At 35.9% G+C, this 72,089-nt stretch overlaps 1 protein-coding gene and 1 pseudogene across 2 annotated transcripts; both read right to left on the bottom strand.

Annotated features, from left to right (window-relative positions):
- Positions 1 to 39,998: 39,998 nt before the first annotated feature.
- LOC127111317 (translocase of chloroplast 159, chloroplastic-like) lies at positions 39,999 to 41,990 on the bottom strand (annotated as a pseudogene).
- A 22,086-nt stretch (positions 41,991 to 64,076) lies between these two features.
- Positions 64,077 to 71,164, bottom strand: LOC127075430 (nuclear transcription factor Y subunit A-7). Of its 2 annotated transcripts, XM_051016899.1 has the most exons (7): positions 70,971 to 71,155; positions 70,604 to 70,646; positions 68,715 to 68,774; positions 68,083 to 68,219; positions 65,041 to 65,142; positions 64,778 to 64,942; positions 64,077 to 64,662 (listed from the first exon to the last, which is right to left on the bottom strand). In XM_051016899.1, the coding sequence occupies exons 3-7, from the start codon at positions 68,740 to 68,742 to the stop codon at positions 64,477 to 64,479; spliced, it is 618 nt and encodes a 205-aa protein (XP_050872856.1). In that variant the 5' UTR covers positions 68,743 to 68,774; positions 70,604 to 70,646; positions 70,971 to 71,155; the 3' UTR covers positions 64,077 to 64,476. The 2 variants fall into 2 exon arrangements, with proteins under 2 accessions (XP_050872856.1, XP_050872849.1); XM_051016892.1 differs by lacking the exon at positions 70,604 to 70,646 and having other exon boundaries at positions 70,971 to 71,164.
- Positions 71,165 to 72,089: the final 925 nt, after the last annotated feature.

Genomic DNA, 72,089 nt, shown 5'->3' with positions numbered 1-72,089 from the left:
GTTGGTACTCAGTTTTTGGTTCTGAGATAGTCTGGTTTTCTTTGTTTAACCTTTGCCAAATTATGGCAAAAAGGGGAGTAATAATGATAATGGTGTGCTTACTAATGGTGTGTGCTTGTGATTTGCATGTTATGTGTGTTATTTGCTGCTATGTATGTTTTGATGTGGTGTGTGGGGTGCTACTTTATGCTCATAATTAATAGTTATGTACTCACATGCTATAACATATGGACTGACATTTGACCTTCAACTATGTGAGCACGTATGTGAGTGAGCTTGTGTGTAAGTCTTTTATTTTTGATGTATAATGTTGTCATTTATATTATAATATGTGTACGTGTGTATTCTTCTGAATGCTAATTATTTTGACTACACATCTTGTAGAAAGGTTGTAAGTTATTTTAGCCAAAATTTTCCAAAGGAGGAGATTGTTGTTCCTTTGCTATGCTGCTTTAGATAAAATAACATGGGCTAAACAAGATGATTTTGTGAAGAGGCAATATGTGGGATATAATGTTCTAGCATGTGTGAGCATTTTTCCTTAGTTTGGAAGACATATTCAATGAGTAAATTTGAGCTTGTTTTTGATTGATTCCAAGAAGATTTGTAATTTATGTTTTGTATCTTTTAGCAATGTGTTATTAAAGAAGATTGGCTAAAAAGATTGTCCAACACCAAATCAAATTGAATGAGATCAAATATCTTGGTGGACATTAATTAATAAGCAAATCAAACCTGCATTAATCAAATATATTTGCATTTAATTCAATTTCCCATGCCCAACAGATTGTTTTCTATATAAGAAGACTAATTCCCAATGAAAAATGACACACAAGTATTGAAGATCTATTATGCTAGGGTTTGTTCTTTGAGTATTTTTATTCTTGTTCTTTATTGTAAACCTATAAAGAAACCTAAATTAAATATTCAAGGCATAAAGGTTGATTTCCAGTTGAGTTGTAATTCAACATTTTTAATATGTTAAAAGCATAAATCACTAGGGTGGTGATTAATAGAAAGTGCGAGGAGTTTCATATTTAGGGGAAACCCTAAATAGAAAGACACAAGTAGTATTATGAATTAGGCATTGAACAAGGTTTGTTCATCTAAGACTATTTGTAATAGTACTATTGAGAATGAATTTCCTTCTTGGATTGGAAGCCCCCCAAATGTAGGTGATGTTGCATTGAATTGGGTTAAGGATTTGATTGTATTCTTTATTGCTTCCTGCTTTAAATTCCTTAGTCTGTTATAAACTATTTTATATGGTATACATTGTCTAAGATATTGTGTCCAACATTTGTCATGCAAAGAACATAATTTCACAAGCTAAACGGTTATTTTCTAGCCAACCAATCGATTGGTGATTTATGCCAATCAATTGGCTCATAAATTATGGCCCCGAAAAAATTCATTTTTTGTACCAACCTTTATCCTATAAATATAAGTTCATTCCCACATATTTTCATATCCTGAAATGTGAGCTTTCATACCTAATTCCTCACTCTCTCTCTCTAAAATATTTTTTCTTTACTTTCTATCACTAGAATAAGTCGTAGCGCTTTTGAGAAATTTGTTTTTGCAAGTGAGGGTTTTATATTTCTATAAGAGTAGTATTGAAAATTCACCAAGGGAGTTTGTTTTTATCTTGGTTGAATAATTCATCCATTTAGGGATTATTTATTTGGGTTCGAAGCTAAACCTGTTAACAACTTGGTTTTGGGTATTTAGTTACTAAGTTGTCACTTCAATTCGAGATAAACCCGATGCTAAAATCTAATAGGTTCTTGGTTAGCTCGATATAAAACCAATGTTTGATTTAAGCTTAGCCCAATGTTAAAAACTTACTTCAGTTCCAGATCAACCTGATGTTAAAATTTCACAAGTTCTTGGTTAGCCCGGTATAAAACCAAGATTCGGTTGGTGAGCTCAACCTGATGTTAAAAGCTCTCTCAGGTTCAAAATCAGCCAATGTAAAATATTAGTTTTGAAACTTGAAGACTAACCACTCAAAGTTTCTTGTGGAAAGGAGACTAACTACTTTAATCCATCATTTGGAAGGAAAACTCGTTACTTCTCTTCGTGTTTGGTGTTTGGTTGAAACCTACTAGAAGGAAGTTCGAGAGTTTAACCTACTAAAAACTCTTAAGTTTATTGGATACTCTCATGAACAAATCTCGAGGAGAGAATTAGGTCTTTTCTTTTGACAGAACCTCATAACTTCTGGTATTTTTCTCTTTTTCCTTAACTTTTATTTTCCTCCCTTTACTTTCTGAATTTTATTATCTGTGGCTTACTTTAAAAAAATCTATTTTTTTAAACACTAGAAATAATCCTAAATTTGATTCAGAATCAAGCTTTTTCGAAACACACAATTCACCCCTCTTGTGTCTGAAGTCACGTGTCCAACATCAACTTCATCGTCCATTGCATGCATTGGGCATTTTCTTAACCCACAACACTTCTACAATGATCCAAACATTTCCAAAGACATGGATGTGATAGATGGACTTTTTTTATTGCATTAAGAGGCTTTCAATAGATGCAATAGATAATGATAATTTTTTATCTAAGATTGTTATGCATTGGAAGGCGTAAGACACATTCAACATACCTTTAGCAATTAGAACGAGGGAAGACATGTTTTCTAGTAAGTTAAAGTCCATTCTTTTGTTAATTTAGAATGACACACTAAATACTAATTAGTTATTCCATTACTAGTTACAACTGAGTGGTCGACCATGTATCAAGACCATTGTCTTCATTATTAAGAAATTGCAATAAAAGTGTTAAATCTAACATGCATCTCATCAGGGTGTGAGATTAAATGGATTACTTTTAAGATAGTAAGTTTAAATTTATAGTTTTTTATATAGTTAGACTAGAGCTAGTTAGATTTGAAATTAATTATATTATTTAAGAAATATAATCTAAATTCATTCTAAGAAGAGAAGCAAGCTAGATCATAAAAAGTTAAAAGATTTGGTTTTTGTGAAGTGCAACCAAGATTCTATAGACTGCTTTATTAACAATGATGTAACTTATTCTATTCTCTTCATGTTTTCTTTTGCAACTTAGAGTTCATGGTAGTCAGCATGAAATAGACAGTTTCAAAAGCATCGTCAACATACTTCTTATAAAAAACTATTTCATTCCTAGAAGCAGAACTAAGAGACTCCTCTTAAAGAATAAGTTTCCCTAAGACATACAACTGTTTCACACATTTGAGGACAAACCTCAAGTTTCAGTGTCAATTTAAAAAATTTGTCTCAGACAAATTTTCCTTGTCAAGGATCGAACGAAAAATGCTGTTTGAAGTGTTTGCTGATATGATAATCTACATTTAAAAATGTGAAAATATAAGTATCATTAAAATATATTCAATTAGGTATTTAATTAAATACGCTTCTACTATTTTACTCAAACCAAATAACCATTAATATTTGATTCGAAAAATCTCGTTGGAAGATTTTGTAGTGGACCGATATCTACATTTTACTTTGTTTTAAGTTAGCAATACACTAATTACACAAAATTCAATTATATAGGTAGTAACTCATTCAAATTATATCTAATACAACTCTCAAACTTTATCAGTTAGGTGAATAACTCCTTATTCTAATCCATTATATGGATTGTTCTAAACTCTTGCTTATAAACATATATAATTATACTATAATTAGTTTAGTTAATTTAAACCCAGAGTTTGACAATTGGATATTATAATTACCCCATCTCGCCTTACTAATATAAAACATACATCTTGGGGTAGGCGAAACCTATATTATTTGATACTAGTATTCATGAGTGATAAATATTAGAAAACTTAAACTTAATATTTATTTTGATGGAATTTGTAATTAAGTTGATCTCACCGACTTATTTGTCATATAAATCGTCTCTCACTTGCATCAATATACATTCATATGCATCAACATACATAGAAAAAATAATACAATTATGACCCATAACATAATTGTTTCCTCAAGCCAACGAGAGAACCTAAGTTAAACCTAAGAATGATTTATACTTCTAAGGTAGACCTCTATGGTTGTTCTCATTTGATATTATCTTCTTTTCTTTCTTCATTACATTACATAAAAGAATACTCGTTTTACATACAATTGAATGAAATGAAAAAAGAAGTTACATGAGAGAAAGGCACGCCATTGATTTGTTTTTTGATATTTGATTTCATATATATATATATATATATATATATATATATATATATATATATATATATATATATATATATATATATATATATATATATATATAATTTATCATATAATTATTCCATTATCAGTTATTCCACTATCTCATTTTTTTTAAGTTGACTACTCTGCTCCGCTATCTGAAATTAATAACTCTGAATCACAAACATATGAAAGAAATAAACCAACTACAACATGAAATAGTCATGCTAGAGTTTTTATAAATGAGAATGGTTCTGGAAGTGTGAAAAAATTATTCAAGAATCAAATAGAAAACGAAAGAATGTTGCAGAATAATAATATCTCTAATACCACATTACAATTCTTGATAGAAGCCATGAATTGAAGAAAATAATAGAACATACTGAATAATGAGAAATTGTCATTGTTACATGATTATAAGAGTTATATAACTTTTATGAACAAATAACTAATCTCATTAACTAAATAACAAATTAGTTAAATTAAAAATAACTAACTAACTTGCCCAATTAAGTAACATGCTAGTTAAATTAAAGACAACTAACTAATCTAACCATGTATCTAATAAGAAGACATCGTGAGATAAGTAAAATTTAAAATGAGAATGAAGGAAAACAAATGCAAGGGGAATAACTTCATTATTTTTGCAGTAGAAAAGTAAGTGAATTCATATTTCATGCTATTATAACTAACCCTGTAATCACAAGCAAGATATGTGTAACATGTTGCAAAAAAAGCTTGAGAAATTATGTGTGTTAGTGCGTGAGACACTTTTAGTAAGGAGAGAAAAGAGAGAGAGAGAATGAAGAATAAGAATTACTAATATTGAATGCTATTATTATTGTTAAAACTGAATTACAATATATGTTAGTGTTTAAGGCACTTTTAGTGAGGAGAGAAAGAGAGAGAATAAGGAAATAAAGATTGTATTATTTAATTGAATGATAATACTCAATTACAAATAGTCTATTTATATACACCTAAATGACTTGAATGCTAAGTAAAATAACAAGCTAAGTAGAAAACCATAAACCATAATTAGCTTTGGGTTTAGGCCACACAACTCAACTTGAATTATATCTAATATCTAAACATACCCCCTATAATCCAAGTTGTTGAAACACACTAATCATTATCGATATGAATTATTCCTAATTTCTTTCTCAACGTTAGGAACATGTCGATCTTTAATCCTTTGGTGAAAATGTTAGTCAATCGTGCTTCACTTAAGCAAAGTCCTACTTCAAGTTCACCTCGATTTACCCTAAACCCTAAACCCTAAACCCATAAACCCTAATTAGCTTTGGGTTTAGGCCACACAACTCAACTTGAATTATATCTAATATCTAAACATACCCCCTATAATTCAAGTTGCTGAAACACACTAATCATTATCAATATGAACTATTCCTAATTTCTTTCTCAACGTTAGGAACATGTCGATCTTTAATCCTTTGGTGAAAATGTTAGTCAATCGTGTTTCACTTAAGCAAAGTCTTACTTCAAGTTCACCTCGATTTACCTTCTCGCTTAAGAAGCGAAATCTAGCTTTTATATGCTCACTTCTTCAATGCAAAACTGGATTCTTCCAGAAATTTATGGTTGACTTATTGTCGATCTGCAGTACCAGATGTTTCTTGACTTCAACCTCGATCTATTCCAACACATATTTGATCCAAATTACTTGACATACAACATAGGATTTTGTTATACATTCAGCCTCACAAGATGATAATGCCACCACAGGTTGCTTTCTCGAGCACCATGAGGTTGGGGCACCGAATACTTGAAAGAAATATCCAGTAGTGCTTCTTCGATCTTACTTATCTCCACACCAACCAACATCTGAATAACAAGTAACCATATCTTATTTTCTTTTAGAGTCTCATCAAAATAAAATTTCATAGTTTTTCGATCCTTTTAAGTATCTCAAGATTCTTCTTACAGGCTTCATGTGTGACACCATTAATTCACTCATATATTTGCTCACTAATCTAACTGAGAAACATATATCAAACCAACTATTTCACACATATTTTAGAGACCCGACAATTTGTTTGAACAAAGTTGCATCGACTTTGTCTTCCTCTCCATGCTTCTCCAACTCCAATTTTGGTTTGATAGGTGAAGATACAGGAGTCAAAACATCCATCTTGAATCTCTTGAGTATCTCCTTGACATAATTTCTTTTATATAGCACCATACATTTCTTCGACAGTTGAAATTCCATGCCTAGGAAGTATGACAACTTTCCCAGATCTGACATTTCAAATTCCTTCTTCATCAGCACTTTGAACTTTGACAAGTTCTTCAAGCTATTTCTAGTTACTAACAAGTCATAGACATATAAGTAAATGATTGTTATATCTTGTGCCATAACCTGAACATAGACACCATACTCAAATTTTCATTTGATGAATCCTAATTCGACCAAGTATGAGTCGATCTTCTTATTCCATGTCGTAGGTTTCTACTTGAAACCATAGAGAGTTTTGTGCAACTTGTATACTTTGCTTGCTTCCTCATAAATCACAAACCCATGAGGTTGTGTTACATACACCTCTTCATCTAAAGGTTCATTCAAAAATGCCGATTTCACATCTAAGTGAAATGTCGACCAACCTTGCTTACATGCAAAGGCTACCACTAGTCGAACAGTTTCCAATCTTACGACAGGTGCAAAGACTTCAGAGTAGTTGAGTCCTACTCGTTGAAGAAATCCTCGAGTTACCAATCTCTCCTTATGTCTTGCTATCGACCCATCAACATTGTACTTCAACTTGAACACCCACTTCACTTTGATAGATTTTATATGGACTAGCATTTCGACCAACTCCCATGTGTTGTATCTTTTGATTGCTCATGACTCTTCGACCATAGTAGACTTCCACTTCATATTCTTTAAACCCTCACTATAGTTGATTGGTTCAATATCTATAAGTAAATTAAAATTAACTAGTTCTCCATCTGTTGTGACTTCATCATCACCAACCACTTCATAGTTTAGAAGTCTTGTTGGACGAGCTCTAGTTCTTTGAGGTCCGTGACTTCTGCTATCCATAACCTCTCTAATTTCTAATGTGTCGGGTATGTCAATAACAACTTCGACTTCAACTGGAATATTGATAATATCTTCGACTTCGACATCATTACTTGCTTCGTCGAGATCATAACTCATCAATGGCTTGTAAATTGCATTAATAGAATTCCAATCCCAGGCAGAATTTTCATCAATCAAAATATCTTGACTAATCATAATCTTCTGATTAATTGGATTGAACAACCTATATGCTCCAGTCTTATGATATCCTACCAGAATCATAGGTTCACTTTTGTCATCAAGCTTGCTTTTTCTTGCATCATGAACATGCTTGTAACACAGAGAGCCAAACAGCTTCAGATGACTCAATGATGGTTGTTTGCCACTCCACACTTCTTCAGGAACCTTGTTCTTCATCTTCTTGGTAGGGCACCTATTCAGTATATAAACATCAGTTGAAACAGCTTCACCCCATAAGGATTTTGGCAAGTTCTTATGCTTCAACATGCATCTCGCCGTGTCCAATATGGCCTTGTTTCTTCTTTATGCTATTCCATTATGTTGAGGAGTATAAGGAGCAGTTGACACGTGATCAACACCATGTTCTACAAAGAATGCTTCAAATATCTTGGATGTGTATTCGCCACCTCCATTTGTTTGCAAAACCTTGATCTTCTTACCACTTTGGCTTTCGACAAGCATTTTGAATATCTTAAAGATTTCAAATACCCCGTCCTTTCTCTTGATCACATAGATCCACACCTTTTGAATAAACTCATCGACAAATAAACAAAATACCCATTTCCACAAATGGTATTCTCCTCAAAATGATCACATACATCTAGACGTACAACTTTGAGTATGCAGGATGATCTCATTGGCATAGTCAAAACGAAAGACTTCCTAGATTGCTTTCCGACTAGAAAACCTTCACAGAATTTGTCGGGCATCTCAAGACTTGGTATACCAGTTACCATATCTTGAGTTATCAATTGATTGAGCTACCTAAAATTCATATGGCCAAACCTCAGATGCCACAACCAACTATTTTTATGGTCGACAACTGTTTTCAGACATTGTACCTCAGTCGAACTGATCATAGTCTTAAATGTTCTATTCTTCGACAGAGGAGATTTCAAAACCAAATTATTTTGGATGTCGAAAAGTTCTAAGGTTCCATCTTTCGTTACCACTGAGAACCCTTTTTTGACCAATTGTCCAACACTTAGCAGATTACACTTCATTCCAGGGACATATAATACATCTTTGATCAAGGATTTCGCTCCATTACTCATTTGAATAACTATGTTGCCAGTACCTTTAGCTTGCAATGAGTTTTTATCAACAAGTTTGACATTGATCTTCTTCGACTTGTCAAAATATACTAACCATAATTTTTGACCAGTCATGCCATTCGAGCAGCCTGAGTCGAGGAACCAAATCTTTGATTCAACATGGTCATATGCAACTACAATCATAACCACCATATCATCAAAATCATCTGAATCTTGAAGTGCAAGGTTTGCTCCTCCGTCCTTGCCTTTTGTTGACCCCTTGTCTTTCTTGTACCAACAATGCTTGGCCAAGTGACCCCGCTTTTCACAGTTATAACATTGCTCACCTTCTTCTCTTGTTTATCTTTTTGATAGGAATTTCCTTCTCCTCTTTTAGAGGATTCAAAAGCTCTATCATCGACCTTATTCTTGTGAGGGTTCGACCAAGACTTCTTTCCCTGAGTCTTGTCGATTTTCCTTTAAACTTGTTAGAACCACCATTCTTCTTCCATGAATGAGCCTGTAGTGTTTGTATCGAGTCTTGAATTCCTTTCCTTTCGACAATCCTAATCTCATGCGCCTCCAGTGAACCAACCAAATCTTCCAACTTTAGTGTTTCAAGATTGTTGGATTCTTGAATAGCTACGATATCATGGTCAAAGTGAGAGGTCAACGTATGCATTACCTTCTAAACTATCATCTTATTAGTTAGGGTTTCACCCCAACCCTTCATGAGATGGACAAGTTTCTGCACCTTCGACAAATAGCATGTAATCTTTTCGTTTTCTCCCATCAACAACAATTCATATTATCATTGCAAAGTTTGCAACTTGATAACCTTGATTTTCTCGCCTTCTTCATAGTACTTGATAAGAATATCCCATGCCTCATTCACTGATTCAACATGAGCACTTCTGTCGAAAGTAGCCACATTAACCGCCGAGTAGATTTAAAACGCTGCCTTGAATTCCTTTTTCTTGGTATCCTTGTGAGTGGTTCTCTTTACGTCAGTTTCATCTTCACCAACCGCGAGAACACCATTAGTAACCACTTATAGGGTTCATGAAAGCCAAATAGAGATTTTATCTATTTTCTCCATCGAAGTCAATTATTGCCATCAAGAGTTGGAAGGGAGTTTGATAAATTTTCGTTATCATTCATCTTTGCAGCGATTGATCAACAACAACTCACAATCCCGGAAACACGATCTCTGACGTGTTATTCTTGAAAACACGATCAAGAATCTAACAAAAGCTCTAGATACCAATTTTTTAGTGCCTGAGGCACTTTTAATAAGGAGAGAAAGAGAGAGAATAAGGAGATAAGGATTGTATTATTGAATTGAATGATAGTACTGAATTACAAAATATTTATTTATATACACCTAAGTGACTTGAATACTAAGTAAAATAACAAACTAAGTAACAAACCCTAAACCCTAATTAGATTTGGGTTTGAGCCATACAACTCAACTTGGATTATATCTAATATCTCAATAATATGCATATATTTATATACAAAGTTACTTTTACTCTAAGTAACAAACTAACTGACTAACTTGGTAACTAAGTAACTGACAAACCCTAACCCTAACTAACTTGGACTATAACTTGGATTATATCACAACATACACCCTTGTAATCCAAGTTGTCGAACACAAACTAATCATAGTCAATCTGAACTATTCCTAATTTCTTTATTAGGGTTAGGAATTTGTCGATCTCCAGTCCTTTAGTGAAAATATTAGCCTCTTGTGCTTCACTTGAGCAATGCCTCACTTCAAGTTCACCCTGATTTACTTTCTCCATTAGGAAATGAAAAATAGCCTCAATGTGATTACTTCTCCCATGAAGAACTAAATTCTTTGCAAGATTAATGTATGGCTTGTTGTCAATTTGCAGCACCAAGGGTTTCTTCACTTCGACCTCCACCTTTTTCAGCACATATCTAATCCAAATTACTTGACATGCAACATAGGATCCTGCTATATATTCAGACTCCCATGATGGTAATACTATCACAAGTTATTTTCTCGAGCACCATGAAATTGAGGCACCAAATACTAGAAAGGAATAACTAGTTGTGCTTCTTCGACCTTCCTTATCTCCATATCAATCAACATCTGAATATAAAGTAATCTCAGCTTATTTGGTTTCAGAATCTCGTGGAAATAGAAATCCATAGTTTGTCGATCCTTTTAAGTATCTCAAAATTCTTCTTGTATCCTTCATGTATGACACCCTTGGTTCACTCATGTATTTGCTCACTAATCTGACTGAGAAACCTATATCAGATCGATTGTTGCACACATATATCAAAGATCTAACAATTTGTTTGAACAAAGTGACATCGACTTTATCTTCCTCTCCATGCTTCTCCATCTTCAAATTTGGTTCGACAGGTTAGGATGCAGGATCCGAGTCTTCCATCCTAAATCTCTTGAGTATCTCTTTGACACGCTTTCTTTGATGTAGCACCATACCTTGCTTCCACATTTCAAATTCCTTCTTCATCAACTCTTTGAACTTCAACAAGTTCTCCAAGATATTTCCAATTACGAATAAGTCATCAACATATAAGTAGATAATTATTATATCTTGTGCCACGACCTGAACATAAACACCATACTCAGATTAACATTTGATGAATCCCAATTCGACCAAGTATGAGTCGATCTTCTTGTTCCATGCCCTAGGTGCCTGCTTTAGGCCATAAAGCGCTTTGTGCAACCTGTATACTTTCCTTTCTTCCTCCTGTATCGCAAACCCAAAAGGTTTTGTGACATATACCTCTTCATCTAGAGAACCATTCAAAAATGATTATTTCACATCTAAGTAAAATGTCGACCATCCTTGCTTAAATGCCAAGGATGCCACCAATCGAATAGTCTCCAATCTTGCTACTAGTGCATATACTTTAGAGTAGTTAAGTCCTGCTCTCTGAAGAAATCCTCGAGCTGCTAATCCTTCCTCATGTCTTGCTATTGACCCCTCAATATTATGCTTCAACTTAAACACCCATTTCACTTAGATAACTTTTATATATGTTGGCAATTCGACTAACTCCCATGTGTTTTTTATTTTGGTTGCTTGTAACTCTTCAACTATAGCTGACTTACATTGTTTATTCTTTAAAGCCTCGCTATAGTTGGTTGGTTCAACACTTGCAAGTAAAGTGAAATGAACTAATTCTCCATTTGTTGTGACTTCATCATCACCAACCACTTCATAGTCTTGAAGCATTACTGGAAAAACTCTGGTTCTTTGAGGTCTGATGCTAGCCACACCTCTCGATTGTCTTCTCCAACTTCGACAATTACTAGAGCATTATCAACTAGAATTTCTTCGTACTCACTACTTTCTTCAGCAACTTCATAGCCCGTCAATGGCTTGTTAGTCGCATCACCCGAATTCCAATGCTAGGCAGAATTCTCATCAATCACAATGTCTCGACTCATCACGATCTTATCATTGATTGGATTGAATAGCCTGTAAGATTCAAACTTATCCTATTAGAATCACATGTTCACTTTTATTATCAAGCTTCCTTCTTCTTGCATCAGGAACATGCTTGTAGAAAATATAGCCAAACACCTTCAGATGACTAACTGATGGTCGTTTTCCACTCCACACTTCTTTAAGAACCTTGTTCTTCAGTTTCTTGGTAGGGTGCCTATTCAGAATATAAACAGCAATGGTGACAACTTCACCCTATAAGTATTTTGGCAAATTCTTCTGCTTCAACATGCATCTCACCATATCCAATATGGTCTTGTTTCTTCTTTTTGATATTCCATTATGATGAAGCGTGCAAGGAGAATTTACCTCATGATCGATACCATGTTTTGCACATAACTCTTCAAACATCTTGGACATGTATTCACCATCTCGCAAAACCTTATACTTCTTTTCACTCTGGTTTTTGACAAGCATCTTGAATCTCTTAAAGATTTCAAATACTTCGTTCTTTCACTTGATCACATAGATCCAAAGCTTTCGACTATACTCATCGATAAATGAGACAAATACATGTTTCCACCAATGATATGATCTTCAAATGGGACACATACATTTGAATGTACTACTTCTAGTATGCAAGAGGACCTCATTGGCATAGTCGAAACAAATGACTTTCTGGATTGCTTCCCTACTAAGCAACCTTCACAGAGTTTGTAGGGCATCTCAAGACTTATACCAATTACCATATATCGAGTAATCAGTTGATTGAATGACCTAAAACTCAGATGTCCAAATCTTAAATGTCACAACCAACTGTTCTTGTGGTCAACAACTATTTGTAGGCATTGTACCTCAGTCGAATTGATCATGGTCTTAAATATCTTATTCTTCAACAAAGGAGATTTTAAGACCAGATTATTCTAAGGGTTAAATAGTTCCAAGGCTCCATCTTTCATAACCACTGAGAAACCTCTTTCGACCAGTTGTCCAACACTTAGTAGGTTGCATTTCATTCTAGGTACATAGAGTACGTCTTTGATCATAATTTTTGCTCCATTACTCCTTTGAATAACTATGCCTCCAGTACCTTCTGCTTGCAACAAGATATTATCAACAAGTTTTACCTTACTCTTCTTCGACTTGTCGAAATCTACCAACCATACTTTCTTACCAGTCATGTGATTCAAGCATCTCGTATCGATCAACCAAATTTTGGAGTCGACATGGTCATCTACAACTGCAACCATAACCATCATATCTTCAGATTCATCTGAATCTCGGCGTGCAAGGTGTGCTCCTTCCTCCTTGCCTTTTTTCGCTCCCTTGTCTTTTCTGTACCAATAGTGTTTTTGCTAAGTGACCCCACTTTTCACAGTTATAGAATTGCACACCTTTTTTCTCTTATTTGTCTTTCTGGTAAGAGTTTCCTTCTCCTCTTTTGGAGGATTCATAAGCCATACCATCGACCTTATGCTTTTGAGGGTCCGACCAAGACTTCTTGCTCTCATTTTCCATTAAACTTGTTGGAACCATCATGTTTCTTCAATGTATGAGCCTGTAGAGCTTGTATCGAATATTGAACATATTTCCTTTCGACAATCCTCATCTCATGTGCCTCCAACGAACCAACTAAATCTTTAAATTTAAATGTTTCAAGATTGTTGGATTCTTGAATATCAACAATAACATGATCAAAGTGAGAGGTCAACATACACATTACCTTCTCAACCATCATCTTATCACTTAGGGTTTCACCACAACCTTTCATGAGATGAACAAGCTTATGCACCTTCGAGACATAACATGCAATCTTTTCTTCTTCTCTCATATACAGTAATTCATACTGCCTTCACAACTTCTGCAATTTGATGACTTTAACCTTCTCACCTCCTTCATAATATTTGATAAGAATATCTCATGCCTCATTCGCCGATTCAGCATGAGAAATCAGATCAAAGTTCGTTGCGTCTATCACTGATTGAATATAAAACGCGGTTGTGCAATTTTTCTTCTTGGTCTCCTTGTTCGCGGCTCTCTGAGCATCAGTTATGTTATTAGCAAGCTCAGAGACACCATTAGTAACCACTTCCAAGGTTTCATGAAAGCCAAACAGAGATTGTATCTGTTTTCTCCATCAGATCCAATTTTTGCCGTCAAGAATTGGAAGAGAATTCAGAATGTCATTGTTATCATTCATCTTTGTAGTTACACACGATTAACAACCCACGATTCCGGAAACACGATCACCGACGTGTGATTCTTGAAAACACGATAAAAAATTAACCGGAGCTCTACATATTAATTTGTTAGTGTGTGAGACACTTTTAGTGAGGAGAAAAAGAGAGAGAGAGAGAGAGAGAGAGAGAGAGAGAGAGAGAGAGAGAGAGAGAGAGAGAGAGAGAGAGAGAGAGAGAATAAAGAATAATGATTGTTATTATTGAATGTTATTATTATTGTTAAAATTGAATTATAATATGCATATATTTATATACAAAGTTACTTGTACTCTAAGTAACAAACAAACTGACAAACTTAGTAACCAAGTAACTAACAAACCCTAACCCTAAGTAACTTGTATTTGAGCTACAACTTAGATTACATCACAAAAGTGTGTTGAACTATCAGAGATATGCAATTGAGGACAATCACGTGCAATAATAACATTTTCCAATATGAGTGGGTAAAACAACGATAATTACTTTTCAAGTACTCCCTCGTCCCACAATGAGTAACTCATTTGCAATAAAATAGTATCACAAAATGAATGATCTATTTCAATTTTCAGTACACTTTTTCCAATTCTACCATCTAATTAATACAACTTTTATTATTTCCAATACTTGACAAAGACACTTTAGTAAAAAATTTTTTTTTATCTGTGTGATATTTTTAACTGAATCACTCATTATGGAATAGAGAAAATAGTTTAAGAACACTAACAACTGGTTAAAATATTAATGACAAATTTGCTTTGATCGGTTACATTTGGAGGGCCTTTATTAAACTTGAAATTCGAAAAACGACTTCAAGTGAGAGGAGGAGATATTTCAAAGAGAACATAACATGCCAACTTCGGAAAAAGAGCAGGAAAATTTCAAAGGAAAACAACCTCAAAATTTTTGTAATCAAAGTCTGAAGAATAAAAACGGTCGGAATGCAACATCAATTGTCTTATAAACTTATGCAAGAAACTTATGCAAAAAACGGTTGAAAAATCATTATTGTTTTCTAAGAGAATATACCAACCTTCAAACAAAAACCAAATAACATGATGAAACTTTTTAACAAGACAATTTTTTAGCATTGATAGTATGACCGATTATTTCATTATTGTATACTAACGTTTCTAATAATTTAAACATATTATATTGAATGTTATAATGAATCTCAAGTCTAGATTTTCGTCATCGTGAAGTCACTTAGTTAGTATAATATATTCATGCTAGCTTATAAGATAATCGTCTCGCCTAAGCATGCACGACAAAAATATTAGTTTAGCATTTTCATGAGCTACTTGTACGTATTTTTAGTGATAATAAAGGAAGAGTTTAATCATTAGTAATGGCTTAAAGAACACTAGTGTATCCCATGTAGAATCTAAAGGCTTTTTAATTAAGATTAAGTGTTGAATAAGTTTTAGGTGGTAGCTATAGGATATATGTGAACCATGAAATCCAAAACTTTGTGCCAGAGATCCACCAAGCACCAACCTTCTTCTCTTTTTTAAACAATTGAGAGTGTTTCCCACCTCTTTTTCCCTTTACTCATAAGGATCCAAGAGGAGAGAGATAAAAAGTGAATATAAAGATAATGCCTTAGAAAAGCAATTGACTTTTTAAATATTTACATAGGTTGACATTCACATTAGGATACTTTTATACATAACTCCTCAAAGTATCCAATGATCCCTAAACCTCAAATTTAGCTTTTTCAATTTTCCTTCCATCTCTTTTATCATTTTTTTTGTAAAGTTGTTGATTCATCTCTTTTATCATAGTATCATTTTACACTTTTCATATATATACAAATAATAAGAATATTTTATCTTGAGTTATGACTTCAATTTTTAACTTTGATGTGATGACTATTTTTATAAAATAATTTAAATGCTCTTTGAATTTTGAAACTTGTTCTAACTTTGACAAGTCTTAGAATTTAATTCATTTCAATTTATATATAATTTAATACTTCCTCCATTTACTATTTTTTGTTGAGATTTTTATATTTTTTAAAACAAGAATGATAAAACGAATATCATTTATTAATAACAAATAACGTTGCAGTCACATGATTTAAAATACAATAAATAAGAATAAATTATTTATAGAAATAATAAATATCACATTGTATTCTAAAAAGACAAATAATTTGAGATAGTTAAAAATAGGAAGAGGACATCTATTATGAGACGGATTGAGTAATAAATTATACTCTCTCCGTCTCAAAATAAACGCATATTATAAAATTATTTATTTCAAAATAAGTGTTATTTTTAGCTTATAATATAAATTTTATTTTTATCTTCCAATTATATCATTTAATTAATTTTTTCAATTTATTATTCTCTTATTCTATATTTATATAATTCAAATAAATCAATAATAAACAATGATAACTTGTTAAAAATACTCCACTTTTTTATTTATCTTATTTTTTTAATTTGTGTAAAATTATCAATTATGACACTTATTTTACTTATTTTGGGAGAGTATATAAGTTATACATATTAATTAATTTTTTTATAGTAATGATAATATATATAACCAATGGATTATTAATTTATGATGGGGACTGAAGAGGGGAGTCAATGGTTGGCTAGCTATACACAAACTCAGTTGTGTTTTTGTTGTCTCCCCTTGCTATGTGTTATGATAATGAAGTCCCCTCTATGCCTATAACTTTCCTTCTGGAAGAGGAAGAGATTTGGAACATATGACCCCACCATTGGGTCAAGTCCACTTAGTTTTGTTTCTCCCATAACATTGCTTGATTTCTTTAACTAAAAAAAAAACATACAAAGGTGGAGGTACCTTTCATTTGCTTCAAGTCCCATGCGGGGGACCCTTTTGAAAAACCTTGGTGGAGGTGTCATGAACCCTTTTCCTTACATGCACCAAAAGAGTGTCATACAAACATCCCTACCACCATGTTTCTCACTCTAGAATTGTGTGCATGCCTTTGCTTCTATTTTACATCTCTCTCTTGAGGGTCCATGCATGATAGGATGCTCATGTGAGTGAAAATCTAATGTCTTTTGTAGCTAATTATGGCAAGATATATATCATTTGTAATCGTTATGATTAGTAGTGGTATTTAAGTATATACTATGATTTTTAAATTGTTAATTGTACTTTAGAAAAGGAAATCAAAAGGAAGGACATATTGCTTTCATAAAAAAGAATTTCATGGATATGCTTTGTTATACACCAATTCACCATGCATGCACCGTTTTTTTCATTCTTAATTAAGTTTTTTTGAAAATAGAAATCATGGTGAATCAAGTTAGTGGCGTTTTATATATGTATTTAATTTTAATGCGTATTTGTATGGCTCTCATCTTAATCTTTTTTTTTTCTTTTAAAATATTATAAACTAGTTAACTTATGCAATAATAATGAAAATTAGGTAAAAGAAATTTATAAACAAAAGATGAATTCACTAAAAGAATATAAGGTGTCCTCAAATACAAAAACGCAACCAAATACGAGACCGATTAGAAAGAAAAAAAAAAGGTTGGTTTTGCTTACGGAAGAAACTTATGAGATTCATCAAATCCCGTATTAATTCTAATAAATCAATTTTAACGGTCTCCTTTCTCAGTCTCAAGATATCGTCCACTTTTTTAATTTTAGTTGAAGATACACTACTATTAATAATATATTTTATAATAATTTGTTTTATCTTATCCAATAAAAAATTGAGATATAATTTCATAATGTGTCATGTTTTATTTTTTATTTTTAAAAAAATACCATTTATTCACTTGATTTTTGAATATAACCGAAACGAAAACAAATTCATAACATGTTTTGATTCTCAGCATATGCAGTTTATGTTTTTATTTTTTTTAAAGTGGTGTTTTTCTTTTTCTTTTATTTTTTATTTGTAAATTAAATGATCTACTCCTTCGATTACTTTAATAATCAACAAGTTAGATAATTAAATTTTACTATAAAATCACTCATTTATTAAGTTTTACCATAAAACTAACTCATATAGAACCGCTCCAAACTCGTACACTATTGTTTTGAGATAGATTGCAAGGCAGAAAAAACTTCAAGTTTTTTTGTTGTATGTTGTTCTTCTAACATCAATCTTGAAAACTCCATAATTTATCTCAAATTATGGTGTTTTTGTTGTCGCTGTTGTTGTTTCCACCTCTTGCATGATCATTGTTATATTTTGGAATAATCTTCTTATATTATCACTAAAAGAAACACTCAATAATTTATTACTTTCTTCGGTTGATAATATTGAAAAATTTAACCATAAATATACTGTAAATTGCAAGTAATGTTGTTGTTTCACAATACATGATCTTGAAAAACTTGTTTTGAATATTGCAACACACAAAGAAAATGGTGAATGGTAAAAAATTAAAAAAGGAAACAATACATGTTACTTTCAATTTTTTATCATTCACCATTTTTTTTTTGCAAGTAATATATTACCCTAGTTCTTTTATAAATCTGAGGGGAAAATCTCTATTTTATTTTATTTTTTAATTAAAAGAGAAATAACATTTCCCCTCAATTTTAACAAAGAACCTAGGGATATAGTTACTCAGTTAACCTACAACTAATCAATGTCATACATTTATAAAATAACAACACTCAAGACAGGGACGGAGTCAGAAATTGTGAGTAGTGAGGGTCAATATAAATATAACATTTCATTTTCAAAAATATAAATATAAATTATAATTGTTCTCTACGATTTTTCATGTTCTGAAAATGTTGAATGATTTTCTCATTTTCAACATCAACAAAAATATCTCTCTAAATGTAAGTAACTAAGCAATCATTTAACCAATGATCACCCATGCGATTTCGCATTCGATTCTTGATAATATTCATAGTAGAGAAAACTCTTTCAGCTATTGCAGTTGTCACCGGTAATATCAGAGATAACTTTAAAAACAAATATACCAACGGGTACACAACATGTTTTTTTTGTCTCTAAAAATAAATTTGTTGCCATTAACACAATCTCAAGCTTAATAAAGTAATAATATATTTTTTACTCTTACTACACTAATAAAAATAAATTATAAATTCATAAAGATTAAAATTAAAAAATTTACTCCCTCCGTTCCTTTTTAAGTGTCATTTTTTGATTTTTTACACATACCAAGAAAACGAATCATTATTGTTACTTTTCAAACAATAATTCTTCTTTGGGTAATGTTAACTTGTGCCTTAGGGGCACAAGATAAGAACTAAAGAAAGTAATTTTGTGTTGGAAATTATGAATTGATTTTAATAAAGGTATAAAATTAATTTTATAATTGGTTTTTTCAATATAAACTTTCTACAAGTGGATGTCTTATCTTGTGCTCCTAGGGCACAAGATAGCATTACCATTCTTCTTTTACCTATAATATCTTTAACTATTTATTATATTCATTTTACTTTTTCTCTCTCTGTAAAAATTACCTAGGGGTAACTTTGACAAAAGTGCATTAAATACTACCTTGAAATTTGGAAGTAACAATTAAAAAGAAATAATTTTTTTTCAAAAAAGTGACCCTTAAAACGGAACAGAGGGAGTACCTTTTAAAAGATCAACAACGAAGAAGAAGCTAGAAATACAAAGATACTTTGTAGTGAGAGAATAAGGAGTGGGAGAAAGAAGAATATGAAAAGTGATTTGTTTCTACTTGGAAAGAGTAAAAGAGAATTAATAGGAATATGAACAAAAATAGGAGTTAAATTTTTTAATTTTATTTAAAGAATTTAATTTATTTTAAACACATATGGATGCGTGTGATACTCCGAATCATTTTATTAAGGGGGCATTATTAACTTTTTCTTCTTAATTTTTAGGATATTAAATTATTAATATATTATTTATATTATTAAATATTAATCAAAGAAGAATGTGGTGGGGGCATGGGCCCACCCTTTCTTCTTAATACCTCTGTCATTGACTCAAGATATTGTCAACATATCAATCCACGAGAAACCATCTACGTCGAATAAGAATCCGAACACCACCACTATATATCTTGAACGCTATATTATTAAACTCAAACATTGATAATGAAAACATTTAAATTTAAAAAGCTTGAAAGATCTCTAAGATGGATTGCAAGTGCAAAAAAAAATTGTTCCAAGGTTGGTGTTCTTATATAATATCTTATATTTTAACTGAAATTTTATGTTATGTGTTTTTTATATCAGAAACTGGATGAGTGCATAACTATTCAACTTGAAAAGTAATACGTATGCAACAAAAATTGGATTTGGCTCTTCTCAAAGAACAACAACGACGATGAATCGTATTTGTCAAAAATGTATACTTGTATATTGAAACCTAAACAATGTAACATAAGAAACTTTATATTTTAATAAAAAAAATGATATTTTAAACAATATAATTTAATATTCTATGTAAATAATGAAATAATTATTTTTAAAAAATACATTTTTTTCCCTTAATTTTTGACAGAAATCGAGAGGTGTGTGACGCTAGGTTTGAAAGTATAAAAATATTGTTGTTGGAGATTGAATCATATTCCCTAGAATAATAATAAAAACGAGGGGTAAAATGGTAAGTTTTCATGTTGCCATTCGTTACATGGCTTTTATAATCGAGGTAAAATCCCATTCGCCCCCAAGGTAAAATGTGTTTTTTGTAGTAGTTAGAATATCATTCTTGGACGACCAAATCGCCCAGAAAATAACCACCAAACATAACCCATGATAATTGGAATTTACCACATCATGTAAATTGGACTGAAGGGTCCTAATGCAGCCCACTACAACGTCTTCAGAATGCGGAAATTTGCCACCAATCCACTCAAAGATTAACAACCAAACCCGCCTAGCAGTCGGGCAATAAAACAGAAGATGATGCACAATTTCTTCAAACAAAAAGCAGAAGGGACACACTAGATCATGAGCACTCTGAAGCACCCGACGTCTCGTTAATTCAGATCTAGTAAGAAGCTTATTAAGAAGCAAGCGCCAGACAAACATGTGCACCTTACTAGGAAGCTTTGAATTCCACAAAAGATCCAATTCTGACATAACTAAATCATCTAAGAAAATGTCAACAAAATTCAAATCAACCAGACAACCATAATAAGATTTAATCGAATAACCATGATTGTATTTCTACCAAACAAACCTTTCCTCCACACCAAGCTGGGGCTGAACATCATGAAAATAATCAATAAATACCCCAAGATAATACCATTTTCGACTGGTATATTAGAAACTCCTAAGCCACGATCCCAAATCTGATTATTGTTTATCCACAATCTTAACTCACACACTTTAGCATTGCTACTAGTTACAAGTTGGCACAAGTTCGGATACAATTTTTTTAAGGTGTAGGTCCAAGCCAAAAGTGATTCCAAAAATATAAAAAATTACCATCTCCTAACTTACAAGATATGTTTCCTCTAATCCAATTTGACATATTATCATGAGATAAGCCAATTGCCCTAAAATCTCTCCACCATAAAGAGTTCATCCTCAAATTCTTTGGATCTAAAGCATCAGGCACTTTAGATCTAATATTCCCATATCTGAATTTAAGTAAATGAAACCAAATTGCATCGGGATCACTGAGAATTCTCCATCACCACTTGCTTATCATAGCCAAGTTGAAGTTTCCACAATGTTAGACACCCAATCCTCCCACTTTTTTGGTAAACAGATTCTAGACCAAGTTACCCAACTAATATTCTTACTTTATTCCCCACTTCCCCACAAGAAATCTAGTTGTAGCTTGATAACTTCATTCAATACAATTTTAGGGCCTTTAAAAAAATAAAAGAAATAAATAAGAATGTTATTAAGCACAATATTCAACAACAAAACCTTGCCTCCTAATGAAAGATGCTTTCCCCTTCACACTATAAACCTACTTCTAAGCGCTTAAAAAGAACCACATTCCAAGTTGCTTTTCTTCTAGGATTTTCTCCAACAGGGATCCATAGGAAGATGAAGGGGATATAATTGAGGCCACAAGACAAGAAGGAAGCAACAACTTGAAGAAAGTCCTCATTTACATTAATACAAAATAACTTAATGTTAAAAAGATTAAAACAAAGACCGGATGCAAGCTTAAATCCTCGAAGGAACTCTTTAATGCTCCACGAGTTTTTCCAAGATCTATTACAAACAAGAATAGTGTCGTTCGCAAAATAAAGCAACTTAAAGTGATTTCCCTCAGTAACTTTAAACCCTTGAAACTCTCCCAAAATAATGACATTTTGAATTAAATGGACCAACTTTCCAACTGCTAAAAGGAAGATAAATGGAGACATCGAATCACCTTGACATAAACCTCTACAAGCAAGAAAGTCCATAGTAGGGTTGTCATTGACTAAGACTGACAAAGAACTAGTAAATACAACTGCCTCCATCCACCACATCCAATTAGGACAAAAACCTCGTTCTTTTCAACACATATCTAAGGTAATTAGAAGATACATTGTCACATGCCTTTTCAAAATTGACCTTAACCAACATACATTCCTTTTAGTTTCTCTTTGCGAAATCCAAAAGTTCATTGACCATAACCACACCTTCAACATCTTCCTCTGAGGAAAAAAAGTTGATTGACATTTAGAATTCAACCAACTAATTACTTTCTTAAGTCTAGAAGCCAACATCTTAGATATAATCTTGTACAAGCTGTCCACTAAACAAATAAACCTAAAATCCTCTAAACTTTGAGGGTTATCTATAACATCCCAAATTCGATTGATTTATTTAATTGAATTATTTAGAATTTTATTTAATTATTTTGGTGTTTGGCGTGCCTTTAAATAAAATTATGTGATTATATGTGTTGTTGGGGTGTAGTGGTAATGGTAGGGTGTGGCGAGATGTAGTAGCTTGGTAGAATAATTAGTATTTTAGTTAATAATGGAAATAAATTGAGAAAATTGCTAAAAATAAGGAATTGAGCCAATTGTGTGATCTGAGGAGAATATGTGTCAAGAGGAAAGAAGCTGAGAAAAAATTCGGCAAAAACTATAATTTTCAGAAAATAACTAGAACCATATAAATTTTAAAGTTAGGAGAAATTTAGGTTAAAAAGATATTTTGCCAGTACGTGAAAGAAGAGAGGTAAGAGGAACAAGAGCTTTGGGAAGGAGAACCAAATTTTGAAGGAGAACCAAGTGAATCATTGTGTTTATCTAACGATGTGTTGATGTTATAATGAATTAACATGATTGAATGCTTATAAATATGAATTTTTTTATTTTCTGTTGTTTGGTGTTGTTTGATGATTGTCATAACATGGATGAATCATTGCGTATGGTGAATGATGTTATGCATGATGGTGATATATGCGTGATGATTATTTTGGTGAACCTTTTGGTGATAATGCATGTTGTTGAGAGTCATACATTATGGTGTATAGACTTAGGTCCCGTTTTGGTGTGCTCTGGTCCTATGGCGGGGATTCAGGTATGATTAGATGGTTCCAGATGGGGATCAGTGAAGCATTACCCATGGTGATGGTAACGATTTGGCGTGCTCCGATCCTATGATGGGAATTTAGGAGCGAGATGAATTTGAATGTTCATAAATGGTACCACTTGCATAATGGGTCAGTTGTGGAGTAAATTGAATGCATATTTGCATATGTAGTTGGTTGTTCATGATGTTGTTGATTGATTGAGAATAAGTGCATCTTGTTACAAATGGGTGTGAGATTATGCTTTTGTTGATCGTGTAACGAATGTGTTCTTGTTGTATATTCTATACCTTAGCATTATTTACACTGTTTATATTGAATGTTGTTTCTCACCCCCTTTGCTCCTTGTTGTCCACCATGGACATCTTGCAGATAACCAGAAGTGATCCTTGTTGTTGTGTGTTGGAAGGTGGCTTGTTGGGACTACTCTTTACTTTTTTTATTTGCTTGATAATATATTAGTGGTTTAGTACTCTGACCGTGTAACGCTGGGGAGAAAAGTTATTATATTTTAAGAGTTGTTATTGCTTTTGTTATTTTTGAGTTTATAACTTATTTATGAAGTTGTGTTGAAAAATGTTTTTCCGCATCGTACTTTCAAATGATTTGATGTGTTTTCGATGGTTTGCCGTTGGTGACACCTTAAATTGTCATGTAATGCTTTATTTATAAGTTTCAGGATTTAAGGTGTTACATAGTGGTATTAGAGAAGGTCGGTCCATCCTGTCAGGTTTTGTAATGTTGTTTGTTCCCTGGTATGCAACATGTGTATGAAACACTGTCGGTATTCGTTTATTTTTCTAACTGATTGTAGGAGTGGGATTGAAACAAGTGGGGGAGAAACTTTTACTTCTCTTAGATGTTTCAGGTGTGTAGGCTTGGTTCAGCGTGCCGTTGATTGCAGGAGTGTAGGTGTTGTTGAGGTTGTGTTGTTTCTGGAACTTGATGTTATCCTTGGAATGAACTAGTTGGATTTCAACCATGTTCGTATCAACCGTATCGAAAAGTCAGTGTCATTTCAAGAGTTTGATGCTAGTGATGAGTTGTTTATGACAACTAAGCAAGTAGATAAGTTCATGAAGGATGAGGGTGAGGTGTTATGATATTATCTTCTATGAATGATGAAAGCAAAGTTGCGATGGGTGAGTTACTAATGGTGTGTGAATTCATAAAAGTGTTTCCAGATGATATTAGTGACTTACCGCCAAAGTGCGAGATGGAGTCTGCTATAGACTTAGTACCTGGTACTAGTCATGTGTCAATGGCTCCTTATAAAATGTCTGCTTCAGAGTTGAGTGAACTGAAGAAGCAATTAGAAGACCTGCTTGAGAAGAAGTTCGTTCGGTCGAGTGTTTCGTCATTGGATGCGCTGGTGTTACTAGTTTAGAAGAAAACTAGTAGCATGAGGTTGTGTATTGATTATCGACAACTGAATAAAGTGACTATCAAGAATAAGTATCCACTTTCGAGGATTGATGATTTGATGAATGAGTTGGTAGGTGCATGTGTGTTTATCAAGATCAATTTGCATTCAGGTTATCATCAGATTTGTGTAAAGCCATGAGATATTTTGAAGACTAATTTCAGAGTGAGGTATGGTCATTACGAGTATTCAATAATGTCGTTTGGTGTGTCTAATGCGCCAGGAGTGTTCATGGAGTACATGAATAAAATATTACATTCGTACTTAGACCAATTTGTGGTTGTGTTCATCGATGACATCTTGATATATTCAAAGTTTGATGAAGATCATGTGGAGCGTCTGAGAGTTGTATTGCAGACTTTGAAAGATAAGCAATTATATGCGAAGCTGTCTAAGTGTGAGTTCTACTTGCGAGAAGTGAGTTTCCTTGGTCATGTGATTTCTAGTGGTGGCATAGTTGTGGATCCGTCAAAGATAGATGTTGTGTTGCAATGGGAGACTCTGAAGTTTGTTACTGAGATTAGAAGTTTTCTTGGGTTGGCTAGTTACTACATGAAGTTCATTGAAGGTTTTTAAAGTCTAGCATTGACTTTGACTCAGTCGACTTGAAATGGTCATGCCTATTTTTGGAATGTTCATTACGAAGAAAGTTTCCAAGAACTTAAGAAAAAGTGGATGTCTGGTCTAATTTTAATTTTGTTGAATCCAAGTGAGTCCTTTGTGGTGTATTGTGATGCTTCGAAGATGGGTCTAGATGGTGTGTTGATGCAGAATGGTCAGATTATGGCTTACGCTTCTAGACAGTTGAGGATTCATGAAAGCAATTATCCTACGCATGATCTAGAGTTAGCTACAGTGGTATTCATGTTGAAGATTTAAAGACATTATATGTTTGGCTCCGGATTCGAGGTGTTCAGTGATCACAAGAGTTTAAAGTATATGTTAGATTAGAAGGAGTTGAATATGAGGCATCGAAGATGGCTCGAAATTCTGAAGGACTATGACTTTGGCTTGAGTTACCATCTGGATAAAGCTAATGTTGTAGCTAATGCATTGAGTAGAAAGTCACTGCTCAGAGACAGGGTTTATTTATTAGATGTGCCAAAACTTAAGAAGAGTATTCTTGAGGAAGCTCATAGAAGTGGTTTGAGTATTCATCCTGGAGCCACTAAGATGTATCAAGAATTAAAGAAATTATTTTGGTGGCCAAGAATGAAGAAGGAAGTAACGCAGTTTGGGTATATACGCTTGACTTACCAGAAGTCGAAGATTGAACATCAGAAGTCGTTGGATCTAATGCAACTGTTGAGTATTCCTGAGTGGAAATGGGATAACATTTCCATGGATTTAGTGACAAGTTTGCTAAGGACGGCAAAAGGATGTGATTCCATTTGGGTGATTGTCAACAGACTGACTAAATCAGCTCATTTCATACCGTTTAGGATCAGTTATCCATTGTAGAAGTTAGCTCAGTTGTACATTGTGTCAGATCGAGATCTGAGGTTCACATCACAATTTAGACAGATAGGACTATTTAATCCTTGGAGGATCTGTTGAGGGCTTGTGTGCTAGAACAAAGAGGCGCCTGGGGTAACTACTTGTCATTGATTGAGTTCACTTATAATAACAATTTCCATTCGAGTATTAGAAAGTCTTCGTTTGAGGCGTTGTATGGTAGGAGGTGTAGGACACCTCTGTGTTGGTATGAAGCTGGTGAGAGTATGGTGATTGGATCTGAGATTGTGCAACAAACATTTGAGAAGATCAAGAAGATCCAAGAGAAGATAAGAGCCTCGCAAAGTCTTCAGAAGAGTTACCATGATAAGAAGAGGAAGCACTTGAGTTCTAAGAGGGGGTCATGTATTTTTGAGAGTTACTCCAGTAACCGGTGTTGGTCGAGCTTTGAAGTCTCGAAACCTCACGACATATTTTACTGGTCCATACTAGATCTTACAAAGGATAGAAAATATGGCCTATCAAATCGCCTTTCCACCGCTGCTTGCTAATCTTCATGATGGGTTTCATGTCTCTCAATTGAGGAGATACATTATGGATCTGTATCAGGTGATCTAAGTGGATGATGTACATGTGAGAGAGAACCTGATTGTTAAGGCATCGTCCATGCTTATAGAGGATCGAGAAGTGAAGTAGTTGCATGGTAAGAAAATTACCTTAGTGAAGGTAGTGTGGGGAGGACTAACTGGGGGAAGCATAACTTGGGAGCTAGAGAGCCATATGAGGGAGTTGTACCTGACTCTGTCTCCATCAGGTAATTTTTTATGGCGAAGATTTTCTAAGTGGGGGAGAGTTGTAACACCCCCCAAATTTGATTAATTTATTTAATTGAATTATTTAGAATTTTATTTAATTATTTGGTGTTTGGTGTGCCTTTAAATAAAATTATGTGATTATATATGTTGTTGGGATGTGGTGGTAATGGTAGGGTGTGGCGAGATATAGAAGCTTGGTAGAATAATTTGGAAAAATAATTAGAATAATTAGTATTTTAATTAATAATATAAATTAATTGAGAAAATTGCTAAAAATAAGGAATTGAGCCAATTGTGTGATTTGAGGAGAATATGTGGCAAGAGGCGAGAAGCTGAGAATAAATTAGGCAAAAGCTATAATTTTCAGAGAGTAACTACAACCATATAAATTCAAAAAGTTGGGAGAAATTTAGGTTAAGGAGATATTTTGTCAGTACGTGAAAACAGAGAAGCAAGAGGAACAAGAGCTTTGGGAAGGAGAACCAAATTTTGAAGGGAGAGTCCACAAAAGTCGATATAATTGTCATAGTTGTTGCAAAATCTAAGGTAAGAGGGAGAAAATACTGTCAATATACGTGTATTGCATGTTGGGGAAGAGAGGTCCTTACTCTCGTTAGGGTTCCATGATTTACCTTGATGAATCATTGTTATAATGCAAATATGGAATTTTGTTGATTGATTGTGTATATACACGCGCTTTTTATGACTGATTTGTGTGAAAATTGTAACACCCCGATAAAATAAGGCTAATTATTTTATTTGAATTAATATAATATTTATTAATTTAATTAATTAATTGGAAATATTATTGGATTATTATTATTATTATTTTGGAAAATATATAAGTGGGAAGTAAGAGAAAGAGTCTCATTGTGGGGAACAGAAAAGTGTTACGTGAAAGAGCAGAAGCATCGTGAAAGTGGAAAAGAGGCAAAAGGGAAGAGCAAGAGCAGAGGTTGAAGAACGGAAAGGATTGAAGCTCAAAGATTTGCCGGATTGTCTCAGGTAAGGGGTCTGAATCTTATTAAAAGATAATATGCGAGCAATTTCATGTATATGTTGGATTGTTGATGGATTTTGAGGATGTTAGGGGAATTGTGAAAGTTGGGGTTTTGATGGAAAATCACGTCGGATGAAACTGTGTTTAGACTGTAATTGAATATATGTTTAGGTTAGTTATGAATTTCCGAACATATAGCTTTTTACGGAAGTTGAATCGGAGGTCCGGAAGTCCTCCAACGGCGGAAAATGCGGAGAACTCTGCATTCTGCCTTGTGTTAGCGCAGGTACTGCTGTTTTGTCTGCGTTAACCGGTTAACCCAGGGCGTTAACCGGTTAACACTGTTATATTTTGTGAAATGTGCTGTTTTGCCTGCGTTAACCGGTTAACCCAGGGCGTTAACCGGTTAACGCTGTTGCGTTTTGCCAGAAGAGGTATTTTTCCTGCGTTAACCGGTTAACCTATATCGTTAACCGGTTAACACTGTTGCAGGGTGTAAAAATTGTTAGATTTTACGTTGTGAACCCAATTGTGAGTGGCCTGTTGTAGTTAATTATGATGAGTAATTTTGTTGAGTTGTATGTCGTGCTATTGATGATGATAATACCATGACTATATGATGTTGTTGTTGCTATGTTGATTATGAGGCATGTTTGGTGTGCATGCATTCATGAAAGGCCGATGCCTAGTGATGAACGGACTGAGTTCCAATGATGTTGTTGACTCCGGGCTTGTTGAGAGGCTTGGTTCCTTACGGGGAACTCGGATTCTATGGTGAGGAATCTGGGAGTGGTGATCCTGTAGTTGGTCACCAAATGGGTATACCGAGTCGTGTTGAGTCATGCATGGGTGTGTGCAGTGCATTTGATGTGTTGTTTTGTTGATGTTCATGAGTTGTTGGTTATGATGATGATTATAAGCTGTGTTGGCATATGTGAAATATATAATTATGTTTATATTTCTGTCGTTATATTATTATTTAATAATGTAATTCTCACCCCTTCTGCATGTGTTTATGTTCCTCTATGATGAGCAATGTGCAGATAAAGCGGAGTAGCTACTGTTGAGGTTTGAAGGATAAGTGTAGAGTTATTCTACGGAGTCGAGTCGAATGCTCTGGTCATGTGACACCGGGGTTATGGGATTCGATAGATAATTACATTTTATTTACGTTGTTTATGAGGATTAAAATGTTGAGATGTTTTGTTGAGATGATGTTGATACATTTTTATGAATTATTATATAATGGAAATTAATAATTATGTTGTTGTCCGCTGCGAAGTTTTAATAAAATTAATAATATATTTTCCGTGGTGATGCGATAATTGTTATGTTGTAAGAAATGTAAACTCTTCTACATGTTGTACTCTGATAAATTAATTAAATATGTCGTTGGGGTAGAAGGGTGTTACATTAGTGGTATCAGAGCATTGTCAGTCCAGTCGAGTCATATTATAAGGTTTCCCTGTTGGAGATTAGTGTAAATGACACTGTCAATGTTTAACGGTTGTGGTTGTGTTGTGCAGAGTATGGCCGGAGAAAATGACCGTGCGATTGCTAAGGCTTTGGCTGCTATGGCGCAGGCTATGCAGGCGCAGCAGAATCCGCCGGTCGACGAGTTTAAGAATTTGGGAAGGTTTCTGAAGAATAACCCTCCTACATTCAAAGGGCGCTATGATCCAGATGGTGCTCAGATTTGGCTGAAGGAAATTGAGAAGATTTTCCGGGTGATGACGTGTACTGAAGCACAGAAGGTGCAGTTTGGTACGCATATGTTATCTGAAGAGGCTGAAAACTGGTGGGATAACACTCGCCAGAGAATTGAAGTACCAGGTGCTGAGATGACTTGGGAAAGATTCAAGACGGCCTTTCTGGAGAAATATTTTCCTGCTGATGTGCGCTGTAAGAAGGAGATGGAATTTCTAGAACTGAAGCAGGGTAACATGTCTGTTGCTGACTACGCTTCGAAGTTTGAAGAGCTGGTGCAGTATTGTCCTCACTATAATAATGCTGATGCTGAGGGATCCAAGTGTGTCAAGTTTGAGAACGGGTTGCGTCCCGAGATCAAACAAGGCATTGGTTACCAGGAGATTCGTAGGTTTCCTACATTGGTTAATAAGTGCAGGATATTTGAGGAAGATAGCAAGGCTAGGACTGCTCATTACAAGAGTCTTAGTGAGAAGAAGAATAAGGACCGTGGTAGTCCTTATGCATCTCCGAATGGTAAAGGTAAGCAGAAAGTGGTAGATGAGAAGAAGCCAAGTGGGGGAGGATCTTCCATAGCTGGTAAATGTTTCAAGTGTGGCGAGCCAGGCCACCGTGCTGATAGCTGTACCAAGAAAGTGCTGAGATGTTTCCGATGCGGTCAGACTGGTCATAGAGTTACGGAATGTAAGGATGCTGGTCCGACATGTTTTAATTGTGGCGAGAAAGGCCATATCAGTTCGCAGTGCTCGAAACCGAAGAAGGCGGCTACTGCAGCTCATACTACTGGTAGGGTGTTTGCTCTGAGTGGGGCTGAAGCTCCTAAAGAAGATAATCTGATTAAAGGTACTTGCTTGATTAATAATGTTGAATTGCTTGCTATTGTTGACACTGGTGCTACTCATTCGTTTATTTCGTATGAGTGTGCGACCAGGATTGGTATGATTATGTCGTCCCTAGGCGGAAGTATGGTGATAGATACTCCTGCTAATGGTTCTGTGAAAACTTCTGTTGTCTGTCGAGGTTGTCATTTGACGATCTTTGAGAGAGAGTTCGTGGTTGATTTGGTGTGCTTACCCTTGCACCAAATTGATATTATTCTGGGAATGAATTGGCTAGAATTCTATGGCGTGTTTATCAACTGCTATAGGAAGACGGTGCGGTTTTCTGAAGTTGGTGAGAATGATGAGGCAAGATTTCTATCTGCTAGGCAGGTGGGGGATTTTGTGAAAGAGGAAGCTCAGATATTCGCTTTATTTGCGTCTATGCAAGCGGATAAGAAAGTGGTGAGTATAGATTTGCCTGTTGTCTGTGAATTTCAGGATGTGTTTCCGGAGGATGTAAGCGATTTACCTCCAGAACGTGAAGTCGAATTTGCCATTGACTTAGTACCAGGTACGAGTCCAGTGTCGATGTCTCCTTATAGAATGTCGGCAACTGAATTAGTTGAATTGAAGAAGCAACTTGAAGAATTGCTTGAGAAGAAGTTTGTGCGTCCAAGTGTTTCTCCTTGGGGTGCACCAGTATTGTTAGTGAAGAAGAAGGAAGGTACGATGAGGTTGTGTGTCGATTATCGGCAGTTGAATAAGGTGACTATCAAGAATCGGTATCCATTGCCGAGGATTGATGATTTGATGGACCAGTTGGTTGGAGCTCATGTTTTCAGTAAGATTGATTTGCGGTCGGGTTATCATCAGATCCGAGTGAAGTCAGATGATATTGCGAAGACTGCTTTCCGTACGAGGTATGGTCATTATGAATACACTGTGATGCCGTTCGGTGTGTCTAATGCTCCAGGTGTGTTTATGGAATATATGAATCGTATATTTCATCCGTACCTTGATAATTTTGTTGTGGTGTTCATAGATGACATATTGATATATTCTAAGACGGGAGAAGAGCATGCAGGACATCTGAGAATTGTTTTGCAGGTGTTAAGGGAAAAGAAATTATATGCAAAGTTATCTAAATGTGAGTTCTGGTTGAAGGAAGTGAGTTTCCTTGGCCATGTGATTTCGAGTGGTGGGATTTCTGTTGATCCTGCTAAAGTTGATGCTGTATTACAGTGGGAGACTCCGAAGTCTGCCACTGAGATACGCAGTTTTCTGGGGTTAGCTGGTTATTATCGCAGATTTATTGAGGGCTTCTCTAAGTTGGCATTGCCGTTGACGCAGTTGACTAAGAAGGGTCAAGTGTATGTGTGGGATGCAGCTTGTGAAGCCAGTTTTGTTGAGTTGAAGAGGCGGTTGACCAGTGCTCCAGTGTTGATCTTGCCTAATCCTGGTGAGTCCTTTGTTGTTTATTGTGATGCATCTTTGATGGGTCTTGGTGGTGTTTTGATGCAGAATGGTAAAGTTGTAGCTTATGCTTCTAGACAGTTGAGAGTTCATGAGAGGAATTATCCTACGCATGATCTAGAACTTGCAGCTGTTGTATTTGTGCTGAAAATGTGGAGGCATTATCTGTATGGTTCCAGATTCGAAGTGTTCAGTGATCACAAGAGTCTGAAGTATCTGTTTGATCAGAAAGAGTTAAATATGAGGCAGAGAAGATGGTTAGAATTACTGAAGGATTTTGACTTTGAATTGAGTTATCATCCCGGTAAGGCTAATGTAGTTGCAGATGCGCTGAGTAGAAAGTCTCTACATATGTCTATGATGATGGTTCGAGAACTTGAGTTAATTGAACAGTTCCGTGATATGAGTTTGGGTTGTGAAGTTTCCGCTGATAGTGTAAAGTTGGGTATGCTGAAGTTGACTAGTGAAATTCTGGAAGATATTCGGAATGGTCAGCAAGTTGATGTCGCTCTAGTTGATCATATTACTATGGTTAACCAGGGTAATGGTGGTAATTTTGAGATTGATGAGAATGGCATCCTGCGATTTAAAGGTAGAGTTTGTGTTCCTGAGGTGTCTGAATTGAAAAAGAGTATTCTTGAAGAGGGCCATAGGAGTGGATTGAGTATCCATCCAGGTGCAACCAAAATGTATCAAGATTTGAAGAAGTTGTTTTGGTGGGCTGGTATGAAAAGAGATGTTGCTAAGTTTGTGTATGCCTGTTTGACTTGTCAGAAGTCAAAGATTGAACATCAGAAACCGGCAGGTATGATGCAACCTTTGAAGATTCCGGAATGGAAGTGGGATAGCATTTCCATGGATTTTGTGACGGGATTGCCGAGGACGACGAAAGGTAATGATTCTATTTGGGTGATTGTGGATCGATTGACTAAGTCGGCGCATTTCTTGCCGATGAAGATCAATCACTCTTTGGAGAAGTTGGCAGAGTTGTATATTGAGGAGATAGTGAGGCTGCATGGTATTCCATCCAGTATTGTGTCTGATAGAGATCCCAGATTTACTTCTAGATTTTGGGAGAGTTTGCAGAAAGCGTTGGGGACTAAGTTGAGGTTGAGTTCAGCTTATCATCCTCAGACTGATGGGCAGACTGAAAGAACTATCCAATCCTTAGAGGATTTGTTGAGAGCTTGTGTGTTGGAGCAGAGTGGTTCTTGGGATAGTTATTTACCGTTGGTGGAGTTTACTTATAATAATAGTTTTCAGGCTAGTATCGGTATGGCTCCATATGAAGCATTGTATGGTAGGAGGTGTAGAACTCCATTGTGTTGGTATGAGTCAGGTGAGAGTGTTGTACTCGGACCTGAGATTGTGCAGCAGACGACTGAAAAGGTTAAGATGATTCGGGAGAAAATGAGGATTTCTCAGAGTCGTCAGAAGAGTTATCATGATAATAGGAGAAAGGCACTTGAGTTCCAAGAGGGAGATCATGTGTTCTTGAGAGTTACTCCGACGACAGGTGTGGGTAGAGCTTTAAAGTCTAAAAAGCTTACTCCGAGGTTTGTGGGTCCGTATCAGATTTTGAAGAGAGTTGGGGAAGTGGCGTATCGGATAGCCTTACCGCCGTCGCTTTCTAATCTGCATGATGTGTTTCATGTATCTCAGTTGAGAAAATATATTGCGGATCCTTCGCATGTTGTTCAGGTGGATGATATCCAGGTGAGGGATAATTTGACCGTTGAGGTGTTGCCAATTCGGATAGATGACCGGGAAGAGAAGACCCTGAGAGGTAAGAAGATTGCTCTAGTGAAAGTTGTTTGGGGAGGTCCAGCTGGTGAGAGCTTGACTTGGGAGCGTGAAGATCAGATGAAGGAGTCGTACCCGGCTCTATTTGCTTGAGGTATGTTTTCGAGGACGAAAACTTCTAAAGTGGGGGAGAGTTGTAACACCCCGATAAAATAAGGCTAATTATTTTATTTGAATTAATATAATATTTATTAATTTAATTAATTAATTGGAAATATTATTGGATTATTATTATTATTATTTTGGAAAATATATAAGTGGGAAGTAAGAGAAAGAGTCTCATTGTGGGGAACAGAAAAGTGTTACGTGAAAGAGCAGAAGCATCGTGAAAGTGGAAAAGAGGCAAAAGGGAAGAGCAAGAGCAGAGGTTGAAGAACGGAAAGGATTGAAGCTCAAAGATTTGCCGGATTGTCTCAGGTAAGGGGTCTGAATCTTATTAAAAGATAATATGCGAGCAATTTCATGTATATGTTGGATTGTTGATGGATTTTGAGGATGTTAGGGGAATTGTGAAAGTTGGGGTTTTGATGGAAAATCACGTCGGATGAAACTGTGTTTAGACTGTAATTGAATATATGTTTAGGTTAGTTATGAATTTCCGAACATATAGCTTTTTACGGAAGTTGAATCGGAGGTCCGGAAGTCCTCCAACGGCGGAAAATGCGGAGAACTCTGCATTCTGCCTTGTGTTAGCGCAGGTACTGCTGTTTTGTCTGCGTTAACCGGTTAACCCAGGGCGTTAACCGGTTAACACTGTTATATTTTGTGAAATGTGCTGTTTTGCCTGCGTTAACCGGTTAACCCAGGGCGTTAACCGGTTAACGCTGTTGCGTTTTGCCAGAAGAGGTATTTTTCCTGCGTTAACCGGTTAACCTATAGCGTTAACCGGTTAACACTGTTGCAGGGTGTAAAAATTGTTAGATTTTACGTTGTGAACCCAATTGTGAGTGGCCTGTTGTAGTTAATTATGATGAGTAATTTTGTTGAGTTGTATGTCGTGCTATTGATGATGATAATACCATGACTATATGATGTTGTTGTTGCTATGTTGATTATGAGGCATGTTTGGTGTGCATGCATTCATGAAAGGCCGATGCCTAGTGATGAACGGACTGAGTTCCAATGATGTTGTTGACTCCGGGCTTGTTGAGAGGCTTGGTTCCTTACGGGGAACTCGGATTCTATGGTGAGGAATCTGGGAGTGGTGATCCTGTAGTTGGTCACCAAATGGGTATACCGAGTCGTGTTGAGTCATGCATGGGTGTGTGCAGTGCATTTGATGTGTTGTTTTGTTGATGTTCATGAGTTGTTGGTTATGATGATGATTATAAGCTGTGTTGGCATATGTGAAATATATAATTATGTTTATATTTCTGTCGTTATATTATTATTTAATAATGTAATTCTCACCCCTTCTGCATGTGTTTATGTTCCTCTATGATGAGCAATGTGCAGATAAAGCGGAGTAGCTACTGTTGAGGTTTGAAGGATAAGTGTAGAGTTATTCTACGGAGTCGAGTCGAATGCTCTGGTCATGTGACACCGGGGTTATGGGATTCGATAGATAATTACATTTTATTTACGTTGTTTATGAGGATTAAAATGTTGAGATGTTTTGTTGAGATGATGTTGATACATTTTTATGAATTATTATATAATGGAAATTAATAATTATGTTGTTGTCCGCTGCGAAGTTTTAATAAAATTAATAATATATTTTCCGTGGTGATGCGATAATTGTTATGTTGTAAGAAATGTAAACTCTTCTACATGTTGTACTCTGATAAATTAATTAAATATGTCGTTGGGGTAGAAGGGTGTTACAAAAATAATCATGAATATATATGTATGGAATTCTGCCATTGATGAACGTTTGAATTCTTGAGTTGTGTTCATGAGTGTTGATGAAATTGTTGTTAGAATTATTGATAAATTACTATGGATCATGATGAATATGAATGTTATAATATATGATGGTTATAATAATATAATTCACTGTTAAATTCATGTTTTTGGTCTTTTGATTTTGGAGAAAATTGCTTGGGATCATGTATGAGGGTTAGGGATGAAGGTGAATGATGAACGTATGTGAAAACTGGGGAATTCTGGAAAAAAAATCACATGTCAATCGATTAACATCTTTATGTAATTGATAGTATGCACCTATTTATGGAAATTTTCATATGACAATCGATTGTCATGCTATAGAAATCGATTGCTCAGTTATACTTTTGGAAATTTTTGATATTGTAATCGATTGCATGGGGGAGGAAATTGATTGCAGGAGGGAGGAAATTGATTGCAGGAGGAAGGAAATCGATTAAATGCTTAATTTGTGAAGTCAGTAGAGAAACTTACTTGGTGACAATTGATTGTCACCCTATGACAATCGATTGTCTAAAGTCAAATCTCCAAAAATCCTATTTTGTCTTTTGTTGCGTTGTCCGACGATTTTGGCCGTATCTTTCATTTTGTAAGTCCAAATTAGATGTAGTTCAAAGTATTAGAAATCTAACGTGCATAGCTACCTCATGGTAATGGTTGGTGAAATATTTGAGTTGTAGTAATTTACCTACTATAAGGATGTTTATGATTACTTGTATAATTGATTAGTGAATCGTTGTGTTTATCTAACGATATATTGATGTTATAATGAATTAACATGATTGAATGCTTGTGAGTATGTGTTTGTTAAGTTGTTGATGTTTGGTGTTGTTTAATGATTGCAGTAACATGGATTAATTGTTGTGTATGATTAATGAAAGTGTGCATCATGCTGATATATGCATGGTGATTATTTTGGTGAACCTTTTGGTGTGCTCTGGTCCTATGGTGGGGATTCATGAGTAGGTGGTTCTAGATGGGAATTAGTGAAGCGTTACCTATGGTTATGATAATGCTTCAGCGTGCTCTGGTCCTATGGTGGGGATTCATGAGTGAGATGAATATGGGTATTCATAAATGGTATGCATGCATAATGAATTAGTTGTGGAGTACATTGCATGCATGTTTATATATGTAGTTGATTGTTCATAATGTTGTTGGTTGGTTGAGAATAGATACATGTTTTTACGAATGGGTGTGAGATTATGTTGTTGTTGATCGTGTAATGAATGCGTGCTTGTTGTATGTTCTCCATCTTAGTATTATTTACACTGTTTATATTGAATGTTGTTTCTCACTCATTTTGCTCCATGTTGTCCATCATGGACATCTTCGAGATACTCATGAGTGATCTTTGTTGTTGTGTGTTGGAAGGTGGCTTGTTGGAGCTACTCTTAGATTTTATTTTATTCGCTTGATAGTACATTAGTGGTTTACTTCTCTGATTTTTTGTTACTTTTGAGTTTATAACTTATTTATGAAGTTGTATTAAAAAATGTTTTTCTGTTGCGTAGTTTCATTTGGTTTGATGTGTTTTTGAAGGTTTTTCGTTGGTGACACCTTAAATTGTCGTGTAATGCTTTATTTATAAGTTTCAGGGTTTAGGGTGTTACATTATCGGTCTTATGGATAAAAGAAAGGGAAAAAACAGTTAGAGCCCAAATATTATAGACTTGTTTGACATTTGAGATATTTTCGGATCTTTTATGTTTCAAAGTTGCAAGTATGTTTTTCGGTTGGACCATATTCAATGTCATGTCTGAAACGGTTTCCTTCTCTTCCTGCATGAGGCGACATGCAATTGGATGACTGACTAACTTTCCACACATGTCATGGTTATGTAATCCATATATCACATTAAAACTCCATTTATTATTTGCCAACAGATAATCACACAACTTAAAGGGACACTCACATTTTTTCGAACCAGTGTCATCTCGTTTGAATTTCCGAAGAGGAGTTTTATACTTCCCACTCCTTTTGCATGTTATTGTCACAAATGCAACTCTTCTATTCGAACCATTATCGGACCTTCTGATTACAACACTAAATCCCAATTTGAATGTCTCTATGAATTCATTGAAGCATGTGATCACGGAATTCAAATTCTTGACCATTTGTAAATTGGTGGCCAACATCTACCTCCTTCGCAACAACACGTTTGATATTCAGAGACACAATAGGTTTGGGAAAAACATCGGGGTGCACCATATCTAATGAAAATACTAACATAAAATATTCAAAAACAAATGAAATTGAAAACAGATCGGTGGCAAACGAACACACACAGATTCTGAAAATGGAAATACATTTTCGGATTCGACGTAAGTGTTTTCAGCTGCAAAACAAGATTAATGTGAGCAATGAGGACTGAAATAAACGATATTTACCTTGAATATCAACTTGTTTCCTCCTTTTGATGTGATGAAACACAAAATTGAAAGTTTAGAGTAAAAATCTTGCTTGACAATGAAAGAGTTTTTTTGAAAGAATTTTGAGCAAAAATGAGTATGAAGTCTGATCATGCAGGATGTTGTTTTATTAAAAATCTCGTTTGATATTTTTGAAAATGCATCTCCAAAAATGACTTGCATACAAAGGTGACAGATTTTTAAATTTCCGTTTCAAAAATCCGGAAATGCACTTTCGGAAAAGCCACTGGAATACTAAACAATCAATAAATATTTTGGATTTTCCCGAAGATGTATCTCCGAAATAAAATTTTGAACAAACATGGAGTGACACTAATTTAGAGTGTTATTCAATAAGATAAATAGTATGTCCGAAGATCCATCTCCGGAATCTAACGAATATTTTCGAATTTTTTTAATGTTTTTCCACTTATAAGATTAATAATTCCCTTTTTATTATTACTTTTTTCTGGATCTGTTAAGTGCTAATGCAGACCTATTGGCCTGGTGATATTGTGGGTGATCTAACAACATTAGATTTTATTAAGTGGACATAATTGCCTTCGATTTTATTTGGAATTCGAATTTTAGTCAGCCACATTGTAGAAGTCTATGAAGTACATATCCTACAAACTTTTTTTTAGATTTAACATTTATCTAGTACATTAGAAATTTAATACATATATTCACCATACTTCAACATGAACATGGTCACTAACCCACACCCAAAAAGAGGTTCTTAAACTGGATAAACAATATACACAAATCAATGCCTACTTTAAAGCTCGATGACAAAGAGAACCATTACCAATTTGATCATGTCTAAGCTTTTTTTGTGTGCATCATTGAACATGTCTGAAGTTCAAGTCAATATTCGAAGTCTCTTAGTTTATAATTGGTTGAAGTTCAAGTAAATTTACTTTACTTTGAAAATGAGTTCCAACACACAGAAAAATGAGACTCCTGCATATCATATGAAAAAAAATAATGCAGAACATAACATGCAATATTCTGAATTTTAGCAACTGCATTACTGATGTAGTTTCAGTAGAATTCAATTTACTCTGGAAAGTGATTAAATGTCAATAATTTCTTATACTGTTTTTTGCAGAGACAAAACACCACCTTCAACTGCATTATTCAACATATTGAACACCAACCATATGTAGTATATTCGTCAGCAGCTCAAATTAAGGAGCATTAATAATGACCCTTCTCCTACCTACCAACCAAAATATATTACAAATTAAGACTAACATAAGGTGGTTGTCAGCCTTTTTTTGGCAGCAAGCATGTTACTATATAGTTAAGGACTTTGACCTTTCTGTGAGAAAAAATATAAATGAAAGTAACATTATTAACTCAAACTGAGTACATTTTCTGTTTCTGTTGGTTCCATGAATTCACAGTAAATTTTGGTACACCATTTGCACCATAGTGTAGCATGAGATCTAAATCTTATACTCAAGACAAAATGGAACAATAAGTTATTCAAGAAAATGATGAAAACAAACAATTGGATATGTTCAACTCAAAAACTACTTAGTAAAATATAACAAGCAAAACAACAAAACTTAAAAGATGGAATTGTTTTCACAAGCCTTGGGCCACAATTTTTCATAGATAGCTCTGACAATTGGAAGAACAGCAACAAGAGCAAATTGAAGTTGTTCTGAGCTACTGGTTTTCACTGAAATTTGTCCGCTACTTTTGTTATTCAGTCAAGCACGAACGGCCATCTTAAAACTTCGTCCGACAGAAAATTGTGACTGAAGGTTAGCGCCTAAAGCCAATATCCCTCTCCACTTCACCAGAGAAAGGCCTAAGGAAGACTGATCCTGGCCTATTGGAAAATGCGCTTCTCTATACCGCACTTCTACATTGGTTCCATAAGCAGAGTTGCCTTGACACCTCATAACGCCTGTGCTTCCCATTAATAAGAAGCATCTTCCAAGAGCTATCTGATCCTCAACTTTTAATCCAGTAGATACATTTTCACCAAAAAATGTGGCAGACACGCCTGCACAAGTCTCATTCTTTTTGAAATTCTTGAATTTTGTCTCTTCCCTTAGGATATAGACTAGTTGCTTTCCAATGCTTTGTATGTCAAAGCCTGCCATGCTTGAACCATTCTCTCCATGTTTTGCAGCAATGGAGGAATATAATTGGATATTAAAGTCTTTCTTATCCTTTGAAAGCTGAACACCAAAAGATGCTGGAAAATTATTGGCAAGTGCTAGACTGTTTTCAATGGTTAGTCCATCATAACCACAATCATGATCCCAACTATTCATATCCAACACCGGCCGTGTAAGAAACTGGGATGTCGGTTCTAAGGAATGATATCTGAAGGCCGGATTATCACCATCGAAGGATAGTGGCACGGTCATATCAGGCAAGGGAGTCGACATTACATCCGGGCTTTCATTTTCCTGATAACCACTTTCTTCCATGTAGCCTTCGTTGTTTAAATCGGTTTTACCTTTGTTCTTCTTTATCTCTCTCATCCTTATCAATTCCTCTTTCCATTGCTTCTTCTGGAGAAGTTTGACGCGATAATCATACTCTTCGAAGTATGCTCTTTTTTGTTCTTTACTGAGTTTAGCAACCTGAGATTTCGTAAGAGGCCGAAATGGCAAAAGGTTGTCATCTTCATCTTCATCTTGATCAGAATCAGACAACTCTGCAAACTCAATTTCAGAATTGCCAGTGTCAATACCACCTTGATCAGACGCGAGTTTTGGATGGATACGCGGCTGCATCAACCAAGATAACAGGTATGGAAGCGATGGAGTTCGAAAACGATAACCAAACACCTTTTTGTAATCAAACAATTCTTGAGTTTTGGAAAGGCTAGTTGCTTCTGATAGAATCTTCATTGAGTAACATAAAAGCAACATAAGAGGCCTCCAAGTTTGACCATTAGGAAACACTTTGTGTCCATCTCTATTCCTTCAACAAGATGGGTGATTCTCAACAAGAGCAACTGGATCCATCACACTCGGATTCATAATACGCTCGTCGCGAATAGCTTGTCCCACAGCTTGTTGAATCGCGCGACTTCTCTGAGTTACAAACACAACATAACTCAATGGTTCACATAATGGTCCTTCTGGAGGTGCAGTTGCAGCATGAGTCAATGTAATAACAGTATCCCTCCATATCAATGGACCAAATGCATCACAAATTGATTTCAACAATGGTAAATCATTGAGACTCTTCGTTTGTGTGTCGAGACGGTCGACATAGAGAACCATATCAATTCGTTTTCTTTTAGTTAACTTTAGAATCCTTGATAAAACGTTCTTGTTATAACATTGTTCCACTCCAGAAGATTTCAAACCAGGAGGGTCAAAAACCCTTATGCAAACACCATCAACCATTCCAACAGTCTCAATTGTTAATCTTTCTCCAATCACATAAAATGCATACAAAAAGCATGTAGGAGTTCACTGTACCATGTTAGGGGACACATAATACAGCATGTTTTTTGAGAGTGAAAATGAAATGTTACCTTGTTTCGGTTTAGTGACAAGTAGAACATGATCATCTTCTGGTTTGTCCATCGTCCTGAAAACGAGACAGTATGAACGGAAGGTGTTTGATTATTGGTAATCTAACGAATATTGGAAAAAGAGGCACTCATTCAAATGAGTTTGTTTCTTGACAGTCAAGACTCAACACGATACGAGACAACGCCTTCAGACTCCTATTGGTTATGCTGTGCTTAGAATTTAACTATTTCTGGAAAATATTTAAATATGGCCTTTTCTATAAAAAACTTTCTTATCACAAAATAAATAAAATATGCCTTTTCTGATTATAAAGTTATTTTAAAAAACTATAGTAATTTATTTTAAAATTATTTCTAAATTAATTTATATAAAATTAATAGTTTATTCTACCAAAAAAAAAACTACTCTCTCCATTTAACCATTAAAGCTATTTTTTATAATTATATTTCATTCGAGATTAATTTTATAAATTATCAGTATAAAATATTTTATACGATGAATGCATTACAATCATTCATAAAAATACTATAAGTGATTAAGATAAAAGTCAAACATAAATAAAAATTCAATGATCACGATTAAGTGATTGTGTAAAAAAAATTTACACTATCGATGCATATTAATTAAATTCGATTCTTAAATATTATTTTACTTTTTAGAAAAATTATTTTATTTTTTCTATATTTTATTAATTTATTAAGGAGTGATAGTTTTATAAAAAAAATTATATTTATTATAACATTAATTATATTACTTATTATGTGTAAACATGATATATAAAAAAAATAGAAATAATAATATAATACTCATAATATTAATAACAATATGATTATTTAAAAAAAGTATTTATATTTTTCATTTTTTCAAGATTAAAATAAATTAAAAAATAAAATATAACTAAAACTCACGGGTATGGCTGACAATGAATCAAATCAACTCAAATATAGTTTAAAATTAGATTTGACTCGTTGAACTTGTTTCATGAACAAAATAAATGGAAAGAACAAAAAAAAATTAAATTCGTTAACTAGATGACATGAATTTGAACTAAGTATAATTTGACTCGTTAAGTTTATGAGTTAACGTGTATATATATATATATATATATATATATATATATATATATATATATATATATATATATATATATATATATATATATATATATATATATATATGACTTATTCCAAATCTTAACTCTTTATTTTCTTCCAATCTATTTTATTTTAATTTTTTGAAAAAAATAAATATTAATTTAAAATATCAAATATATATATAAAAAAAAGATGAATCTAACAAGTTGAACCAAGTTGTTCGTGAACTTAAAACGAATCGAGTTTGAGTTTAAAAAAAATTGTTTCAAGCTCGAGTCGAGTTTTGAGCTAAGTTAATTCTTATCGAGTCGAGTTGAACTGATGCGAGTTCTACTCGACTCGACTGGACTCATTTACAACCCTACTCTCACAAAGGTGTTGCTCTAAAAAGAAGATGTCCCACAATGTTCAATGCTCCCTAGTGAAACACTCCCCTAGCACATGGTATCGTGAACCTTTGGTTCGAGAAAGAGACTGGTTTACTTGTATCAAAAGTCAACGACGCCACAAGGGTGGTGAGTAAAATACTTTTCGTTGAAGAGTGTCAACTGAAGGAGAAGGACGATCCAAAACGCAACGGAATTTAAAATTTCTCCTTTAATGATCCTTACGGATGAGCATGATCAGTGATAGAATCGTTACCTCTTGTGGCGATTGTAACCTTTGATGCAGATCTACGGAGCGATCACGAACGTTGAACAATGACAACGCCTCTACTCAGTCCACACGAACGGATTCCTTCAATCTCAGTGCTAGCTGCTACGAATGAAGGCTTTGAGTGAGTGACAGAGAGAGAGAGAGAAACGAAATTGCAACTACTAAATGCTTCTACACAAGGGTTCTATTTATAGAACCACTTGTGTGGGCTGCAAGCTAAAAAGCCCACTCAAGTGTATGTGGCCCATATCTTATAATATGTCAATATCACTTAAGCGCGTGGTACCTTACCATATTTCGTATTCTACTTAAGTACACCGTACCTTACGATGTTCTACAATTCACTTAAGTGCACCGCACATTACGGTATTCCTTAGTTACTCTATCTCTCATCAATCTGTCCTTTTGTGTGTGACCCTGTAGGTTTTCGCGGAATTGACAATTATATTAAATCACGTATTTAACATAATAAACAGTGAGCGGTATCTAGCAACACATCACTGCTACCCAAGACACAAAAATGTCATGTGATCTGACAAATCCTTCTGTGATAATACTTATGTGTACAATTACCCTTTTGCCCTTATGTCTATATTGAACACAAGACATAGACCGTGTCATCCTTGTCCAGTTCAATATTGGGCCCATAGACATTTATCCTGTTACGCAGGATGGGCAAATTCCATATAGGTCACTCATGTCCCTTAGCATGCTTCGTGGAGTACCCATCAACTGTCTTTATGGTCATCCAATTACGGACAACATTTGATCAGTAATAAGGCACTCGACTCTACATCTAGGATCCATAGTGGCACTCGACCATGATAATAACTTATGACACTTTGCATAACATTCTATGTAGTATTCTCATAGCGGGTCAATTCAGTATAAATATTACTCGTAATATTCATACCTATGTTTAAGACTTGATAACTCCTTATCCATGATCCATGAGATGTGATCATCAGTCTATATACATAAGAGTCTTAATGTTTTAATGTTATCCCACTTCACAATAAAGCTCGACTACGGATACTTTAAGAATAATGTCCTTATGTTTAATGTGATCTCATGATTAAGTCACATTTGATACATTAAACGGACTATCTATTCTAGGGACTTTATTAAACAAACATAATAAAGAAAAAGTCTTTTATTATTAATAAATAATTTGATACAAGTACCAAAAGTATTGGCCTCTAGGGCTTACACCAACATCAACGGCGCCACAAGGGTGGTGATTAAGAAACGTCCCGTGTGCTACAAGAGTCTGTGGAAGTAAGAAGAACTTCCACTTGAGGGGAAGCATTGTGGACTCACACTTGAGGGAAATTATTGAAAATGTAGCAAGTGTGAGTAGTGTGGGTAATAGCCCTACATTAGTTGAAAAAATGGAGACTTGAGCATTTATAAGTGAGAGAACCCACTCACCAATCACCTTAAGCCTTTGGGTGAATATGTGGTGTGTCTCTCACAAAGGTATTTCTCTAAAAAGAAGAAGTCTCACAATGTTCAATGCTCCCTAATGAAAAAATCCCCTAACACATAAGTCAAAAATTTCGGCTTGTGCTTGTTTGTCCTCTGACTTCTTCTTGTCAAACTTCTCTTTCGACTTCACTTGCTGGTTCTTCACATAAGATTCTCATTGAATCTTTCTTGACATTTTCAGTTCAATCCCATTCCTTAATCTCATCTATGATCATGTCCCTATTGATCGCTACTTGCTTGTTCATTGGGTCGAACAACTTGTAACCTTCAGTCGAATGATATCCTATTAGAATCATTTGACTCGACTTATCATCAAGTTTTCTTCTCAATTAATCTGGAACATGTCTATATGCTATAGATCAAAATAATTTCAGATGACTCAAGCTAGGCTTGACACCATACCAATATTCTTCTGGCGTAATTCATTCTAGCCTTTTCGTCGGACATCTGTTCAAAATATATGATGCAGTCGTCACAACCTCTTCCCATAATTATTTTGGTAGATGCTTGCCTTTCAACATACTTCTCACCATATTCATGATGGTTCTGTTCTTCCTTTCTACAGTTTCATTCTGCTGTAGAGTGTGGGGTGGCATCACCTCATGCACAATCCCTTTTTTCTCACATAACATGTCGAAGTCTTTCGACACATATTCTTCATCGCCATGAGTCCTCAGAATCTTGAGCTTTCAACCACTTTGTCTTTCGACCATAGATTTAAACTTGGCAAATACCTCAATCACTTCACTTTCTTCTTGATCAGGTAAATCCATAATTTTCTACATAAATCATCTATGAATGTGACAAAGTATTTGTTACCTCCAATCAAATCCACTTGGATATGACCACATACACCAGAGTATATGATTTCAAGAATTGCCTTCAACTTGCTTCCTGCATCCTAACTGAAGTTGTTCTTGTGTTGCTTCGCCTGCACACATTCCTCACATACTTCATTTGGAATGTCAATTTTTGGTAACTCTGAAACTATGTTTCTTATTTTCAAGTCTCTGATGTCTTTGAAATTAAGATGTTCAAGTCTATAGTGTCATATCCATTCATCCTTGTTAGCTACAGCTATAAGGCAGTGCTCCGTCATATTAAGTTTAGTCTTGAAGGTTCTATTATGATACATTGAAGCCATCAAGATTAATCTTCCATATGAGTCGAGAAATCTTATCATCTTGTCTTCGGTCGACACTTTATAGTTTTTTTCGACCAACTGCCATATGCTGAGCAAATTACTTTTCATGCCTGGTATATACAGTACATTTGAAGTTACTTACCTCTTGCCATTTTTCCTCATAATCAGAACATCACCAACACCTTCATCTGCTAGAGTGTTGTCATTTGCAAATTTGACCATGTTCTTCATTATGGGTTTTATGTTGACAAACCAATCTTGTCTACCACTCATGTGTGATGAGCATCCTGAGTCCAAGTACCATTGGTCCTAGAATCTTTCTCCATCTCTTGTTGTGACCATCAACAACATCTCTTCTTCTTCATGCTTTGCAAACTTTGCATCATTATCTTGATTATTTTGTTTTTCAGGATAATCACTAGAATAGTGATCATACTTCTGATAGTTGAAACACTAAATGTGACTTTTGTCAGGTTTTCGACTACCACTTTTTCCTTTACCTGCAGTACCACCTCTTTGGTTGCTTCGGTATAAGGACTTTCTCTTGTTCAGCCAGCTTCCTTCTTGCTAATTTTGACTACTCGAATTATTGTATCCTCATTTACCTTTGTTGTCGAGCCACTTCCCTTTAACTTTCTTTTCTATTGTTGATTGTGTCTACAAAGCCACATCACTTTTCAACTTTCCTGCAGCTCTTTCAGCCATTCTTTGTTCATGAGATTCAAGCGTACCTTGAAGCTCTTCCTTTATCAATGTTGACAAATATTCTAACTCTTCTATGGCTACTACCACGTGGTCGAACTTTGGAGCCAATGATCTCAAGATATTTGCAACAAATGATCTTGATGTCAACCCTTCTCCATATACGTTGATTTGATTCACCAGTTTTGTAACCCCTAGTGAAAAAATCAATTATGCTTTCATTGTCTTCCATTTGAAGCAATGCATACGTTCTTTTGTGAGTTTGTAACTTCACCTCTTTCACCTTTTTTGTGCCTCCAAATGATTTCTCAAGAATTTCCCATAATTCTTTCACTGAATCAACATCACGCAGCTTTTCAAAATTATCGGAATCAACATATTGATGAATTATAAAGAGAGCTTTGTAATCTTTCTTCTTTAACTATTTGTGTGTATCCTTTTCTTCATCTGTTGCATTTTCTTCGAGCGGTGTCACTCCCTCCTTCACAAGATCCCAAAGATCTTGACAACATAAAATAACCTTCACCTGTTTACATCAATTCTCATAATTCTGATCCTTTAGAATTGGGAGACTCGTTGGAAAATGTCCATTCAGATGATTCAACGCCATCGTGTTTTGTTTCCCACGCATCGCCCAGTCAGTGCTCTAGATACCATATGTTAGAAATTTACCAAAATATATGGAGAACTTTACTCCACAGTCGATAATTAAAAGAAGAGTAAAAAAGATGAAAATTGGGGAAGAAAGAGAATTAGAATTTTGACAAGAGAAAGAAGAAGAAGAAATTATTTCTGCAGAGTTTCTCTCTGCTCTCAAACAAATCTTATTCAATTGTGCAACTGCACTTCTTCAATGCGCTACTTGAGGTATGTGCAGACTAATCCAATACATCTTTTTCGTCTCTGATATACCTATGATCACTTAAGAGTATGTTGATCAGAGATATGTTAAGTATTAGGATCATATGTTACTTGCAGATGACCTAAGGGATTGTATCCTGAGTAGTTGGGACAATGTGATGAAATACATAAAATGTTATATTGAGATATCACATCTCTACCTGATTCTCACTTCAGAGAGATAACCAATGGTACCAATTGAGGAGGAAACACTAATAAAGGAGGCATAAGAAGTGGAAGACAGTAGTGTGGTCCTTGTTTATGCATGAATTTGAGACATGAGATATGAGTTACAATCTTCTGGTGCTATAGAGCAGGGTGGTGAAGTTCGCTATGTATTCAAGAACATTTTAATGGAGGCTAAGAATATCTTATGGCATACGAGGTTTAGGAGAAAGGGGAGTAGTTCTTGTGTTACACGATATGATTGTATTTTGCTTAGGATCCTTTTATATTATGTATTTGTACACAACATTATCTATTATGTATTCAGGTTAGAATTTTTTATTTGTATTACTTTTTAATGTCATATTATGATATATTTATGTAATTTGGAGGACCAAATCTCAACCAAAAATGCATTTTATTATAAAACCCGTGTTCAGATTCTAAAAATAAAAACTCATGCTAAAAAGTGCTTTTCATATTTTATATTTTTTATTATTTGAACCCATGTTGAGGGAGTGTTTTGCATAATTCAAGTTCTATAATCTAAAATGTGTTAATCTGGTCATCTTTTTATTGTGTGGTTTAGATTGCAATGATGCTTTCTATGGACTATGATGCCCAAGAAATAACTTGTATAAAATGATGTATTTGATTTATTTTCATATCACATCAGAAAAACAATGAACTTTTCTTACCCATACCTAATTGAATGAACTCTAACCTAGTTGTGGTTTACTACAAAAATGGAACTCTTCTCGTTTATTTAGAATCAACGATAATGTTACACTGTCATATCTGAAGAACCATCTAGATTAAATGAATCATTGTCTCAACCATTACAATGCAAGAAGAGTGGTAGTGTTGGTATAAGCATCCTTCAATCAACAATGACATGCGCGTTAAGTTCATCAACATGTGCTAAGTTTATCAGCATCAACATGCAACTTCATAACCCAGATGCCATACATGTTGGGTCAATCCAATTAGCCATTATAATAAAAGAAGGATGCTCTTTTCACCCTTAAGTGTGCATCCCACACCCTCGAAAATCTAAAAACGCCCTTCAAAAATATGTTATTCTGAGATCCACCTAAATTTATGAAAATATGGCCTGGAGATACACTTGCGTATGATATTTTGGGGTTTCCAGATATGCATCTTTGAAAAGTCTCCTGAATGTTATTGGCAGCGTGTTAATTGCAAGGGGGAATTATTTCAGAGATGGATCTCCGAAAATCCCCCTAAATCATATCAGAGCAGCACCATTGTCCAAACATTGCAATTTTTAGGCCAACTTATATTAAAGTAAAATAAAAGTAAAATCAAAGTGAAATGAAGTTATATTAACTTTAAAGGAAAGTAAAAAAAATCATACATTATAATCCAAAAAGTCAAGACCATGCATAACATTTGTCCAAAAATACAAAAAAAAAATACATCCAAATATAAAGTATTAGGTATGTCAATCCTCCGGTGGTCCACTAATCTCCCTCTTATGGGAAGATGCAAAAGGCATGAGATGTCATCCAAAGTGATGGTCATCTGGCTTATAAGAAGGTGGAAAGATGACGTCTCTGAATATCACCTCACAGCAAAAGAAGCATGCATGTCGTGGTTTATGATCATGTAAGCAGAAGAACATAAATCCGCAAGACCATAATAGCAAATAACATCAATGAACCAAGCAACAGTGGGTTGTTCTTGCTCAAATATCTTTGTGTCGTGGTTTACTGATTTCAAACACGTACGCTCCAATCAAAGTAAAATATCATCACTAATATTGATTTAATTAGTTGAAAACATATGAATTTCAAAATAAAATAAATATACTTCCCATTCTCGTACATACCTAGCAGCATGGTCGGCGTATAGATGAAGTAAGGGGGTGTCAAACGGACATCATGGATAACTCACTAATCCGGAGATGTATCTCCGAAAATAATGCAGACCAAATTCAGAGATGCATCTTGGGTAAACCTGTGATTGTCTCTACCATAGCAGATACGTCATTTCTGCACTAACAATCCAAAAATACATCAATGCATGTTCTTCTAGCCTACCAAAATCGTTTACACTACTATCTAATGTACTTAAAACAACTATTATAGTTTAAAGAACTAATTACAAATCAAAACATAAAAAAGATAGAATTTTTAAAGTGAGAAGACTTAGATACAATTCTTTTAGGTGTGTTTTTTACTATTTTCCAATAAAAATATCACAAGGATATAGTTTTCTACTACACATATGTAATTTTCTCTTATTTTCACTCGCTAGATGATATTTAAGTACACTTGTCATATTTTCATGGGAAAATAGTAAAAACCACACATAAGGAATTTTATATAAGTTTTCTTCTTTTTAAAAATTTACCGAATCAAATTGAATGCATGGGTTATGAGATGCTGGAAAGGAGGAGTTAGAGCTCAAAACAGTAGAAGTTTGCTACAAAGAGAAGCTTGAATGAGACAGAGAGCTCAAAAGCTTGAGAGGAGAAAGAGAACTTTTTTTTATAGAAAATAAACAAGAAGAAAGTGGGAAAGGTAGTGTGGCGTAGGATATGAGACAAAAGCGTTCGGAGATGCATCTTCGGACTGTCTGTTAACTTTCGAATAAATGGTGTTTACGGATATGCATCTTTGAACGTATTTTTTACGCATACGGAGATGCATCTCCGAATTAATTTTTGGCACAATGGAGTGCCTCTTCAATTTAGTCTAAGAAACGGCTAAAATAGGTGTGTCCAAAAATGTATCTCCAAACTCTAATAGACTTTTCATGATGGTGTGAGATATACTCCCTCCGTTCCTTTTTAAGTGTCACATTTTGACTTTTTACACATACCAAGAAAGTTAATTATTATTGTTACTGTAATACCCCAAAATTTACCCTTCATTTTTCCTGAAAAAAAAATTATTTAATTAATTAATTAATTAATTAAATAAATAAAATATAACAAATTATTTTGGACTTGGGTCTCCCTCATTTGAGCCCATTACCCACGAAAATCAGTCTATAAATACTGAAGTTTCAGTAGAGGAGTGACACTTGGAGTTACACTGGGAGATTCACTTGAGAAAAAGGGAGAGAAGCAAAATACTCTGAGGTTTCCTTGGAACAAAACCCCGAGGAAAAAGATAGTGAGAGAAGAACTAACAGAGTTCAGAGCAGCCTCCAAACCCTGAAGGGAAATCAACTTGTAAACCTCACGGGTGCAACTCAATTTCAATCAAGCTCTCCAATCAGGTTTGCCCTATATCCATCATCTTTATGCCTTTAATTTGAATGCTCTAAATGTATGAGGTATTATGGGTGAATTTGATACCTTTTTTGTGAGCCTTTTGTGAATTTTGATGGAATTATTCATGTGGTTACATTTTGATTTAGGGGCAACTCTGGGTTACCCTATTTTGTTTCTCTAACCTGTCTTTGCGTTGCCATGGCATTGTTTTCTCTTGATTTCATCCTGTTGTTCTAACCCTTTGTCGAGTTTTGTGAGGGCTCACATGGCTTTTGCAGAGACACTCGCGTGGTTTCCCACTTTATTTGTGGGATACCCCCCTGGAGTTTTATTCTGATTATTCGTGTTGACTGATTTCCTTTGACGGTCCAGCTGGAGAGATTTCAGGGTTTCTTGCTCCTTTAACTGTTATAGCTTCGGATCTTTATCCGTGTGGTAATTTTTTCCTTTTCTCGTACTTTATCGCTTTCTTAGCTGGAAGACCTCGATAGGAGGCAATGTTTGGGCCCCTTGGTGGCATTTTACTTTGAGATACATGTTTTGTGTTTTGTATTCATATCCCCACATGTAGCGCGGTTCCTTCGTCAAGGACTGCCTGTTTGCCCTCGAGCATCCCAAACCCTAAAACCCAAAGCAACACGTTTACTCCTTCTACTACAGGCGAGTAAGTCTCCAAAGGTCGAGCATCCGGTAGATTGCGTAGTGACTTCGTTCGTCCAAAACCCAATCCATAACCCCGTAGTTAGCCGAACTACGGCTTGCTCTTCCAGATGAGATACGTAGGCATAAGACGCGATGTCTTAGCGAGCACACATCCCCCAACCCATAGGTCAGCCGAGCTACGAAGACTCTGATTCTCATATTCAAATGAGATACGTATGCAGTGGATGCGACATCCGCGCGAGTCATTTCTCTTAACCTTTTTTGGTAAACAGCACAAGATAAACTCACACCCTTTAGACAAAAAGCCACAAAAGTGGATCCCGTAGAGTACTACGGATGCGTAGGGGTGCTAATACCTTCCCTTCGCATAACCGACTCCCGAACCCAAGATTTGGTTGCGAGGCCCCGTCTTGTCCTTTCCTTTTTTCAGGTTTACTTCGAGCGTTTCCTTTCCCTCCCTTGGGATAAATAACGCACGGTGGCGACTCTTCTGTCATTTTCTTTCGCCGGTTGTTTTTTCGCACACTGTATTTTTCAGGTTGCGATAGCTGGCAACTCTGCTGGGGACCCTAAGAAGTTGACCTCTTGCTGGTCCATCTTCCCTAAGCGAGTCCCTCATAGCTTTTGTAGTTTATTTGTTTATTGGGTGTTCATGCTTTTGTACAGTTATTTATTTACCTGCTTTACCTTATTGCATTGTGTACATATCATTGTTGTATCTGTTGGCTGGCTATGGCTGCTTGGTGATCTTTGTGAGATGAGTTCTATACCCGAACTCGAGTGCACTTAAGATAGGAGAATGGCATAGTCCTGTCAACTTGTGTGGAGTATTCCTTAGCGAGTTGACTTGCAAGCCCATTCACTTGGTGGAGGTCATGTTGAGATCAATAATGTCACATAAGTAAGTTGTGGTTAGACATTACTTGTTCCAATATAGACCTAAGAAGCCAAGGACCTTAGTTTACCAAACCCATCTTGGCCTATTCGTAGGACGTAGTGCGAAAGTCGTTCAAATGTAAGATTTGATACGATTGTTACGCGATACTACACTCATAAGAGTCTCTCTTGAGAATATTGTTGGAATACGAGTAGTCGTTCCTCTGATAATATCCGAAAGATGGGATTATGACTATGGGAACCTTTTGTAGAACATGTTTGGCAGGTTTAAACCTTAGTACACTCCTTTTGGGTGGTTCTTAACCTAAACTCCATGCTCGTGACTTGCGACAAACCCTTGATTCATGGTTGATCCGATCAGGTATCCTTAATATCAATGAAACTCGGGCGTTGATAAGGTGTAAACCATAATCCGCCGAAATGGGTGGTTGATATTAAGGATAACATGATCCATCCCATGACCTTTGTTTGGTGTGCTCTTGATTTCTCTCCAGACAGTGCAACCTGACAGATGTTCAAGCAGATACAACAATCCTGATTGACACGCCACTGCACTGCATTCACATCATTTTGCATCACATCATTTTGCATTCATAATCATTCACACATGTTTATCCATTTCTGTGGGGTTTATATCTTCCACTTGATTCTAGTTGGATTTTTCTTGGTTCTCATCAACGGCTTAGTCTTTTCTTACACTGTTTATCAAATGTGAGACTGGAATCAAGGGGGTAGAATACTTTTGGAATTGATAAACATGTCATTGCATTTGCATATTCATTAGCATGTCTTGCATAACAGGTACTACCGCAGGGGTGACCATTCCAGCTGCAACACCACTACAACAACAACAATCACAATGTCAACCAGCTCAGTATCAACAGCAGCAACAACCGGGTAACAGACCCGCTTATCAACAGAGGCAAAGGATGATGGACCGGCGTTTCGACACCCTTCCAATGCCGTACGCCCAGTTGCTTTCTAGTCTTCAACAACTACAACTTGTGCAATTGCGCACTCTGGCTCCTCCTGTTGGTAGACTTCCGGTGGGTTACGACGCCAACGCTAGGTGTAGCTTCCACTCTGGGGCACCTGGCCACAATATTGAGAACTGCAAAGCTTTTAAGCACGTAGTTCAAGACCTCATAGATTCAAAGGCCATCGACCTTGCACCGGCTCCGAATGTCGTTAACAATCCCATGCCCCAGCATGGTGGTGCGAACGTTAACATGATAGAGGGAAAAGCCAAGTCCATTAAGGATGTGTTGAAGTTGAAGACTCCATTGTTGGATATCAAAGGATGCTTGCTGAAGGCCGATGTTTTCCCCGGTTGTGGGAAGGGTTGTTTGGATTGTGCTACTCAGGGCGGAGGTTGTTTGAAGTTACAGCAGGGTATCCAGGCCTTGCTCGACAAAGGTATCCTCCAGGTTGAAGATTTGTCTGTCCAAGAGTCTGTGAAAGAGGTTAAAGCGGGTGCCTCTATCTCATCCTTTAAGCAGGCACGGGCCGTGGTGGATTCAGGTGTTGCTCCCGATTGGGGGCGTCTGTTGGAATTACCAGTGAAAGAAGATAAGTTCGGGATTGGATATCAGCCAGCTCTGACTTCTACAACACTTCAGGGGCCGATCACTTTCTCCAGTGCTGGCCTCATTCGGTATGGTCAAGTCTCTGCAATCAACGAAGAAGATGGGGATAGTGATTGTGACATTGACAACTGGGTGCGTCCGAGGATCCCGGGTGAAGTCATCAACAATTGGTCTTCTGAAGAGATTATCCAAGTCACTCTTCTTGAAGAGTAATTTTCTTTGTTTATTCATGCATATCCAAGTCTTACGTTCCGCCCAGGGCGTAATGACTCATTGTAGGGCCCGTCTATGTGACACTTGCATTTTTTATCATAAATAAAGGACGTATTTTTGCATTCAAATATTCCGTTCCCTGTCTTTCTATTTTTGCAGTTTTTCAAAATAAAAAATGGCAATGTTTTGTTTAGTTTTCACTTCTTGTTCACACTCATAAGCACATACCATCACTCATGCAGATGCACATCACCGGATCCTATTGATAACGGTTCTGCTATGGCTCGCTTCGACTTTGAAAATCCAATCTTTCAAGCTGAAAAAGAGGGTGATGAAGACTGTGAACTCCCTGAAGAACTTGCTAGTTTCTTAAAACAGGAAGAAAGGGTTATTCAACCGCATCAAGAGTCTGTTGAAGTGATTAATCTCGGCACCGAAGACGCCAAGAGAGAAATCAAAATAGGGGCTGCTTTGGAAGATAATGTGAAGAAAGGGTTGATTGAATTGCTACAAGAATACGTTGACATCTTCGCCTGATCTTATCAGGACATGCCTGGGCTGGACACAGACATCGTGGTACACCGCTTGCCTCTCAAAGAAGGTTGTCCTCAGGTCAAGCAGAAGCTCAGAAAAACAAGACCAGAGATGGCTGTCAAGATAAAGGAAGAAGTGCAAAAGCAGGTGGATGCAGGGTTTCTAGCAGTCACCAATTATCCGCCATGGGTTGCAAACATCGTCCCAGTACCTAAGAAGGACGGAAAGGTACGGATGTGTGTCGACTATCGGGATCTGAACAGAGCTAGCCCTAAAGATGATTTCCCATTACCTCACATCGACGTTTTGGTGGATAATACAGCTCAGTTCTCAGTATTCTCCTTCATGGATGGCTTTTCTGGCTATAACCAAATCAAGATGGCACCAGAGGACATGGAAAAGACAACATTCATAACCCCATGGGGCACCTTCTGCTACAAGGTGATGCTGTTTGGTCTGAAAAATGCAGGAGCAACATATCAACGAGCTATGGTGACTCTGTTCCATGATATGATTCATCATGAAATCGAGGTTTATGTTGATGATATGATTGCCAAATCTCAGACAGAAGAAGAACATTTGTTGAATTTGCAGAAACTGTTTGAGCGTTTGAGGAAATTCAAACTGAGACTTAATCCGAACAAGTGCACTTTCGGGGTGAGATCGGGAAAATTGCTGGGTTTTATTGTTAGCGGAAAAGGGATTGAGGTGGATCCTGACAAAGTAAAAGCGATACAGGAAATGCCAGAGCCAAGAACAGAGAAGCAAGTCCGTAGTTTCTTAGGGAGGTTGAACTACATTGCAAGGTTCATCTCTCACCTAACAACCACGTGTGAGCCAATTTTCAAATTGCTGAGGAAAGATCAGGCTATCAGGTGGAATGAAGATTGTCAAAGGGCTTTCGAGAAGATAAAAGAGTATCTACAGAAACCTCCGATCCTTATACCTCCAGTTCCTGGGAGACCTCTGATAATGTACCTATCAGTGACTGAGAACTCGATGGGGTGTGTATTGGGACAGCATGACGAGTCTGGTCGAAAAGAGCATGCCATATACTACCTTAGCAAAAAGTTTACCGACTGTGAAATCAAATATTCGCAGCTTGAGAAAACTTGATGTGCTTTGGCCTGGGCTGCTCGCCGACTGAGGCAGTATATGTTGAACCATACTACCTTGTTGATTTCTAAGATGGATCCAGTGAAGTACATCTTTGAGAAGCCGGCTCTCACCGGACGTGTTGCCCGTTGGCAGATGATTTTAATAGAGTATGATATCCAGTATACATCCCAGAAAGCCATCAAAGGTAGTATTCTGTCAGACTACCTTGCCGAGCAACCGATTGATGATTATGAACCGATGAAGTTTGAATTCCCTGATGAAGACATCATGTTCCTCAAGATGAAAGACTATGAAGAGCCAGTTGTGGAGGAGGGACCTGATCCAAACGAAAAGTGGACTTTGTTGTTTGATGGGGCTGTCAATGCTAGAGGAAGTGGAATTGGCGCTGTCATTACAACTCCGAAAGGTGCCCACATACCTTTCACCGCTCGTTTGACTTTTGAGTGCACAAATAATGAAGCTGAGTACGAGGCCTGTATTTTGGGTATTGAGCAAGCCATTGATTTGAGAATCAAGACTTTGGACATCTTTGGAGATTCAACTCTGGTGATCAATCAAGTAAATGGTGATTGGAATACTCTCCAACCCACTCTGGTCCCCTACAGAGATTACACGAGAAGACTTTTGACTTTCTTCACAACGGTAAAATTGTATCATATACCTCGTGATGAGAACCAGATGGCAGACGCACTTGCTACTCTATCCTCCATGATCAAGGTAATTCGTTGGAACCATGCTCCCAGGATCGATGTGATGCGCCTTGACAGGGCCGCGTATGTGTTTGCTGCTGAACTGGTAGTCGATGACAAGCCCTGGTATCACGATATCAAGTGCTTTCTGAAGAATCAAGAGTACCCTGCAGGGGTATCCAACAATGACAGAAAGACTTTGAGAAGATTGGCAGGCAGTTTCTTCTTGAACAAAGACGATGTGCTGTATAAGAGGAACTTCGACATGGTTTTGCTCAGATGCGTGGACAGACACGAGGCGGACATGTTAATGCAGGAAGTTCATGAAGGTTCCTTCGGTACTCATGCCGGTGGACATGCAATGGCTAAGAAATTGTTGAGAGCGGGTTATTATTGGATGACCATGGAATCAGATTGTTTCAAGTATGCTCGGAAGTGTCATAAATGCCAGATTTATGCTGATAAGGTGCATGTACCGCCGAATCCTCTGAATGTGATGTCTTCGCCGTGGCCGTTTGCCATGTGGGGCATTGACATGATTGGAAAGATTGAGCCGACTGCTTCCAATGGGCATCGCTTCATCCTTGTTGCCATCGACTATTTCACCAAGTGGGTCGAGGCAACGTCGTTCGCGAATGTCACCAGACATGTGGTTGCCCGTTTCATCAAGAAAGAAATCATTTGTCGCTATGGGATTCCCGAAAGAGTCATTACTAATAATGGTTCTAATCTCAACAACAAAATGATGAAGGAGTTGTGTCAGAACTTCAACATTCAGCATCACAATTCTTCCCCTTACCGCCCTAAGATGAACGGCGCTGTTGAGGCGGCAAATAAGAACATAAAGAAGATTGTGCAGAAGATGGTCGTCACGTACAGAGATTGGCATGAGATGCAACCCCTTACTCTCTGGTGTATGGTATGGAAGCAGTCCTACCTGTTGAAGTGGAGATTCCTTCTCTAAGAGTCATGTTGGATGTCAAGTTAGATGAAGCTGAATGGATTCGGACAAGGTTCAATGAGTTGAGTCTTATCGAAGAGAAGCGAATGGCAGCCATTTGTCATGGGCAGTTGTATCAGAGTCGGATGAAGAGAGCTTTTGATCAGAAGGTGCGTCCTCGTTGTTTCCAAGTCGGAGATCTAGTTTTGAAAAGGATCCTTCCTCCTCAGACAGATCACAGGGGCAAGTGGACTCCTAACTATGATGGACTGTATATTGTCACCAAGGTTTTTGATGGTGGGGCTTTAATGCTTGCAACTATGGATGGTGAAAACTTCACTTCCCCTGTGAACTCAGACGCAGTTAAAAAATACTTCGCATAAAATAGACCCGCTGGACAGTAAAAAGAATAGTCCAGGAAAAAAATGGGCATCCCGGCGAACCAAGAAAATGAAAAGGTTCAGGCAAAAATTAGGGACAAAAAAAAAGATTGTACACCCGGTAAGTTGAAAACCTGAAAAGGCAACTTAGGCAAAAATGGGTATCCCGGTGGATTGAAAACCCGAAAAGGGCGATCCAGGCAAAAGTTAGGGATTAAGCGAATGACTGCGTTCTGAGTAGTTCTGAATCTCATCTCGTGCCAATGACTGGAAATTTTTGAAGGATAGGAAACAGTCCAATCACTCTTTCAGAAAGCTGATCATCTGGAGGATCTTGAAGACGGGCAAGTCATAGCAGAATTGGAACCCAATAGAAATCCATTTCACATTGCCATTAGATTAATTTCTGTTTTTATCTATTGTGTGATTACCTCTTTCCAGGGATTGCTTCTTAATGTAAATGCCTATTCAGAGGCCATTCAATCAATAAAATCATGTTATTCAGTATATCTCTGTTTTCATTTTCATTTTACTGTTTTGTTTGCAAAAATGACGTCCGAATTTTTGATAAACATTGCATCATGACACGTAAGGGCTTTACAGGTACATGCTTAATAAACATTTAAAATTGTTGTACATTTTAAGTGCTTTGGATCGTCTATTCAGAACAGATACCCCCGGGGCATTTCCTTAAAATCCCCTGCAGATGATCGTGAATATCTTCCCCAGTGAAGTCGCCAACAGACGAATTCGGTGTCTTGTCCCTGCAGAGCTGATCAGAGTGTTGGATTCTTCAATCCCCAGCAGTTTCTCACCACCGTACTTCCCCAAGCGGTTGTTTCAGGACATACACTCCCCAGTAGAGTTGACAGTGCCAGACTATATATCCCCAGCGGAGTTGACAGTGCCAGACTGTATCTTCCCAACAGAAGTGGCTGCTCCTTAGAGTTCGATGCCAGATCGATAATCCCAATGCCAGATCCATGGTTTCTTTCCTTGAAGCAGAACCTCGGTACCGTATCAGTGTTTGCTCCCCCTGCTGAGTCATCTCTCGCAAATCGTGGTTGCCAGAACCATTGTAGCTTTCCTCAACAGCAGGCTTCCAATGCCATTCTTTCCCCGATCAGAGTCTCGGTATGGCCAGAACACCGCATGGCTAGTCATCTCCCCACAGAGTTTTTTGCGCTGTGCATCTCCAACAGCCTTGCCAGGGTCCAGAAGATGGTGATCATTTCCCCAGTAGATCCCCTTGCCTCAGCTTGGCATTCTACCCAGCATTTCGCATCCCTGCATGTAGAATCATATTGCATTGCATCCTTCCAAATCGCGTAGCATTTCCATTTTCATGGAGCATTACGCCATTGAAAAATTCAAACATACGCATGTAAGCATAAAACATTCTCGGTATCCTAAGTGATAAGCTAGAAGTTGTTTTCAGTACTCAAACTGAAGATTGTTCATGACTTACCTTTGTTATCCCCAGCAAGTGTCATTGGCCCATGCACCGCCTCTATTATCATTCCCTATTTCTGCCAATGCTGACAGGCATGAAGTTTTCCGGTATCCAGACCGAAGTGGCATTCAGGCCAGTTTTCCGGTATCCAGACCGAAGTGGCATTCAGGCCAGTGTTCCGATGTTCAGATCGAAGAAGTTTCCGACGTTCAGGTCGATGCAACTTGTGGCATTCAGGCCAGTTTTCCGGTATCCAAACCGAAGTGGCATTCAAGCCAGTTTTCCGGTATCCAGACCGAAGTGGCATTCAGGTCAGTTTTCCGGTATCCAGACCGAAGTGGCATTCAAGCCAGTTTTCCGGTATCCAGACCGAAGTGGCATTCAAGCCAGTTTTCCGGTATCCAGACCGAAGTGGCATTCAGGCCAGTTTTCCGGTATCCAGACCGAAGTGGCATTCAGGCTAGTGTTCCGATGTTCAGATCGAAGAAGTTTCCGACGTTCAGGTCGATGCAGCTTGTGGCATTCAGGCCAATTTTCCGATGTTCAGATCGAAGTGGCATTCAGGCCAAGTCTTTCCGATGTTCAGATCGAAGAAGTTTCCGACGTTCAGGTCGATGCGACTTGTGGCATTCAGGCCAAGTCTTTCCGATGTTCAGATTGAAGAAGTTTCCGACGTTCAGGTCGATGCGACTTGTGGCATTCAGGCCAATTTTCCGATGTTCAGATCGAAATCCTTTCCAGTATTCAGACTGCTGAGCGGCATTCAGGCCATGGTTATTTCTGTGTTACCATTTATGTTGGTATCCAGTTTAACATTCTTTTTCGATATTCAGACTGACTTTCACCGTACCAGACGGATTCTTCTTTCAAGACCACCTCTTTGCCGATTCTGACAGACATTGTTACTTCACTTCACTTCAGTGCAAATTTTTAGGCTTTTATTATATTCAATCCCTTGATACCTCGAAAGCACGAAAGCAGTTGTCATCTTCTTTCCGGGTCTCCAGTTGATTGAATAGGGGCAGCTGTAATACCCCAAAATTTACCCTTCATTTTTCCTGGAAAAAAAAACGAAAAAAAAAAACGAAAAAAAAAACGAAAAAAAAAAAACGAAAAAAAAACGAAAAAAAAAATTATTTAATTAATTAATTAAATAAATAAATAAAATAAATAAATAAAATATAACAAATTATTTTGGACTTGGGTCTCCCTCATTTGAGCCCATTACCCACGAAAATCAGTCTATAAATACTGAAGTTTCAGTAGAGGAGTGACACTTGGAGTTACACTGGGAGATTCACTTGAGAAAAAGGGAGAGAAGCAAAATACTCTGAGGTTTCCTTGGAACAAAACCCCGAGGAAAAAGATAGTGAGAGAAGAACTAACAGAGTTTAGAGCAGCCTCCAAACCCTGAAGGGAAATCAACTTGTAAACCTCACGGGTGCAACTCAATTTCAATCAAGCTCTCCAATCAGGTTTGCCCTATATCCATCATCTTTATGCCTTTAATTTGAATGCTCTAAATGTATGAGGTATTATGGGTGAATTTGATACCTTTTTTTGTGAGCCTTTTGTGAATTTTGATGGAATTATTCATGTGGTTACATTTTGATTTAGGGGCAACTCTGGGTTACCCTATTTTGTTTCTCTAACCTGTCTTTGCGTTGCCATGGCATTGTTTTCTCTTGATTTCATCCTGTTGTTCTAACCCTTTGTCGAGTTTTGTGAGGGCTCACATGGCTTTTGCAGAGACACTCGCGTGGTTTCCCACTTTATTTGTGGGATACCCCCCTGGAGTTTTATTCTGATTATTCGTGTTGACTGATTTCCTTTGACGGTCCAGCTGGAGAGATTTCAGGGTTTCTTGCTCCTTTAACTGTTATAGCTTCGGATCTTTATCCGTGTGGTAATTTTTTCCTTTTCTCGTACTTTATCGCTTTCTTAGCTGGAAGACCTCGATATGAGGCAATGTTTGGGCCCCTTGGTGGCATTTTACTTTGAGATACATGTTTTGTGTTTTGTATTCATATCCCCACATGTAGCGCGGTTCCTTCGTCAAGGACTGCCTGTTTGCCCTCGAGCATCCCAAACCCTAAAACCCAAAGCAACACGTTTACTCCTTCTACTAGAGGAGAGTAAGTCTCCAAAGGTCGAGCATCCGGTAGATTGCGTAGTGACGTCGTTCGTCCAAAACCCAATCCATAACCTCGTAGTTAGCCGAACTACGGCTTGCTCTTCCAGATGAGATACGTAGGCATAAGACGCGATGTCTTAGCGAGCACACATCCCCCAACCCATAGGTCAGCCGAGCTACGAAGACTCTGATTCTCATATTCAAATGAGATACGTATGCAGTGGATGCGACATCCGCGCGAGTCATTTCTCTTAACCCTTTTTGGTAAACAGCACAAGATAAACTCACACCCTTTAGACAAAAAGCCACAAAAGTGGATCCCGTAGAGTACTACGGATGCGTAGGGGTGCTAATACCTTCCCTTCGCATAACCGACTCCCGAACCCAAGATTTGGTTGCGAGACCCCGTTTTGTCCTTTCCTTTTTTCAGGTTTACTTCGAGCGTTTCCTTTCCCTCCCTTGGGATAAATAACGCACGGTGGCGACTCTTCTGTCATTTTCTTTCGCCGGTTGTTTTTTCGCACACTGTATTTTTCAGGTTGCGACAGCTACTTTTTAAACAATAATTCTCATTTTACCTATAATACCCTTAATTATATTCTACATTCATTTTACTTTTTCTCTCTCTATAATAATTACATAGGGGTAATTTTGACAAAAGTGCATTTAATACTACCTTGAATTCTACAAGTGACAATTAAAAAGAAACACAAATTTATCAAAAAAGTGACACTTAAAAAGGAACGGAGGGAGTAACATATAATGGTGGAAAGAATCATTCCCTAAAAAAGTTAGGTTGGACTAATCCTTTGCACTTCACTTCAGCCTGACCCAATACCATCTACAGGTGATTTTTGAAAGAATAAACACTTTCTAAGCAATATATGTATCAATCAATGTTTTAAAAATCGGATCGGAGATTGAGTCAATGAAACTTGCGGTTTAAGATTTAATTGGTTCAACCGGTTTAACCTACGATCAAATTGTTTATTAAATAAACTAATAATATAAAACTAAATTTCATAGAGATGTCATACATAATCATACGTTCACAACTTAATAAAATAAATATTTCAAAAATCTATTACAAAGTTAATACAACAATATCGATAATATATATAATAACATAACATAACTCTACACTTCATTTCAACCTTTTAAGAATAATTTGATCAAATTAAAGAATTACAATAAAATAAATTAAATTAATTTAAACTAAAATTAAAATAATAGAATATAATAACTAATATAAAGTTCAATTAATTAAGATAGAATATCAAAAATAAATAATACAATATATAAAAATTTTAAAAAAAAACGAATTTGAGTTGAATTACGACAAACAAATCTTACTTAACAACAACAAATAATATTGACTTGAACGACAATCAATATGACTATATTTAAAAGCGACGGCGTGATGATGATGATGGAGTGTGATTGAAAGAAAAACTATAAAATTGAGTAATAAAAATGACAAAATTTTAAAGTTTGTATGCTTTTAAAAAAATATAGAATTTTTTTGTGATTGAAAAATATATCTTAAGTTTTGATATTCACATATCAAAATTTTAAAAAAATAATTAAAAATATGTTAATTTGATGTTATTTTTAACCAGACGGTTTTACAAAATCGGCTTCGATTTTTTGGCGAATGATTTTGAACGATTCAATACTGTTTTTTCGATTTTACTCCAATTTTGAATCATTTGAACGATTTAATACCGTTTTTTCGATTTTACTCCAATTTTGACCCACTAACGATTTTGAAAGGTTGATCCAATCGAATTTATCTCCGATTCCTGATCCAACCTGTTGAACCGATCGGCTCAGTCTGATTTTTAAAACATTGGTTTCCAATAGTAAATTATTGTATGTTTCCTTGTGGAGAAAAGAAAAGGAGAGAATTATTTAAAAATATTAGTTATTGTATGATTGTATCCGCATCAAATTCTTCCATTTAATTCTCTATAAACACCTATAAGTTCTTAAAGAATTTGTCTCAAGTGAAAAATTATATACATATTTCGATCGAGAAGTTTTCTCAAATTAGAAGCTAACATAACATCTTCCTAACACCCCTAATGAAAAAGCTCTACGATAGCTAATCTGTCTCTTCACAAGCTAAACAAACATGATCCAAATACACCATAATGGCTCTTGATAATCTCTAATCTCTTCATAGTACCAAATAATACAAAGAAATGGCCATACAATAATAATCTCACCTATATTTGACCTACAAAGGCTGGAAAGCATACAATAATAATCTTGCCTATCATCTCACCTACAAAGGCTAGAATGGATCACATAGGAGATAACATTTGATCTTAAATCACTTCATTTTACATTTTACTTGCTCTGTCTTGCAACCTCCCCTAACATTTAGCTACCACACGAAACCTATACCTATACATATGGGATTGTACACTGCCACAATGAAACATCAGCAACAAAGATATATCTGAGGTTGCTGTTGGTTGGTTGGTGATCTGTCTCATGATATGCATAGCATCACCATTTCTTTGACTTTTTTCAAGAATTTTTATCAGATGGTGCGAGATCATTTCTATCAGAATTGAGATTGATATTGGAATGTGAGTTGTCAGCTGATCCAACCTCGTCCTGTTGATTCTCGTCTTTCTTTGAATTCAGGAACCGACCTCCGCATCCTCTTGCTCTTTTCAGTGCGTGCAAGTGTCGTGATTCATGCAAGTATGGCTGAAATATTTGTGTGAAGATCAAGTAAATATATCCAGAAATGATGCATATGCGAGCATGGGAGTGAAATAAGTTCATCAAAATCAACTTTTGGCATCATTTGAAAGAGGCATACCTTCCGATTCCTTGTAACTTTCTTTTCTGATTCAGCTTTAGCACGAGACTGCCTGCGTCTTAAAATACCATGATACTGTTTCGCATTGACAAACACAGGCTCCTCGACTGCATCAGTTGGTAAAGGAACACCTGCATGCTGAATTCCCATTAGCTGAAGATTGGCCTGGCACAGGATATGGTTCAATAATGAGGATCAGAAAATTGCTTTGACAAGAAGCCATCACACATTACAAAAATTGATAGCAAGAGATTAGAACGAACCATTGGATGTCCACCGTAGGGCTGTGGCGGATAAGCTTGTGCATCATAGGGAGCAAACATGCTTCTGTAGTAGGGATCCGGATATGGATAAGCAGGTGGCACCTTTAATAAAATGCAAAAGTAAGAGAAATCAGTAAAATACAAAAAAGTTCACATTTTAAAATAGGATAGAACAGAAAAAACAACAGCAATGTAGAAAAAAAAAGCAAAGTTTCAGGAACTATGGTAATTTAATCGCTCGACCAAGATAACAAGATAACAACTACATTACATCAAGATAACAACTGGCACACTTGCACCAGTACTTGCTGAGAAAATCACTTATTAACCTCAATTGTCAGGTAAAAAAAACTCTTGTTACTTCAAGAAATCAACTTCAACTTGTCAAACGCCACCTCTAAGTAATGTTAATTTACATCAGAACTTCATATAGTTTGCAATGTAATTCAGCATTATGTAAGATCAAAATTCTTGAAGCCATCCTAGTGCTGAAAAGAAAAACAGTTTCTAAGACCATTGAGAAAATCCTAGCATCAAGCAATTTAGTTCCTTCCTATTATAAGAAACAATAGTTATTTTTTCAGCTCTAATTATCGGAAACATCAACTAATTTTTAACGTTAATTGTTGGAATTTCTTTTAGAACAAAACTAGTATAGATTTCTATTTTCTATATATATGGTTGATGCTGTTTTCTGATCAAAACATGACTTGTTCATTGCTAATTCCACGTTTTCTCCTAAGATTTTGCTAATTCCACCTCATCTCCTAAGAAATTCAGAATGGTGAGTTTGTGTTCATTCTGTCACGGAAAAAATTCAGAATGGTGAGTTTGTGTTCATTCTGTCACGGAAAAGAAAGGGCCAAATTAGAACACAAATGCAGCTTGACCCATAGAGTCACCACAAGGCTACAATTGCACGCAGCACCACAACAGGGCCTCTTCACAACCGCACTCGATCACTGCAATATGGTGTGCTCTTAAAGCAAAATCACTGCAGGTGAGGGTCTCACCGAAACAACCATATCCCCACATGATCATGCTGCCTTTCCAGATTGTAACTGCATGGCTCTGCTCGCCTGTTCACTGTTAATCTCTGCTTACTGTTCGGAAATGCAGAAGGAAAACGTTGCAGTATCAAACTGTAACCCAATCAGCTTATCATTGTTTCATTGCTGGAAACGACAAAATATTGTTTTCTAGAAGCCCTGGCAAACCAAGTCTTTATATACCAACCAACAAACCAAGCCTTTACATCACTAAGTGGGATCGGCTAAATGGATCAAATTTCGCTATAATGTTCTATCCAATTCATTAATCTTAAGATCTTTTTTAATAGTTTCTCTTATAGTTTTTCTGGGTCTTCCTCTACTGCTAGTTGTTTGACTTTTCTCCATATTATCTACTCTCCTTACAACAGAATCTACAAGTCTTCTCTCGACATGTCCAAATCACATAAGCCTATTTTCCACCATCTTTTCTACTATAAGTGTTACCCCAACACTCTCTCTAATATTGTCATTTCTAATCTTATCGCATCTAGCCTTACAACACATCCAATGCAACATCCTCATCTCTACTACACTTACTTTATTCTCATGTTGATTCTTAACCGTTCAACATTTTGTCCCATACAACATCGCAGGTCTTACAGTTGTCCGATGAAATTTTCCCTTTAGATTGTTCGGTACTTTTGTGTCACATAAAACCCCTAGGCTCTCCTCCATTTGAACCACCGAGCTTAATTTCGATGATTTACACCCCTTCTATTTCTCTATCGTTTGTATTACGGAACCAAAATATATAAACCGTGTGACTTGTGCTATGATATGATCTTCAAATTCCCCTCTAGGTTAGAAACATTTCTCATTTTGCTAAACTAACATTCCATATACTCCGTCTTACTTCGTCTTACTTCTGCTTAGGCGAAAGCCATGCATTTCTAAAGTTCGTCTCTAAGTCTCCAACCTCTCATTTAAATTCTTTTTCGACTTTTCAAGTAGTACTATAGCATCTGCAAAAAGCATACACCTCGGTACCAGCTCTTGAATGTGTTCCTTAAATACATCTAATTTAGAGAGGTTGAGCCATGCAAAGTTTTTAAGCTGTAGAGATTGGAAGGAATTAAGATGAGGAAAGCACCAGCAATTGGAGGGTGTTGTGGACGAGGAAAGGGCCAGTTATTCTTCTCTCATTTTTGGGTTTCAGGACTTCAAAATCCTCAAACTCTCCCCTATAACAATATTATTGCTTTAAAAGTCATTGCAAAAGGAGGAATATAACAGCAAGAAGAAAGCTTGCTGGGTGTTGTAGTTGGGTGCACAAGATCAATGGACCAAATGAAAACATAGTGGGTAGAAAGTGGGGAGGGGGTTGTAAAGACGGCGGCGTTACACTAATTTAAGTAAATCGAAATAAAAGTCCACATGCTCCATTTTGGTTGGAAAACAGCACCAATAACATATATATGTAATTGCATATAAATTTTGTTCTTTGTTTTATACCATTACTTGTAATATCTAGGAACCTGCCAATTTCTATGTAAGTAGGTCATTTAATGAATACAGTGGATATTTTTGGGATTTTTTTTACATTCTAAATGCACTGGTCTTTTGTTTCTTATAAAAAAAAGGGCTGTAATTTATCAAGAAAAATCGTTTAAATTCATTAAGGCACATGGGAAATTCCCACTTCCACGATGATGGGAAGTTGGGTATTACGGCATGTCTCTGTGCCACATCGAGAAGTATGAGATGCTGGATAAAGTAGTTAAGAGTGAATTTTGTAGGCTTTGTTTAGGAGTTTTGAGGAAAAGAGAAGAATTTGCCAAAAATGAGGAAGGAAATGGGATGATAGCCCCCCAACTAGCATGCAAGTTATTATTCTTCATAAAACTAAAACCCTCTTCACCCATTTATTCTCTAAGTAATTAAACATCAAGATGCCATTTTCAATGAGATAGCCAAGGGTGGGAAACAACTGAAGAAACATGGTTTGTTTTTTAAAGACAGAATGAAAAGAACAGCAGTTAAAAGTCTATACCATAGCATGTCCAGGGCCAAGCTGCGGAGGTGCTACGTATTGAACAACCTGAGTATCAATACCAGCATGAGAAATTTCATTTGCAGATACAGGCTGCATCTGTGATTCTGACTGCTCTTGTCCATCAGCCTCGTTATCTGGACAACAATTTGTTTGATAACTTCAGGCTTCAGATATTACATTTTGCACTCTTTTGGGCCAGGGAATAGTTCAAAGTCATCGGTTTAAGAAAAACATAAAACTTCAGATAGCATGGCAAAGAAGCTCAATGTAAAAATTTGATTAATAAGACAATAAAGGAAAAGCAACCTAGAGAATAAATGGTTGAAGAAGCTATGCCAAGAGCATACACAACAAGCAGATTCCAGAAACATCCATTACACTAAGAACACAAAAGGTCCACATTTTCGTTTAATTTTAAAGAAATAGAAGCTGCAGTTTATATTCAGTTTGAAAGAAACCAAGAGATTAAAAGAGATATTCTTTTAATAAAATCAACATTTGAAAATAAAATGCACAATAGACTTTCTGTAAATTTTTCAATAACGGGAAGTGAATGTAATTCGTTTATTTCAAATAAAAAAGGTAGCTTAAAATAATAAATTGGATAAAGGAGTTCTACATGTAAATACCTGTGGGATCATGAGTAGAAGAAGTCATGGTTTCCTGATTCACATGCACTCTGTCCAAATCTGGAAGCAGAACAAGCACTGTTAGCAGAATTCAAGATTACAGCAGCTACATGGTATGCACTATGCAGAGACAAGAAAGAATCCCGGAAAAGGAAATGAAATTTTTTGCAGAAGCTAGTAGACTATGCAATTATAGTTGAGAGTTGCTATTTTGATACAAAAGTTGACATCGTATATGGGACATTGTATAAAATACAGCTTGAGTTAATGTCTTTTCTTCATCATCAATACTTGAAGAGAGATAAAATATTAACAAAAAAATCAAAACTGTATATTTATACGGTTTCTGATGTCAAAATCTGTGTCTAGATATCATTTTAGTTATAGTTTCTTCGAATAAAAAAGTGTTATTGTTTGGATATATTTTGTTATATACCAAATGCAGGGTTTTAAAAAAAGGTCAACGGCAGCAATCTGGGTAGCAACATCAAGATTACTGATGTCTCCTCGATCACAACATGATCACAATCCGTTGCAATATAAATTCACAACACGACTGCGCTTTAAAAATTGGGTTAAAAGTCCCCCTGCAACTAGAAAAACAAAAATGGGAGACAATATCTAGGACATAATGAAGCTCACAGATGGCGGATAAATAGAACCAGGCAAAGTTCACCAAGTTGTTACATTTTTTATTAAGTGTTCACTAGTTCCCCAAGCACAAGTACAAGGGATGAAAAGAAATGCCAGCTCAAGTTCAGAATGCCAAAATCAAAGAAAGGAACGAAAGCGAAAGGGTCCATGCAGCACACATATTTGTGTGGTAGTTTAGTATACCTAGTAAATCAAACATTTAACACGGCAACTATTATTGCAACTGAGGGAGCATAGACTATAGCAAGTTTACTTATTTTCATGTTCTATAAAATACAAGTCCCACTAAAAGATTCTAAATAAGTCAATCTCAATCTTTAGCATACATTCAATTAAAGCTTAAGGATTATGAATCCTCGTGATCATATGGATTGGATTCTGATAAATGACTAGAAATAAACCATCAATCCATTTAACTACAACAACCACCAAACCTTATTCCACTAAGTGGGGTCGGCTACATAGATCAACTTCTGCCATAATGTTCTATCCAGGACCATGCTTCTATCCAAATCGTTACTCTCGAGATCTTTCTTAATAACTTCTCTTATAGTTTTTCTAGGTCTTCCTATACCTCGTTTTTGTTTGAGTCCTCTCCATCTGATCTACTCTCCTTACCACAAAATCTACCAATCTTCTCTCTCCATGCCCAAACCACCTAAATCTATTTACCACCATATTTTCTACTATAACTGCTATCCCTTTTAAGTTCTGTCAAAATTCTCAACCCAACAAAACAAGAAAAGGAAAATTGGCATAATATCCCCATGTTCAAAATAAAAATTGACACTCAATTATCATTATACGTTTTTTTGCTAATCCAGTGTAATTAATCTTTGACCCCAGTAGCCACCCCAAATTAACCCCACCGCTGAGGGTTTTTGTACTAGGGCTGAACTACCTCCAAATGGGCAACTACAGGATCAAACCTAGGTTAGTTCTTTTTTGGGGGGAGAGTCATGTTGCCGACTCTCCCAACACCATGTTGGTTCATCGTAATAAGCGTTAACTCTTACTAACAAAACTACAGTACCTAGCTGTCTCCCAATTCAGCCAGTGGAGACTATTTCAAAGATGCACAATCATAATCAATATATTACCCTTGTTATCAAGATGACAATTCTAAATTTTCAAGCAAGGACATGGATAAAATTTCCGCTTAGAGTCTAATTCCAACATATCGAATCTCAATCTCATGCATCGTGTTCAAAATCAAAGATTGATCATAAACATACCATCAAATAACACAAAGATATAAGTTCACAATAAGCCCCAAAACTGTACAAAAAATAAAAAACCATCACTCATAAGTCATGAAAATCGAAAACCTAAACCAAAAATTTAGACCAAGATATTCAAGAAGGACATGCAACATAAATAAATTAGAAAGAAAAAAAAACATCCCCTTTTCAACTAAAATTTCCCAGGCAAAGATAAATCATAATTAAGTGACGAAAAGCAAAACCCATAAAAAATAACAAAACCCAGAAGGAAAAATCCAAAAAAAAATAGAAATTGGGAACGAGAGGTTTATGTTGAGGTCAGTTACAGTTGAAAAAGGCGAAAATTAAGAAAGATAAACAGATGTTAGAAAAAACAAACCTTGAAGAATGGACAGTAGTGTGATTTGAAAATGATAGAAGGTTGAAGTGAATCGTTGTTGTGGTTGGGATTGGGAGTGTGGTGATGAATTGAAGAGAAGGTTTTCTTAGTTACAAGTACTGTGTCTGTGTTTGTGTTGTAGTTGTGGTTCCTGCCACCAATCCACACGACACCCACCCAAATTACACAAATAAAAGGAAAAAAATAATTAATTAAGGATTACACAAATAAAAGGAGAAAAATAATTAATTAAGGAAATTAATTTCTATTTCTTTTTTTAATTAAATTGACATCAAGCCAAAGCTACTTTTGTTAATTTCAAAGACTTTTAATAAAGACTAGTCAATAAAATAAAACTTGAAAAGAATATATTTGATGTTTTCATAATTTAAATTTATTTTTTATAGTGATTTTTTATCTTCAAGAAAAATGTATTTTGATGCATTTAGTAAGTGTTAGTGTTTCTATGTTTGAGTTTTGACAATTTAAAAAAATGTTTATAATTATTTTGGAATTAAAAGTGAAATTTGAGAATTGTGTAAACTATTACTTTTTTTTTATGTGACAAGAATAAAAATGAATAAAATGGCTTCTTGATCTTTAAATTTATAAGCATAAGTATGTAATTGATATATATCAAATAAGTTCTTCCTGAAGTTTGATTGTTATATGCGCTAATGTATAACGTTATCTTAATTTTTCTTTGAAATAGTTAAAATATTTTTTAATTTGATAGATAAATATTAAATAAGTTTGTCAGACAAGTTTGGTTGTTAAACATGTCGGCGTGTGATGTTATCTTGATTTTTTTTAAAGTAGTTAGAATTTTCTTTATTCTGATGGATAAATATCAAATAAGTTTGTTTGTCAAGTTTGGTTGTTAAATGTGATGATGTGTGATGTTACCTCAGTTTTTTTGAAAATACTTAGAATTTTTCTTAATCTGGTGGATATATATCAAATAAGTTTGTCTGTCAAGTTTGGTTGTTAAACGCGCTGAGGTGTGACATTGCTTCAGTTTTTTTTAAATAGTTCGAATTTTCTTTAAATCTTATAGAAATATATCAAATAAGTTTGTCTGTCAAATTTGGTTGTTAAATGTGTTGATAAGTGACGTTA

The sequence above is a fragment of the Lathyrus oleraceus genome, chromosome 1, assembly GCF_024323335.1.
Source record: "Lathyrus oleraceus cultivar Zhongwan6 chromosome 1, CAAS_Psat_ZW6_1.0, whole genome shotgun sequence".
NCBI lineage: Eukaryota > Viridiplantae > Streptophyta > Magnoliopsida > Fabales > Fabaceae > Lathyrus > Lathyrus oleraceus.
This window is presented reverse-complemented; position numbering and strand designations above follow the sequence as displayed.

Bases quoted from the DNA above. Each gene is read 5' to 3' on its own strand.
- LOC127075430 (XM_051016892.1), bottom strand. From the start codon at position 68,742: ATGACTTCTTCTACTCATGATCCCACAG. The intron at 65,143-68,082 runs GTATAGACTTTT...ATTTTATTAAAG, and splicing joins TTGGCCCTGGACATGCTATG to GTGCCACCTGCTTATCCATA. The intron at 64,663-64,777 runs GTATGCCTCTTT...CAAATATTTCAG, and splicing joins AAGTTACAAGGAATCGGAAG to CCATACTTGCATGAATCACG.